This window comes from Cherax quadricarinatus, chromosome 34 (genome assembly GCF_038502225.1).
Source record: "Cherax quadricarinatus isolate ZL_2023a chromosome 34, ASM3850222v1, whole genome shotgun sequence".
In the NCBI taxonomy this organism is placed as follows: Eukaryota; Metazoa; Arthropoda; class Malacostraca; order Decapoda; family Parastacidae; genus Cherax; species Cherax quadricarinatus.
The window spans coordinates 34,520,504-34,592,592 of record NC_091325.1 but is presented as its reverse complement, the minus strand read 5'-3'; positions in this window follow the sequence as shown (position 1 = coordinate 34,592,592).

Genomic DNA, 72,089 nt, shown 5'->3' with positions numbered 1-72,089 from the left:
CAGGAGAGTTCCCAGGAGTAGAGTGTTTGGGAGAGGAGAAAGTACGTTTAGCACGTGAGAAGGCAGAGTCTATGAAATGGGAAGGATAGCCAAGACGGGAAAATGAACTACGAAGAGTGGAAATTTCTGATTGAAGGAACTGAGGATCACAAATGCAGAGAGCACGGAGAAAGAGGGAAATAAGAACACTTTTGATAAATTAGACACATATGCAACTCTTGGGTATCTTTATTGAGGAAACGTTTCGCCACACAGTGGCTTCATCAGTCCATACGAAGGAGAAACTTGAAGAATAGGAGGAGAATGAGGTAATCAGTCCCTCAACCTTGAGTCGATGTGTTCAGTCCATCAATCTTGAATAGTATTCTATTCAAGATTGATGGACTGAACACATCGACTCAAGGTTGAGGGACTGATTACCTCATTCTCCTCCTATTCTTCAAGTTTCTCCTTCGTATGGACTGATGAAGCCACTGTGTGGCGAAACGTTTCCTCAATGAAGATACCCAAGAGTTGCATATGTGTCTAATTTATCAACATGTCGGTTCTCTGAACCATTCATCTACAAAGAACACTTTCCTTGACAGAGAAAACATGATAAGAAAAGTAGTGAATGTACATGCCACTATGCATAGGCTTGCGGTACACGGAAGAAGCAAAACCTGTATCTGAGCGGTGGATATGAACATCAAGGTGAGGAAGCAAAGAATTAGATTCCCATTCAGCTTTAAACTTAATGGAAGTGGCAGGATTATTAAAGGCATAAAGAAATGGGTCATGAGACCGAAGAGCAAAGATGTCATCTACACAGCGGAGCCAGAGTGAAGGTCGACACATCAATAGTAGGAAGAAGAACAGTCTCGAAGTATTTTATGTATAGATTAGCAAGTCGGTCCAAGTCGGACCGAAACGTCGTCTTAAGCTCCTATCTTCTATATGCAGGTTATTTGTGTATTGTACTGGTTTTACCCTACAATGAGAATTTGGGCAGCCTGCATGATGCACTTAAGTTCAATTTAAATATTGTTCTCAAAAGCAGTGAGACAGTGAAACAGAGGATGATTAAGAACACACTGTCTAATAGTGTTTGTGGTGTTTATAAGATCTCAAGCATTCTTCACCCTCTTTCATTCATTGGACAAACTAGTAAACCACTGAAAACCAGATTACCTAAACTCCACTACTCAGGAAAGGGCGAAGAGTGGAATATCTTCAACCATGTCAGCTTTTGCAATCATCTGTCATGGAAAGAGATATAATTGAATTCTTGCTCTTGAAACATGATAGGAATGCCTTATATTTTTCGAGTTATGAGTTGTACACACTTGATAGCTATTTAGTGGAGTCCAATGTGCACAACCTCACTTAAGGGCTCCTTTATAAAAATAGCAGGATTGCTCATTATGCACGTTTCGCCGTCCGGGAAAGGCCTTCTACACGTCAATATAATATATATAACCAATAACAGTAAGCCCAATTAGGTACAGCTGCATAAGAACTGTACTGGCACAAGTACACAAGGTTAAGTGTGTCTGCAGTCACTGATTACAATATAGTGACTGCAAATAGCTTTAAAGGTTCACAACCCAACAGGGTTAGGCATTTTGGAGGTGATAAGGAATAATCGAAAATTAATGAATAGTCAGGATATTTGGTAATAAAGAATAATCGGAATACTAAGGAAGATTCATGCATACCCAAGGAACAGTCATAATAATTGCTACTGAGGATATCTGATGGCATTATTTAGGAATCTATGAAGAGATTCTTCTGAGCACTACCTAAAACCTTCTAGAACCTTCCTTGACGTATGGTTCTTTACGTATACAAAGGGCACATTCGTCTCTTTTATTATTTAGAAGGTTTACATATAATTTCATTGTTCTGTATGTGTATTATCAATAAATAATGAAATTATAGGGGACATGATGGTTTCCCTGCGACTTATCACCTTTCAAGTCACATCAAGACCTCACACCTGCATTATTATTTAAATACTACTATCCCTATCAATTACCACACACAAATTTATGTATGTATTCACTAGGACAACGTAATCTCTTATGTCAAATGGCTTGTTGATGGTGATTTGATGTAGCTTAGGGCTGGCTACTACATTTCCTATTATTCCTTTTTCCCTCGCTTTCTGTAAGCCTACACCAACCCTACCCGAAATGGGGGATTTGAAGGGGGCAAGATGCGTGGGTGACTAACGGTGCCAATGACCTGACCATTTTTGAGAGGACCTGATTGGGGTCACCACGCTACTTTACTCTGAGAAAAACCTCTTCTCATTCAACCTTATGCTTCTCTTCCAACATTGTGGAGTTCTTCATGACGCACGTAGACATGCGTCTCAGCACTGAGTATAAACCCTGGGTTGGGGAACTGCAACGAGAAGGAATGTTCAGTGTAACCTCAGCAGAATCGTCTAACAAAATTAACCTAGAACTATCAGACATATCTTGCGAAACAGTTATGAGCACCCTAAATAATTACCTGTGCATGGAAGCTGAACACAGAAGCATATAAGGTTTGTGTTAAATATGAACTATTGAGAAAACATGGAAGATCAGATATAGAAAGAGAGCGTCGAGGATGATGCAAAAAAAGAAAAAAAAGGGCTGCCGAGTTGCTTAAAACCATGACGCTGTCACACTGAAGGAAAAACAGCCATTACCGAGAAATCACCGATTTAGAAAAAAAAAGTTCTACCAAACTGAAGAAGGACGAGAGGCCATTCATGATACTGTAAGAAACCTCAAATACTTATATTTCGTGTGCTAAATCCAAGCTAGGAACTACCTCTTGAACTAGACCCTAAATGAGAGGGAACTCGTGTACTGACCCAGTAAGTGACAGCCAGGGTGAAGAATGCAGAATCCTTTTTTTTTTTTTTTTTTTTTTTTTTTCATCGGAAGGCCGTGTAGACCAACTAACTGACAGTTCAAACTCACAGAATTTGAAAAAAAAAAAATGAAAACATGGCCGCTCAAACAGCACATGAACCAAAACATCACCAGCACGAGTCATCATTATTCGATGGAGGAAATGTCTAGATCTATGTGAAATACTAGATTCCTTAAAGAGTGCAGGCATAGCTCCTTCTGTGCTCTTTTGAGCACAAGCTAAAAAATACAGACCATCACCCTTAACTTCCCACAACTTAAAAATCTTCAGATGAGAACAGCACAATCTGCATAACCCAAACCAGCACGATTTTAAAACTTGACGATCAGTGCTGTCACAACTGCTGGACCACCGTCACAGTATTATGGGGGAGCTAGAACTTGAGGATCAGTCCTGTCACAACTGCTGGACCACCGTGACAGTATTATGGGGGAGCTAGTACTTGAGGATCAGTGCTGTCACAACTGCTGGACCACCGTGACAGTATTATGGGGGAGCTAGTACTTGAGGATCAGTGCTGTCACAACTGCTGGACCACAGTGACAGTATTATGGGGGAGCTAGAACTTGAGGATCAGTGCTGTCACAACTGCTGGATCACCGTGACAGTATTATGGGGGAGCTAGAACTTGAGGATCAGTCCTGTCACAACTGCTGGACCACAGTGACAGTATTATGGGGGAGCTAGAACTTGAGGATCAGTGCTGTCACAACTGCTGGACCACCGTCACAGTATTATGGGGGAGCTAGAACTTGAGGATCAGTGCTGTCACAACTGCTGGACCACCGTGACAGTATTATGGGGGAGCTAGAACTTGAGGATCAGTGCTGTCACAACTGCTGGACCACCGTCACAGTATTATGGGGGAGCTAGAACTTGAGAATCAGTGCTGTCACAACTGCTGGACCACCGTCACAGTATTATGGGGGAGCTAGAACTTGAGGATCAGTGCTGTCACAACTGCTGGTCCACCGTGACAGTATTATGGGGGAGCTAGAACTTGAGGATCAGTCCTGTCACAACTGCTGGACCACCGTGACAGTATTATGGGGGAGCTAGAACTTGAGAATCAGTGCTGTCACAACTGCTGGACCACCGTGACAGTATTATGGGGGAGCTAGAACTTGAGGATCAGTGCTGTCACAACTGCTGGTCCACCGTGACAGTATTATGGGGGAGCTAGAACTTGAGGATCAGTCCTGTCACAACTGCTGGACCACCGTGACAGTATTATGGGGGAGCTAGAACTTGAGGATCAGTGCTGTCACAACTGCTGGACCACCGTCACAGTATTATGGGGGAGCTAGAACTTGAGAATCAGTGCTGTCACAACTGCTGGACCACCGTCACAGTATTATGGGGGAGCTAGAACTTGAGGATCAGTGCTGTCACAACTGCTGGTCCACCGTGACAGTATTATGGGGGAGCTAGAACTTGAGGATCAGTCCTGTCACAACTGCTGGACCACCGTGACAGTATTATGGGGGAGCTAGAACTTGAGGATCAGTCCTGTCACAACTGCTGGACCACCGTGACAGTATTATGGGGGAGCTAGAACTTGAGAATCAGTGCTGTCACAACTGCTGGACCACCGTGACAGTATTATGGGGGAGCTAGAACTTGAGGATCAGTGCTGTCACAACTGCTGGTCCACCGTGACAGTATTATGGGGGAGCTAGAACTTGAGGATCAGTCCTGTCACAACTGCTGGACCACCGTGACAGTATTATGGGGGAGCTAGAACTTGAGGATCAGTCCTGTCACAACTGCTGGACCACCGTGACAGTATTATGGGGGAGCTAGAACTTGAGGATCAGTGCTGTCACAACTGCTGGACCACCGTGACAGTATTATGGGGGAGCTAGAACTTGAGGATCAGTGCTGTCACAACTGCTGGACCACCGTGACAGTATTATGGGGGAGCTAGAACTTGAGGATCAGTCCTGTCACAACTGCTGGACCACCGTCACAGTATTATGGGGGAGCTAGAACTTGAGGATCAGTGCTGTCACAACTGCTGGACCACCGTCACAGTATTATGGGGGAGCTAGAACTTGAGGATCAGTCCTGTCACAACTGCTGGACCACAGTGACAGTATTATGGGGGAGCTAGAACTTGAGGATCAGTGCTGTCACAACTGCTGGATCACCGTCACAGTATTATGGGGGAGCTAGAACTTGAGGATCATTGCTGTCACAACTGCTGGACCACAGTGACAGTATTATGGGGGAGCTAGAACTTGAGGATCAGTGCTGTCACAACTGCTGGACCACAGTGACAGTATTATGGGGGAGCTAGAACTTGAGGATCAGTGCTGTCACAACTGCTGGACCACCGTCACAGTATTATGGGGGAGCTAGAACTTGAGGATCAGTGCTGTCACAACTGCTGGACCACAGTGACAGTATTATGGGGGAGCTAGAACTTGAGGATCAGTGCTGTCACAACTGCTGGACCACCGTCACAGTATTAAGGGGGAGCTAGAACTTGAGGATCAGTGCTGTCACAACTACTGGATCACCGTCACAGTATTATGAGGGAGCTAGATCTTGAGGATCAGTGCTGTCACAACTGCTGGACCACCGTCACAGTATTATGGGGGAGCTAGAACTTGAGGATCAGTGCTGTCACAACTGCTGGACCAACGTCACAGTATTATGGGGGAGCTAGAACTTGAGGATCAGTGCTGTCACAACTGCTGGACCACCGTCACAGTATTATGGGGGAGCTAGAACTTGAGGATCAGTGCTGTCACAACTGCTGGACCACCGTCACAGTATTATGGGGGAGCTAGAACTTGAGGATCAGTGCTGTCACAACTGCTGGACCACAGTGACAGTATTATGGGGGAGCTAGAACTTGAGGATCAGTGCTGTCACAACTGCTAGACCACCGTCACAGTATTATGGGGGAGCTAGAACTTGAGGATCAGTGCTGTCACAACTACTGGATCACCGTCACAGTATTATGAGGGAGCTAGATCTTGAGGATCAGTGCTGTCACAACTGCTGGACCACCGTCACAGTATTATGGGGGAGCAAGAACTTGAGGATCAGTGCTGTCACAACTGCTGGACCACCGTGACAGTATTATGGGGGAGCTAGAACTTGAGGATCAGTGCTGTCACAACTGCTGGACCACCGTCACAGTATTATGGGGGAGCAAGAACTTGAGGATCAGTGCTGTCACAACTGCTGGACCACAGTGACAGTATTATGGGGGAGCTAGAACTTGAGGATCAGTGCTGTCACAACTGCTGGACCACCGTGACAGTATTATGGGGGAGCTAGAACTTGAGGATCAGTGCTGTCACAACTGCTGGACCACCGTCACAGTATTATGGGGGAGCTAGAACTTGAGGATCAGTGCTGTCACAACTGCTGGACCACCGTCACAGTATTATGGGGGAGCTAGAACTTGAGGATCAGTGCTGTCACAACTGCTGGACCACCGTCACAGTATTATGGGGGAGCTAGAACTTGAGGATCGGTGCTGTCACAACTGCTGGACCACCGTCACAGTATTATGGGGGAGCTAGAACTTGAGGATCAGTGCTGTCACAACTGCTGGATCACCGTGACAGTATTATGGGGGAGCTAGAACTTGAGGATCAGTGCTGTCACAACTGTTGGACCACAGTGACAGTATTAATGGGGGAGCTAGAACTTGAGGATCAGTGCTGTCACAACTGCTGGACCACCGTCACAGTATTATGGGGGAGCTAGAACTTGAGGATCAGTGCTGTCACAACTGCTGGACCACAGTGACAGTATTAATGGGGGAGCTAGAACTTGAGGATCAGTGCTGTCACAACTGCTGGACCACCGTCACAGTATTATGGGGGGCTAGAACTTGAGGATCAGTGCTGTCACAACTGCTGCACCACCGTCACAGTATTATGGGGAGCTAGAACTTGAGGATCAGTGCTGTCACAACTGCTGGACCACCGTCAGAGTATTATGGGGGACCAAGAACTTGAGGATCAGTGCTGTCACAACTGCTGGACCACCGTGAAAATATTATGGGGGAGCTAGAACTTGAGGATCAGTGCTGTCACAACTGCTGGACCACCGTCACAGTATTATGGGGGAGCTAGAACTTGAGGATCAGTGCTGTCACAACTGCTGGACCACAGTGACAGTATTAATGGGGGAGCTAGAACTTGAGGATCAGTGCTGTCACAACTGCTGGACCACCGTCACAGTATTATGGGGGAGCTAGAACTTGAGGATCAGTGCTGTCACAACTGCTGGACCACCGTCACAGTATTATGGGGGAGCTATAACTTGAGGATCAGTGCTGTCACAACTGCTGGACCACCGTCACAGTATTATGGGGGAGCAAGAACTTGAGGATCAGTGCTGTCACAACTGCTGGACCACCGTGACAGTATTATGGGGGAGCTAGAACTTGAGGATCAGTCCTGTCACAACTGCTGGACCACCGTCACAGTATTATGGGGGAGCTAGAACTTGAGGATCAGTGCTGTCACAACTGCTGGACCACCGTCACAGTATTATGGGAGAGCTTGAACTTGAGGATCAGTGCTGTCACAACTGCTGGACCACCGTCACAGTATTATGGGGAGCTAGAAGTTGAGTATCAGTGCTGTCACAACTGCTGGACCACCGTCACAGTATTATGGAGGAGCTAGAACTTGAGGATCAGTGCTGTCACAACTGCTGGATCACCGTGACAGTATTATGGGGGAGCTAGAACTTGAGGATCAGTGTTGTCACAACTGCTGGACCACAGTGACAGTATTATGGGGGAGCTAGAACTTGAGGATAAGTGCTGTCACAACTGCTGGACCACCGTCACAGTATTATGGGGGAGCTAGAACTTGAGGATCAGTGCTGTCACAACTGCTGGACCACAGTGACAGTATTATGGGGGAGCTAGAACTTGAGGATCAGTGCTGTCACAACTGCTGGACCACCGTCACAGTATTATGGGGGAGCTCGAACTTGAGGATCAGTGCTGTCACAACTGCTGGACCACAGTGACAGTATTAATGGGGGAGCTAGAACTTGAGGATCAGTGCTGTCACAACTGCTGGACCACCGTCACAGTATTATGGGGGAGCTAGAACTTGAGGATCAGTGCTGTCACAACTGCTGGATCACCGTGACAGTATTATGGGAGAGCTAGAACTTGAGGATCAGTGCTGTCACAACTGCTGGACCACAGTGACAGTATTATGGGGGAGCTAGAACTTGAGGATCAGTGCTGTCACAACTGCTGGACCACCGTCACAGTATTATGGGGGAGCTAGAACTTGAGGATCAGTGCTGTCACAACTGCTGGACCACCGTCACAGTATTATGGGGGAGCTAGAACTTGAGGATCAGTGCTGTCACAACTGCTGGACCACCGTCACAATATTATGGGGGAGCTAGAACTTGAGGATCAGTGCTGTCACAACTGCTGGACCACAGTGACAGTATTATGGGGGAGATAGAACTTGGATCAGTGCTGTCACAACTGCTGGACCACAGTCACAGTATTATGGGGGAGCTAGAACTTGAGGATCAGTGCTGTCACAACTGCTGGACCACCGTCACAGTATTATGGGGGAGCTAGAACTTGAGGATCAGTGTTGTCACAACTGCTGGACCACCGTCACAGTATTATGGGGGAGCTAGAACTTGAGGATCAGTGCTGTCACAACTGCTGAACCACCGTGACAGTATTATGGGGGAGCTAGAACTTGAGGATCAGTGCTGTCACAACTGCTGGACCACCGTCACAGTATTATGGGGGAGCTAGAACTTGAGGATCAGTGCTGTCACAACTGCTGGACCACCGTCACAGAATTATGGGGGAGCTAGAACTTGAGGATCAGTGCTGTCACAACTGCTGGACCACCGTCACAGTATTATGGGGGAGCTAGAACTTGAGGATCAGTGCTGTCACAACTGCTGGACCGTCACAGTATTATGGGGAGCTAGAACTTGAGGATCAGTGCGTTCACAACTGCTGGACCACCGTCACAGTATTATGGGGGAGCTAAAACTTGAGGATCAGTGCTGTCACAACTGCTGGATCACCGTGACAGTATTATGGGGAGCTAGAACTTGAGGATCAGTGCTGTCACAACTGCTGGACCACAGTGACAGTATTATGGGGGAGCTAGAACTTGAGGATAAGTGCTGTCACAACTGCTGGACCACCGTCACAGTATTATGGGGGAGCTAGAACTTGAGGATCAGTGCTGTCACAACTGCTGGACCACCGTCACAGTATTATGGGGGAGCTAGAACTTGAGGATCAGTGCTGTCACAACTACTGGATCACCGTCACAGTATTATGAGGGAGCTAGATCTTGAGGATCAGTGCTGTCACAACTGCTGGACCGTCACAGTATTATGGGGAGCTAGAACTTGAGGATCAGTGCGTTCACAGCTGCTGGACCACCGTCACAGTATTATTGGGAGCTAGAAGTTGAGTATCAGTGCTGTCACAACTGCTGGACCACCGTCACAGTATTATGGAACTTGAGGATCAGTCCTGTCACAACTGCTGGATCACCGTGACAGTATTATGAGAGAGCTAGAACTTGAGGATCAGTGCTGTCACAACTGCTGGACCACAGTGACAGTATTATGGGGGAGCTAGAACTTGAGGATCAGTGCTGTCACAACTGCTGGACCACCGTCACAGTATTATGGGGGAGCTAGAACTTGAGGATCAGTGCTGTCACAACTGCTGGACCACCGTCACGGTATTATGGGGGAGCTAGAACTTGAGGATCAGTGCTGTCACAACTGCTGGACCACCGTCACAGTATTATGGGGGAGCTAGAACTTGAGGATCAGTGCTGTCACAACTGCTGAACCACCGTGACAGTATTATGGGGGAGCTAGAACTTGAGGATCAGTGCTGTCACAACTGCTGGACCACCGTCACAGTATTATGGGGGAGCTAGAACTTGAGGATCAGTGCTGTCACAACTGCTGGACCGTCACAGTATTATGGGGAGCTAGAACTTGAGGATCAGTGCTGTCACAACTGCTGGACCACCGTCACAGTATTATGGGGGAGCTAAAACTTGAGGATCAGTGCTGTCACAACTGCTGGATCACCGTGACAGTATTATGGGGGAGCTAGAACTTGAGGATCAGTGTTGTCACAACTGCTGGACCACAGTGACAGTATTATGGGGGAGCTAGAACTTGAGGATAAGTGCTGTCACAACTGCTGGACCACCGTCACAATATTATGGGGGAGCTAGAACTTGAGGATCAGTGCTGTCACAACTGCTGGACCACCGTCACAGTATTATGGGGGAGCTAGAACTTGAGGATCAGTGTTGTCACAACTGCTGGACCACCGTCACAGTATTATGGGGGAGCTAGAACTTGAGGATCAGTGCTCTCACAACTGCTGGACCACCGTCACAGTATTATGGGGGAGCTAGAACTTGAGGATCAGTGCTGTCACAACTGCTGGACCACAGTGACAGTATTATGGGGGAGCTAGAACTTGAGGATCAGTGCTGTCACAACTGCTGGACCACCGTCACAGTATTATGGGGGAGCTAGAACTTGAGGATCAGTGCTGTCACAACTGCTGGACCACCGTCTCAGTATTATGGGGGAGCTAGAACTTGAGGATCAGTGCTGTCACAACTGCTGGACCACCGTGACAGTATTATGGGGGAGCTAGAACTTGAGGATCAGTGCTGTCACAACTGCTGGACCACCGTGACAGTATTATGGGGGAGCTCGAAGGAAACCAAAATGCAGATGTAATATAATCAGATTTTGCAAAGTTATTCGACAAGTGTGATCATGGCGTGATTGTCATTGCGTGATTGTCATGGCGTGATTGTCATGGCGTGATTGTCATGGCGTGATTGTCATGGCGTGATTGTCATGGCGTGATTGTCATGGCGTGATTGTCATGGCGTGAGTGTGCACAAAACGAAGGCCATAGGTATTACGGGGAAGATGGGCATATGGATTTTCAAATTCCTAACAAAGCACAAAGAATATCAGTAAAAAGAGCAAAATACAGCATCAGAGAGGTAAAAAGTTCAGTTCCCCCAAGGCACTGTCCTGGCACCCCCAAGGCACTGTCCTGGCACCCCCAAGGCACTGTCCTGGCACCCCCAAGGCACTGTCCTGGCACCCCGAAGGCACTGTCCTGGCACCCCAAGGCACTGTCCTGGCACCCCCAAGGCACTGTCCTGGCACCTCCAAGGCACTGTCCTGGCACCCCCAAGGCACTGTCCTGGCACCCCCATGGCACTGTCCTGGCACCTCCAAGGCACTGTCCTGGCACCCTCATGGCACTGTCCTGGCACCTCTGCTGTTTATTCTCATAGATGAAAACACCAGTCACAGTTTTGTTCCATAATTTGCAGATGACACTACAATAAGCATGAAAATAAACCCAGTGAAAAACATGGGTCAGTGGTCATAATAAGAGAGCACTGTATCATCATCCGTGGCCCTAGAATGTTTAAAATCTTACCAAAGTGATGTAAAAACTGTTGAGACAAGAGGAAACTGGACAAATATCTTGACCAGGTGCCAGATCAACCAGAGCTGTGATGGATATGTGGTTCAGCTGGCCACCACAAACAGCAGCCTGGTTGACAAGTCAAGAATCAGAAGAGCCTGGCCCAAGGCCGGGCTCTGGGAATAGAAAAACTCTCAGAACTCATCAAAGGTATATCAAATCGTTATTATATAAACTGTTGTTTTGGTCTGTTATTATATAGTAGAGTGATGTGCATCACTGCTTCCCTCTGTTGGTGTAGCTTATGTATGTATGAAGCAAATTATTATTACAATCAAGGAGAAGCGCTAAACCCGTAGGATTATACAGCGCCTGCGGGGGATGTAGAAGGCATTCGGGCTTAATTTGGGGAACTGGAGCACAGATCCAATTCCCTAAATCAAGAGCCCCTCACCAACATCAAGGAACCTTCCGTGAGGGGCGTATGAAGCAGAGAGGTCATCCACTTTCTTTACTATTAATGTATCGGATGTATTGCCATTCATTATCGTAGTTTAAAATTACAATAAAATAAAAACGTTTAAAAACATTTAAAATTATAATTAAAATTTATATCTGAAACATTTTACAAAATGATAATAAAAGTTAACACATAATTAAATTAGATGTCCACTAAGATGTTATTCGCCACAGCCTTGGTGCTGTTTTTATACTGAAAATTCGTTTCCCACGTGGAACCTCAATTGCTGTGTGTGTGTGTGTGTATATATATATATATATATATATATATATATATATATATATATATATATATATATATATATATATATATATATATATATATATATATATATATATATATATATGTATATATATATGTATATATATATATTTATATATATATATGTATATATATGTATATATATATATATATTTATATATATATGTATATATATATATATAGAGTTATATTTTTTTTTTTTTTTTTTTTTTTTTATAATAAGTACCACCTCTATGGCTGGAATGGGGACCCTCATCCTCAGAGAAGACAATAAACGTACCTCAGAGAAAACTCAAGGTTCTCCCCGGAGCTGTTTGAATATTTTCTTCTCCTACCACCCCCTATATGTTTATTATTCTATGTGAACATTTATTAATAAACAAAATACATTTACAGAAAAAAACATAAACATGAATACAATGGCACAATGTATCAAAGATGATGAATTTCCTCCAGCTCCTCCGAGGCTGGACGTGAGCCAAGTATGCAGCAAGCATTTCCCCTCTGGATGGCGACGCTGAGGCGCTGGAACATGAAAGTGGCTGCCCTTGGGTCCCTGGTGGTGTCGATGAGTCTGGAACCCAATTCTTTAAGGAAACGTGTGGCATTTTTTCCCCATGATCCCAAGGTCTCCGATCCCACTGGGACAAATTGATACTGTTGGCTAATGTCCCTGTACTTGCTGATCTTGTACTCCTCCCTGTGGTCAGCAGCTCCTCCCTGTCGCCCCACACTGTGACGGATATAGGTGTCAGCCAGTGTGGACACACAGGTATAGTCCCATGCTAAGAGCTTGCCATTCTTCCAAGGATAGATGGTGATCCCGTCGGGGCGGTTTGCTGGGTTGTGGGTATTGTTTGCTGCAAGTGATCGTGGCTCCCTCTCGGCAGGGCATCCAGCTGTAGCAAGGGTTCTCTTAATGATGTCGTTGACCTCGTTGTGTCTTGCATGCCAGCCCTTGGTTTTGGAACAGTTAAGACCATGTAGACCGTATTGGTCTGCTTGCACTTCGCCGCAAATACACATATATTCTGTGTGAATTGGGGCAGCAAGGCGCAGAGCCACTGCAATACGGAGGGTCTTAGGGTCGAGTCGCGTTCCCATTGCCGATATGGGAACTGTTTGGAGGAAGTCCCCGGAGTGAGGTGCACTCACAGCCTGGAGACGGGCAATCTCCCTATCTGATGTTGCAGCCCTGAGCATGTTGGCAAGCACCTTTTCAGCAATTGGGCTATCCCAGCTTGACTGTTTGTGAGCCAGTGCTGCACTAGGGTTTGGTGCTGGAGCAGCAAGAGTCTCCCATTCGGTGATGGCACTGACATAGCTAGGGTCTTCTATTCCTGCTGAGTCACTGAGGGTGTCAGGAAGAATTTGTCTTATCAACTCGTTTGATGCAATGGAAGAGGATAGGAAAGCTGGTAGAGCAATCTGGGAGGATCTGCGTACTCCTAGCCCTCCAATATATATATGCAAGGGAAAGATTCAATACACTCTCTAGCATGGCCTTCAGGAGAGAGTCATATATATATGCAATAAGATCACAGTAAACAGGTGATTTCAGAATATGCAAAACAACCACTCTGAAAGAATAGAGAAATTCCAAGCGCTTTCGTGACTACTCACATTATCAAGGAACTATGTTCCTTGATAATGTGAGTAGTCACGAAAGCGCTTGGAATTTCTCTATTCTTTCAGAGTGGTTGTTTTGCATATTATATATATATATATATATGTATATATATATATATATATATATATATATATATATATATATATATATATATATATATATATATATATATATATATATATATATATATATCGTGCCGAATATGTAAAACTGGTCAGTTAGCAAGAACTCATTTAAAATTAAGTCCTTTCTAAAATTTTCTCTTATACGTTTAAAGATATAATTTTTTAGATTAATGTTAATGTAAAAAATTTTAATTTTGCACCAAAAGAATCTTAGAAAACTTACCTAACCTTATTATAACACGTGCAATTTATTTTAGCCTAACCCAACTAAATATAATTTTAGATTTGTTTACAGTAATTTATTACTAAACACACACACATATATATATATATATATATATATATATATATATATATATATATATATATATATATATATATATATATATATATATATATATATATATATATATATATATATATTTCTGTATGTGAAGACTTTCGGGACCAAATGTAATAGCTTTTAACTCAAATATATATTTACAGTTTATAGCATCAAAAAATTTTGTTTATATTAAAGTATCAACTTTGTCCTTCCTTATATCCTTCGTCTCTGTTTATCACTAATGTTGAACTTCCATTAATTTTTGTCAGCAATGATAGAGACTGGCAGGTTGTATGGTAGCAAGAGTGTGCAGGAGGCAGATGATGGTCGAGATACACGCACCGCACTCTCTGCACCGCACTCTGCACCGCACTCTCTGCACCGCACTCTCTGCACCGCACTCTCTGCACCGCACTCTCTGCACCGCACTCTCTGCACCGCACTCTCTGCACCGCACTCTCTGCACCGCACTCTCTGCACCGCACTCTCTGCACCGCACTCTCTGCACTTCTCACTCTCGTCGATGCTGATGGTATGTGCTTTCTGAGCTGATGTCTTTATTCCATAATTTTTACCATGTGTGCTCTGTATATTGTGTTTCTTACATTATGTTAATTACATTGTAATGATATTGTTTGTGCGGTTTGTGTTGTGGTAATTCTTAGCGTGGATATGTGTATGCTATGGTGAATGTTAATTTATGCGGATGTCCTGTTAATATCTGGATTATGTAGGTGTCACGGTAGAGTTAATACTTTGTGGCGACAATTATTACAATTTTCAGTTACATTTTTCAGTAGTTCAGTTGAAGAGCTAAACTTTGGTTTTGTTGAAAGATAGGGAGAAATTTTCGTTAATACTTACACGCTGACGTGGCACATGGTCACTGCTGCTGCAATTATTGTTCATTGCAGGATTTAACGGTTTTGATCCCTTCTGATAATATTAGGTGGTAGAGTCGCAAGCTTGAAAATTCTTGCTTCTGGGGCGATTCCTTACAATCCATGAAATTACAAATGCTTATTACAGATACTAGGTTAAGGTGACAACAAACTGGCTTTGTTGTGGGAGCAAGTAGAGGTCTATATAAAACATTGCAATCTACTGTTGCAATTCAGTACTGCTGTTAACATATCCTACTTAAGTTTAATATGGTCCTGAACCTGTCTTATGAAATTCCAGATAGCGTAGTTTAGAAAGAAATGTGCCTATCAACCTAGATGTTAGCTATTAATTAACTGTTAGTTAAAATTAAATTATCCCAATTTTCCCCAAATCTGCGTAAGTAAACTTCAGCTCTGTCTGCATATAAAACATTCTGTTTCTGGCATTTACCTCTATGATAATTATTATAATCACTGAGAAGCAATTCCATTGCTAAACTTTTGATCATGGAATACAGGCTGCTGTCTGCAACAGTGCAGACTTATGATTATATACTTTAGCAGATTTTTATCAGATTCGCTGATTTGGATTCTTTAAGATACTTGTGTTTACTCTCTCCTACATTATGTTGGAAACAACTTTCAGAACCTGCTTTTCAGTCACTGAAATATAACGAAAACAATTTCTTCCAAATTTCTTCGCAAATTACAAGAATTAAAAAAAAAATCTGTTATAGCTAAATAAAGCTGAATGACCTGCAAAAATAGTTAGTGAAGGAGCTGGACTTTCATAATTAATTTCAAAAGTTTCAGTAATGAATGTCTCAACAAGTTTCCTGCTTTGGAAAGAATAAAAGGTTGCTGCAGAAATTATCAAGTTCATTAATCATTGAAAACTTTGTCATTCTATCAGTCAAAAAGGAACTTTCTGAAAACCTTTCAAAGCAGAATTTTGAATTATGAAAAATAAATTAACAAAAACTAACAAAAAGCTTAGATGATGGAAGACTGGATATCAGTTTGGGAGGAAGTATGGAGGAAGTGAATGTAATCAGATATTTGGGAGTAGATTTGTCGGTAGACGGGTCTATGAGTGAAGAAGTGAACTATAGAAATGACGAGGGAAAAACGGTGTGTGTGCGCAGTGAGGCATCTGCGGAGACAATGAACTTTGTCCATTGTGGAAAAAAGGGTTATGTACCAGAGTACAGTAGTACAAACACTCTTATACGAGTGTAAAACATGGGTTTCAAGAGGAAACTGGAGGCAATCAAGATGTCGTGTCAGAGGTCAATGTGTGGTGTGAATATTATGCAGAGAATTCGTAGTTTGGGGATTAGGAGATGAGGAGTTACGAAAAGTATTTTCTAAGGGTCTAGGAGGTGCTGTTGTGGTATTTTGCGTTGTTAGAGAAGACGGGGTCAATCAAATCCAACAGGTGTGTGTGAGCGTGATAGACAGGAACCATGACAAGTGACTACAGGAGGTATAGGAGTCTGAGCAATGTAAGGTTTATGAAGGGATTCAAAGAAACCTGTTAGTTAAATTTGGGTCCTGGAGGATGGAAATACAATGACTGCATTGAAAAGTCTGGATGGTGACATACTGTCTAGAGGCGCAGCTGAGATGTGGTGTCGACACGCCTCTAACAAGAAAGTGACAGATTGATGCTTCAAATGTTTCCTAATTTCCGGTTGCTGTATAGTCCTTGTGGCTTAGCGCTTCTTTTTTTATTATAATAATAATAATAATAATCCTAATTTCCGGATCCTCCTACCTCGCTGGCAGATGGCCGGTAAATTTAAAAAAATAAATATTAATAATTCTTCAGCTTTATTACAAATTTTTAAAGCCACTGCTGTCATGTGTTGGGTCTCACCCACCGCCAGAGGAACAGGCGACGGAGCAGCTGTACTTGGGGTTGGATGATCCTCCACAACAGTATCGGATCTGTGAATGTTTATCAGGCTTATCAGACCCTCAAAGAGTATTTGATAAGGCTACTTTCTCCTTAAGGAAATGAAAAGATAGAAAAATTAACATAATATGATAAAGAACTTTATTAATATGAAAAATTAGTAAAGAATATACAAAACTTAAACATGAAATTAATCGTACTTTTAGCAAAGAAATGAAAAATGAAATATATGAATATTTAGTAACTCAAAGCTAATATGTAAACAATACATAGTGGAGAATGGTGCCATGCCGATGTTATGGACACTTAGCTCTGAATCCTGGGTTTGGAACGCTGAGCCGTTCATGATAATGGGGGGGGGGGATGTGAGGGTTAGAGATGTACGTGACTTGACACACACTAAGTAGACAGTGACCCCAACAAGAGTAGAGATCCTGACGATCAGAGGTACTGGGATCCTCTGACCCCCACAACACTTGTGAAGCAGTTGAGTCACTAGCAGAGAACCACCATGAAACGCTGGTGGAGTTACAACTGGGGGACGGCTGCTAGAATGGTGTATAGCTGATTAGGTGACGGCTACGAGTGGAAGGGGGACCAGTGCAGGTAGAGATGTCAGACTGACACTCTGATCTTATCAAGATCTATGCTGCCTCTTTTATCTCGCCTGTCAGATGACCCGAGCCAAAAACCAAGGCTAAAATAAAGAAATACAAGAAAACACACCACTCGAAAAATCACTCACAGCCTTTAAAAATCACGTGCAGCCTTTAAAAGAAATGGTGAGGATTAAATGATGACGTAACACTACGTAATTCTAAAATCAGGACAGAAAGAATTTGCAGGATAAAAACCTAAACAAGAGTGAAGCTCTTATTGAAACCAAATTAATCCAAAGACATTAATAAAACAGGGGTCGAATGAATACCTACAGATTTGATGAGAGCCGAAAGTCAAGTGACTGACAACTGGTCGGAGAGACACTCGTCTCCTATTGGATGCATATTGGAGGTAGGGGGCGTTGGGGGGCAGGGGGAACTATGCACCCACCTACCAGAACAAGCATACTGCCCAACAAACTACCACCACCATTCATTCATAGTTCCACCACTCCTACCTAATGAAATTTTTCCTTACAGATGCATCTTGAGGTATTGACTGAGATTCAGAGATAGGGAATGAATAACGTTTAGGAATGTCATGTAGTTCGGGGGTTGAAGGAAATTTGGACGTGAATGAAGTTGTAGACTTTGGAGAAGGAGCGATATGTGGCGTCAATCTAGATTGGAGGGGGCGCTTAGACATTGACACATGTGAGTGGGAAGATAAAGAAATTGGGACATTAAGAGATGATGAGGTTGGAACCTCAGATCCCTGAACGGCAAAATGGGATGGACACAAAGTTGTCTGCGAAAGTGAGGGACACTGACGTCAGGGGCCGTTTAGCAACCCTGGAATAAAAGCCACTGGAGTTTCCCTTGGAGGCGGAGATGGGAAACTACCATGGTGTAAGAGAAGCCCTCTTTCTCTTTAAGACAATGGATCTCTCTTTCTCTTAAGAAATTCGGGCAATGGCGAGAATAGGCAGAGTGCGTCTCTTTGCAGTTAAGGCAAGAGGGAGGGTGGCTGCATGATCGACTGCTATGGTTTGCGGCACCACAAAGAGCTCTCTCTGCCACTGACCTACAATATTTTGCAGGGTGGCTGAAGTGCCATCCATCTTGCACATGTAGGCGTTGTCCCGTTACGTAAACAGAAAGGTGGCAGTTCACGGCTCTCAAAAGTTAGCTTCGCTGTACTGCATGGATAGCGCCTTCGCCCGCGAGCAGGGAGTAGGTACATGTCCACTTTAAAGATCGGACGATTGTGGAACTCGAGTTGCTCCAGAATGACTTCATTACACACGAGAAAGTAGTGTTCAATGATCGTATGTGGATGGATAATAGATTCTCCACCAAAAATTAAGGAAAATGTGCTTGTGAATCGTAACTTCTCTGTTGTCAACAATGTCAATAAATGAAGGATTATGGACCTACTTTGCATTTTGCACTATGACCTCCGTGTGCCACTCTTGAGAATATGGAAAGAAATGTTCTTCCCAACATGGCGAACGAGTGTCTTGCTGATGCTGAGTTTTTCTCCCTTTCCCCCAATACTTCACATGACACTTCACATTCTCACATTCCGAGACTTTCTTCACACCAGCTTTCTTCACGCTATCCCAATGTTTTATTCCTTACTAGTTTCCCAGGGCCTCTGCATTTTGACTTTACTGACACTCCTGGTCCGTAGACACCTGCAAAATGTTACTATTGTGCTCTATTAGCGTAATAGCAATATGTTTTCTGTCCCTTCTTGGGCTATATCTAATTAATTTCATCACGTCCTTTTTTCCGACTGAACTTTTAATGGAAAATAACTTCTAGTGTGCCACGCTATACCGCATTCTCCGGACCTTGACCATACTTTCCTGCCTTACACTGCAGCCCGCATCTACTTGGACAAGTGGTAAACAGACTGTTCATCATACCTTGCTCCTTCTCGGCCATTATCTTATTCAGATGTGGCATCTCTGAATTTTGTTTTTCAGTGAATGTGTGTCTTGGTGATCTTCTTGTGCTCATGCAGTAAGTCTGAAACGTACTGCAGGGGGCCCAAATCGTTACAAGATGACCACAGAACGACTCCTTGATTTTTAACAGGCCAGAATGGTTACCTATTGTGTCATCCATAAAACTAAACTCACTTGTTGGCAGGATTATGTTTCTACCGTTACTTCGTCTTCCTCTGTGAGCGCAGTTTGGCAAAAAATCACGGAGAGTGGCAAGTACTCTCCAGACCCGGTTCCAGTTCGTCGGGTTGACTCTTGAAGTTGCCTCAGAGATTGGAAAACATGTCGTCCATATCTCTCAGGGGCTCCATCTAATACCCCTTGTTTCCTTCCTCAAAGTCTGATAGAGAGTTGATGCCTTTACAGTTTTCTTCTAGCAGAGACCAGTTTTATGATGTTCCTTTTACACTTCTAGAACTATAGTCAACATTTTGCGCTTGCCGATCGTCGACATCTGGGCCTGATGGCATTCATATTCGTATGCTTCAACATTTACTTCCGTCAGCCCTTGCAGCCCTCTTGTGTCTTAATCTTATTTTGTTACAAGGGGTTCTTCCCTAGCTGTGGAAGCTGCCGCTGTTCTGCCATTTCGAAAACCAGGTACGTGAGGTCATGATGCCTCACACTCTAGTTTCATTGCTCTTACCAGTGCAGATTGTAACTTGATGGAACGTCTAATAAGCAGACGTTCAGCGTGGTATAAAGAGACACGCAATAGTCTTTCCACTAGTCAACTAGGCTTTCTTAGGGCCACGCCACTATTGACTCCTTACTCTGCTTAGTTACTTATGCTTGTAATGCCTTTGTTAGTAATCGCTCAGTTATTGCAGTCTTTTTTTTCGTAATGTAACTAGTAATGTGACGAAGACAGAGTACTAATATGTAATGTAACTGGTAATGTGATGAAGACAGAGTACAAATATGTAATGTAACTGGTAATGTGATGAAGACAGAGTACTAATATGTAATGTAACTGGTAATGTGATGAAGACAGAGTACAAATATGTAATGTAACTGGTAATGTGATGAAGACAGAGTACAAATATGTAATGTAACTGGTAATGTGATGAAGACAGAGTACTAATATGTAATGTAACTGGTAATGTGACGAAGACTGAGTACTAATATGTAATGTAACTGGTAATGTGATGAAGACAGAGTACAAATATGTAATGTAACTGGTAATGTGATGAAGACAGAGTACTAATATGTAATGTAACTGGTAATGTGATGAAGACAGAGTACTAATATGTAATGTAACTGGTAATGTGATGAAGACAGAGTACTAATATGTAATGTAACTGGTAATGTGATGAAGACGGAGTACTAATATTGAATGTAACTGGTAATGTGATGAAGACAGAGTACTAATGTGTAATGTAACTGGTAATGTGATGAAGACGGAGTACTAATATGTAATGTAACTGGTAATGTGATGAAAACAGAGTACAAATATGTAATGTAACTGGTAATGTGATGAAGACGGAGTACTAATATTTAATGTAACTGGTAATGTGATGAAAACAGAGTACTAATATGTAATGTAACTGGTAATGTGATGAAGACAGAGTACTAATGTGTAATGTAACTGGTAATGTGATGAAGACAGAGTACTAATATGTAATGTAACTGGTAATGTGATGAAAACAGAGTACTAATATGTAATGTAACTGGTAATGTGATGAAAACAGAGTACTAATATGTAATGTAACTGGTAATGTGATGAAGGCGGAGTACTAATATGTAATGTAACTGGTAATGTGATGAAGACAGAGTACTAATATGTAATGTAACTGGTAATGTGATGAAAACAGAGTACTAATATGTAATGTAACTGGTAATGCATTATAAGAGTAATTTTTGGAATAAAAATTTCAAAATTAGTAAAGAATATATAAAAAGTAGTTTTCGTAAAAAAAAGTCACATTTATTTTAATAATAAAAAAGTATTTTTAATTACGAGCCAAGAGGAAGACTTAGTAAATAAAAGTGATAGTGAACGTTATTATAAGACGCTCTTGCCTTTGTTTACATTGATCTGTTGATATATTGAGTATTATACAGGCAGTGAAAACTTGATGTCTTCAAGGCTGAAGGACGGAAGATGTCCCCCCCCTTTCCCTTTCTCTCTCTCTCTCTCTCTCTCTCTCTCTCTCTCTCTCTCTCTCTCTCTCTCTCTCTCTCTCTCTCTCTCTCTCTCTCTCTCTCTCTCTCTCTCGCTCGCTCTCTCTCTCTCTCTTTCTCATACTTTTCTACTTCTCGACTGTCCCCAGTTTTAGTGTGGCCTATATCAGAAAGGAGGAGGAGGAGCATCCTCCTCCTGTGGAGAAAACTAGTGGTGTTGATCAAGGTGTGAATAGTGCACCACAACTTGCCCATGAAGGAACCTCCAGTAAAGTACCATTCTCATGGATATCACTAAATATATATAATATATATATATATATATATATATATTTTTTTTTTTTTTTTTTAAAAAAGTCGGCCGTCTCCCACCGAGGCAGGGTGACCCAAAAAAGAAAGAAAATCCCCAAAAAGAAAATACTTTCATCATCATTCAACACTTTCACCACACTTGCACATTATCACTGTTTTTGCAGAGGTGCTCAGAATACAACAGTCTAGAAGCATACACATATAAAGATACACAACATATCCCTCCAAACTGCCAATATCCCAAACCCCTCCTTTAAAGTGCAGGCATTGTACTTCCCATTTCCAGGACTCAAGTCCGACTATATGAAAATAACCGGTTTCCCTGAATCCCTTCACTAAATATTACCCTGCTCACACTCCAACAGATCGTCAGGTCCCAAGTACCATTCGTCTCCATTCACTCCTATCTAACACGCTCACGCACGCTTGCTGGAAGTCCAAGCCCCTTACCCACAAAACCTCCTTTACCCCCTCTCTCCAACCCTTTCGAGGACGACCCCTACCCCGCCTTCCTTCCCCTATAGATTTATATGCTTTCCATGTCATTCTACTTTGATCCATTCTCTCTAAATGACCAAACCACCTCAACAACCCCTCTTCTGCCCTCTGACTAATACTTTTATTAACTCCACACCTTCTCCTAATTTCCACACTCCGAATTTTCTGCATAATATTTACACCACACATTGCCCTTAAACAGGACATCTCCACTGCCTCCAACCGTCTCCTCGCTGCTGCATTTACCACCCAAGCTTCACACCCATATAAGAGTGTTGGTACTACTATACTTTCATACATTCCCTTCTTTGCCTCCATAGATAACGTTTTTTGACTCCACATATACCTCAACGCACCACTCACCTTTTTTCCCTCATCAATTCTATGATTAACCTCATCCTTCATAAATCCATCCGCCGACACGTCAACTCCCAAGTATCTGAAAACATTCACTTCTTCCATACCCCTCCTCCCCAATTTGATATCCAATTTTTCTTTATCTAAATCATTTGACACCCTCATCACCTTACTCTTTTCTATGTTCACTTTCAACTTTCTACCTTTACACACATTTCCAAACTCATCCACTAACCTTTGCAATTTTTCTTTAGAATCTCCCATAAGCACAGTATCATCAGCAAAAAGTAACTGTGTCAATTCCCATTTTGAATTTGATTCCCCATAATTTAATCCCACCCCTCTCCCAAACACCCTAGCATTTACTTCCTTAACAACCCCATCTATAAATATATTAAACAACCATGGTGACATTACACATCCCTGTCTAAGACCTACTTTTACCGGGAAATAGTCTCCCTCTCTTCTACACACCCTAACCTGAGCCTCACTATCTTCATAAAAACTCTTTACAGCATTTAATAACTTACCACCTATTCCATATACTTGCAACATCTGCCACATTGCTCCTCTATCCACTCTATCATATGCCTTTTCTAAATCCATAAATGCAATAAAAACTTCCCTACCTTTATCTAAATACTGTTCACATATATGCTTCAATGTAAACACTTGATCTACACATCCCCTACCCACTCTGAAACCTCCTTGCTCATCCGCAATCCTACATTCTGTCTTACCTCTAATTCTTTCAATTATAACCCTACCGTACACTTTTCCTGGTATACTCAGTAAGCTTATTCCTCTATAATTTTTACAGTCTCTTTTGTCCCCTTTCCCTTTATATAAAGGGACTATACATGCTCTCCGCCAATCCCTAGGTACCTTCCCCTCTTTCATACATTTATTGAACAAAAGTACCAACCACTCCAACACTATATCCCCCCCTGCTTTTAACATTTCTGTCATGATCCCATCAGTACCAGCTGCTTTACCCCCTTTCATTTTACGTAATGCCTCACGTACCTCCCCCACACTTACATTCTGCTCTTCTTCACTCCTAAAAGATGGTATACCTCCCTGACCAGTGCATGAAATTACTGCCTCTGTTTCTTCCTTAACATTTAAAAGTTCCTCAAAATATTCTCGCCATCTACCTAATACCTCCATCTCCCCATCTACTAACTCCCCTACTCTGTTTTTAACTGACAAATCCATATTTTCCCTTGGCTTTCTTAACTTGTTTAACTCACTCCAAAATTTTTTCTTATTTTCATTAAAATTTCTTGACAGTGCCTCTCCCACTCTATCATCTGCTCTCCTTTTGCACTCTCTCACCACTCTCTTTACCTTTCTTTTACTCTCCATATATTCTGCTCTTCTTATAACACTTCTGCTTTGTAAAAACCTCTCATAAGCTACCTTTTTCTCTTTTATCACACCCTTTACTTCATCATTCCACCAATCACTCCTCTTTCCTCCTGCACCCACCCTCCTATAACCACAAACTTCTGCCCCACATTCTAATACTGCATTTTTAAAACTATTCCAACCCTCTTCAACCCCCCCATTACTCATCTTTGCACTATCCCACCTCTCTGCCAATAGTCGCTTATATCTCGCCCGAACTTCCTCCTCCCTTAGTTTATACACTTTCACCTCCCTCTTACTTGTTGTTGCCACCTTCCTCTTTTCCCATCTACCTCTTACTCTAACTGTAGCTACAACTAAATAATGATCCGATATATCAGTTGCCCCTCTATAAACATGTACATCCTGGAGCCTACCCATCAACCTTTTATCCACCAATACATAATCTAATAAACTACTTTCATTACGTGCTACATCATACCTTGTATATTTATTTATCCTCTTTTTCATAAAATATGTATTACTTATTACCAAATTTCTTTCTACACATAGCTCAATTAAAGGCTCCCCATTTACATTTACCCCTGGCACCCCAAATTTACCTACTACTCCCTCCATAACATTTTTACCCACTTTAGCATTGAAATCCCCAACCACCATTACTCTCACACTTGATTCAAAACTCCCCACGCATTCACTCAACATTTCCCAAAATCTTTCTCTCTCCTCTACACTTCTCTCTTCTCCAGGTGCATACACGCTTATTATAACCCACTTTTCACATCCAATCTTTATTTTACTCCACATAATCCTTGAATTAATACATTTATAGTCCCTCTTTTCCTGCCATAGCTTATCCTTCAACATTATTGCTACTCCTTCTTTAGCTCTAACTCTATTTGAAACCCCTGACCTAATCCCATTTATTCCTCTCCACTGAAACTCTCCCACCCCCTTCAGCTTTGTTTCACTTAAAGCCAGGACATCCAGCTTCTTCTCATTCATAACATCCACAATCATCTCTTTCTTATCATCTGCACAACATCCACGCACATTCAGACTTCCCACTTTGACAATTTTCTTCTTCTTATTCTTTTTAGTAATCTTTACAGGAAAAGGGGTTACTAGCCCATTGTTCCCGGCATTTTAGTTGACTTTTACAACACGCATGGCTTACGGAGGAAAGATTCTTATTCCACTTCCCCATGGATATAAAAGGAAAATTAATAAGACCAAGAAACTATTAAGATAAAATCAAAGAAAACTCAGATGAGTGTGTATGAATAAATGTGTATATGTATGTGTAGTGTGACCTAAGTGTAAGTAGAAGTAGCAAGACGTACCTGTAATCTTGCATATTTATGAGACAGACAAAAGACATCAGCAATCCTACCATCATGTAAAACAATTACAGGCTTTTGTTTTACACTCACTTGGCAGGACGGTAGTACCTCCCTGGGTGGTTGCTGTCTACCAACCTACTATATATATATATATATATATATATATATATATATATATATATATATATATATATATATATATATATATATATATTATATAATGTATGTATATATATATATATATATATATATATATATATATATATATATATATATATATGTGTGTGTGTGTACATATGTATATATACACACACACCAATAGGTATATTTTATTACATAATATGGTACAAAAGGTTTAAGAGATACATTGCTGATATAAAGATGGCATATATATTTCACAAGAGATTCTGATGGTCAGTTAAAGCACATCTTCCACGTACGAAACCCATCTATCTTCATATCTCCAACAAGGCGTATAACGTACGTAAAACACCCACCATAAAAAATGGAGCATACTGGGAAATTCCTTCTGCACATTCCTACATGTTCTGCAAAGACAAAAAACCAGCTAAAAATGTGAGGAATTACCACTGAAATTATGCTTCTTCTGTCTTAAGGATGGATCAAGATGCTGGGAAAATAAAAACACTTTGGTATGCGCGATCATGGAGATTATTTCCAGTATTGTTATTTCTGGTACTTTAGTTTATCATTGTTGTTTGTGCACGATAGAAAAATATGTAATTTTCTTCTCTATTAAAAAACATACAATTCACTAAATGTTTATAATGTTTACGAGAACTTGAAGCAACGTTACTTCCCGTCCACGTAATATTGTACAACTTTATTATGTTCTTGGATAATGAAGATTAATTTATAGCCTCTGCGGCTACAGATGATGTATCGCCCCTGTGGGTTAGCGCTTCTTTTTTATAATAATAATAAAAATAATGCGGCTACAGATATTTTTACTTAATTAGAAGTATATAATTAAAAATCGAGATTTTTTTTAAACTTCTCAACATCGCTTGTAGTGTAGATGAGATGTGGCTGAATTTTCATTGCAAAATATTCGTAAAAATGTTTTTATTTGTGCTTACAGAATTTCAAATTTTAGGTTATAAAGTTGCAGTAAATACCCGTCAAGCAAAAATAATTTACGAATAAAATAATCAGAAAATATTTTCCCACGAATAATGTTTGATATTTTTATCTTAGGTCAGAAATGTCAATTTTCTTCCCGCCCACAACAGTGCCAGGTTCCCGCCCACACCAGTGCCAGGTTCCCGCCCACACCAGTGCCAGGTTCCCGCCCACACCAGTGCCAGGTTCCCGCCCACACCAGTGCCAGGTTCCCGCCCACAACAGTGCCAGGTTCCCGCCCACACCAGTGCCAGGTTCCCGCCCACACCAGTGCCAGGTTCCCGCCCACACCAGTGCCAGGTTCCCGCCCACACCAGTGCCAGGTTCCCGCCCACAACAGTGCCAGGTTCCCGCCCACACCAGTGCCAGGTTCCCGCCCACACCAGTGCCAGGTTCCCGCCCACAACAGTGCCAGGTTCCCGCCCACAACAGTGCCAGGTTCCCGCCCACAACAGTGCCAGGTTCCCGCCCACAACAGTGCCAGGTTCCCGCCCACAACAGTGCCAGGTTCCCGCCCACAACAGTGCCGTGTTCCCGCCCACACCAGTGCCAGGTTCCCGCCCACACCAGTGCCAGGTTCCCGCCCACACCAGTGCCAGGTTCCCGCCCACAACAGTGCCAGGTTCCCGCCCACACCAGTGCCAGGTTCCCGCTCACAACAGTGCCAGGTTCCCGCACAAAACAGTGCCAGGTTCCCGCACAAAACAGTGCCAGGTTCCCGCACACAACAGTGCCAGGTTCCCGCCCACAACAGTGCCAGGTTACCGCCCACAACAGTGCCAGGTTCCCGCCCACAACAGTGCCAGGTTCCCGCTCACACCAGTGCCAGGTTCCCGCTCACACCAGTGCCAGGATCCCGCCCACAACAGTACTAGGTTTCCGCCCACACCAGTGCCAGGTTCCCTCTCACAACAGTGCCAGGTTCCCGCTCACAACAGTGCAGGTTCCCGCCCACACCAGTGCCAGGTTCCCGCTCACAACAGTGCCAGGTTCCTGCACACAACAGTGCCAGGTTCCCGCCCACAACAGTGCCAGGTTCCCGAACACAACAGTACTAGGTTCCCGCCCACAACAGTGCCAGGTTCCCGCCCACAACAGTGCCAAGTTCCCGCCCACAACAGTGCCAGGTTCCCGCCCACAACAGTGCCAGGTTCCCGCCCACAACAGTGCCAGGTTCCCGCCCACAACAGTGCCAGGTTCCCGCCCACAACAGTGCCAGGTTCCCGCCCACAACAGTGCCAGGTTCCCGCCCACAACAGTGCCAGGTTCCCGTCCACAACAGTGCCAGGTTCCCGCCCACAACAGTGCCAGGTTCCCGCCCACAACAGTGCCAAGTTCCCGCCCACACCAGTACTAGGTTCCCGCCCACAACAGTGCCAAGTTCCCGCCCACACCAGTACTAGGTTCCCGCCCACAACGGTGCCAGGTTCCCGCCCACAACAGTGCCAGGTTCCCGCCACAACAGTGCCAGGTTCCCGCTACAACAGTGCCAGGTTCCCGTCCACAATAGTGCCAGGTTCCCGCCCACAACAGTGCCAAGTTCCCGCCCACAACAGTGCCAGGTTCCCGCCCACAACAGTGCCAAGTTCCCGCCCACAACAGTGCCAGGTTCCCGCCACAACAGTGCCAGGTTCCCGCCCACAACAGTGCCAGGTTCCCGCCCACAACAGTGCCAGGTTCCCGCCCACAACAGTGCCAGGTTCCCGCCACAACAGTGCCAGGTTCTCGCCCACAACAGTGCCAGGTTCCCGCCCACAACAGTGCCAGGTTCCCACCACAATAATGCCAGGTTCCCGCCACAACAGTGTCAGGTTCTCGCCCACAACAGTGCCAAGTTCCCGCCCACAACAGTGCCAGGTTCCCGCCACAACAGTGCCAGGTTCCCGCCGACAACAGTGCCAGGTTCTCGCCCACAACAGTGCCAGGTTCCCGCCCACAACAGTGCCAGGTTCCCCCCCACAACAGTGCCAGGTTCCCACCACAACAGTGCCAGGTTCCCGCCACAAGAGTGCTAGGTTCTCGCCCACAAGAGTGCCAGGTTCCCGCTACAACAGTGCCAGGTTCTCGCCCACAACAGTGCCAGGTTCCCGCCACAACAGTGCCAGGTTCCCACCATAAAAGTGCCAGGTTCCCGCCACAACAGTGCCAGGTTCCCGCCACAACAGTGCCAGATTCTCGCCGACAACAGTGCCAAGTTCCCGCCCACAACAGTGCCAGGTTCCCGCCACAACAGTGCCAGGTTTCCGCCGACAACAGTGCCAGGTTCTCGCCCAGAACAGTGCCAGGTTCCCGCCCACAACAGTGCCAGGTTCCCACCACAACAGTGCCAGGTTTCCGCCAAAACAGTGCCAGGTTCTCGCCCACAACAGTGCCAGGTTCCCGCCCACAACAGCGCCAGGTTCCCGCCACAACAGTGCCAGGTTCCCGCCCACAACAGTGCCAGGTTCCCGCCACAACAGTGCCAGATTCCCACCACAATAGTGCCAGGTTCCCGCCTCAACAGTGCCAGGTTCGTGCCAGACTGAACACTATGATAATGACAATCTCAGAATATTGAAAAAAAAGAATTCTGCTGGCAATTACATACTAAATTTTTAGGATAAACTATAAGGTTCTGCACTGAATTAATTATGAACAACTCTTTGCATTACATGTTTGTGTTGTTCTGTGCAACACGGCGCTCTGAGTTTACTGCACTTACTGAAAATGACAAGTGTCGACTTATTGGTGGTCTATATCCTGCACACCTTAAGTACATCCTGGTGACTACTGTCACACCCTAGTAAACTCTGGTGTAGACTCGTGGGAACCAGGTGACTACTGTCACACCCTAGTAAACTCTGGTGTAGACTCGTGGGAACCAGGTGACTACTGTCACACCCTAGTAAACTCTGGTGTAGACTCGTGGGAGCCAGGTGACTACTGTCACACCCTAGTAAACTCTGGTGTAGACTCGTGGGAACCAGGTGACTACTGTCACACCCTAGTAAACTCTGGTGTAGACTCGTGGGAACCAGGTGACTACTGTCACACCCTAGTAAACTCTGGTGTAGACTCGTGGGAACCAGGTGACTACTGTCACACACTAGTAAACTCTGGTGTAGACTCGTGGGAACCAGGTGACTACTGTCACACCCTAGTAAACTCTGGTGTAGACTCGTGGGAACCAGGTGACTACTGTCACACACTAGTAAACTCTGGTGTAGACTCGTGGGAACCAGGTGACTACAATCACTTTAGCTAATCTGGAGCATACTGTATTTCCCACAAGTTTCACATTACAGGCTATCAGAAGCAACACCAACGACAGTTGGTGTTCTGATAGCCAGTTAGCAACATTGTACTCATTAGTAAGTGTATTAAAAGTAGGAATATAGACATACCTGTCATGCGGTGCGAGAATTGTCCCACGATGACCTGTAATCCACACTTACTTGTATAGGAAAACAAGGAAATTTATATTAATCATCTTGTTCTACCATGAAGACATAAATATCATAATCAATGTGCATTAACTATTGCAAATTATTTTATTCGACACATCCGCCTGAGCAGGAGTCTCCTTATCACGCTGGAACAACCAGAGCTTAGTAATCAAGTGTTACTGGATGCTGATTATTATTATAATTAAAATTAAGCGCTAAACCACCAGGGTCATACAGCGTTGCATGGTAAACATTGTTAGTTCAGTGAAGACTACTAAAGGAAGTATAATCAAAGGTTGTGTGATAAGTCTGTTGGTGTCACAAAGTCAAAGAGGAAGTCCGTGTCAAAGGTGGGGCCGTCAGCGCGGAGGGAAGATAAAGTAAGGGTGTTAGAGCGGTGACGACGTCGAAGGATAATTCTGCGTGCTCGTTGATGGACTGGACCGTCCAACAGAATACATTCTGCAATTGGAACCTGACAATATACACAGAGTGGAACTGGGCGCCTCTCAACGAGATACCCATGAGTGAAAAGACGAGAAAACGTAGCCTCACAACCTGATAAGCCAACATATGGCAACATGCACAAATTTTGTTGTGCAGCTCAACAAATTATGATAGCAGAAAACTGGTGAAATAGCATTGGACCTATACATTCAATTAGTGAAGTCTTGTTGTCTCCAGTCTTTCTGCCCCAAGCAACTGGTTGAGTCACCAACGGTAGGGAAGGAAACTATGGAAGAATAGACTTTTGCAATTGATGACTAATTACACTGCTATGTCAACCTTATTCAATGAATAAGAGATACAGGAGTTGGAACAAATTTATAGGAACACCTTGTTCTTTAACATTTTTTAGTTTCAATATGGAGTTGGTCCTCCGTTTACAGCTAAAACACCACCAGGGAAATTTTTAGCCATTACTCATGCATAACCTGCTGAAACTCTTCCAAAGACGACGGTGGAGGAAATCAGTTCCTGACTTGCAGTTCCAACTGACCCTCACAGATGCTCGATAATATTTAGATCCGGCGATTATAGAGGCCAACCCAAGTGTTCACCTAAACTTTCATGTTATTCATACCAGTTTTGAACATCTCTTGCGGTGTGAATTAGTACATTATCGTCTTTGATGATAGCGCAAAAAGGGACCTGTAACACATTTAAATTCATTATTCAGTTATTTGGCAGTTCAGTCAGCAGGTGTTAATGTTATTTTGGTGTTTGCACTGACAAAACTCTGGAGTCCCTCACCTATTTTAATGCACTGCATCGCGTACTTCAGTAGGTTCCATCAACAAAGACTTTCCATGCAACTTAAGGAATATCTGGTCATCAAAATTATATATCCCAAAATATGACATCGGAACTGAGCACGAAGACAAAACGAGAGACTTCTACGTTCAAGGGCAAAACGCAGGGTCTCTAATGAGCTAAGAATATTTTGTAAATCTGGTGGAAATATCTACCTTGCTACCTTAAATTTGGAGGACTTAACCTCGGCTAACCTTGATGACATTTTAGACATCTCAAATAACATTCAAGATGCTTGCACTAATACCACAGCTATGAAAAAAATCGCACAATCATTTCCAAGCTATAGTTGTCGAAGAGTTGCATCAAAGGTACACAGCGTTTTTTAAACTGATCAATTTTAGAGACTAAAAGACGTTATCCTAACTAATACCGTTTGGAATTCCAGCCGTGTTTAAGGTATACTACCTCCCCCGGGATGCCACCGTCAGTGACACCCAGGTACCTACTAACTTCTAGATGAACAGGGACAATAGGTGTAAGAAAACATGTTAAAAGTTTCTAACCATGCCGGGAATCGAGACGCATCGTGTTAAATAATGCTGGTAGTCGTAATGGTAATTGTTGTAGTAATAGTTGGTAGTTATCTGTAGCATACTGGTTCAGAATCTACACTAACATCGGGTTTGTCAACTTGAATCTGCCTTAGTTGTGTGTAAATGTATAATGATACAATGATGACAGCAGCTACATATGATTTACCTTAATTTTCCCCTTCATTTATATAGAATTTTGAACCATCGAAGTTCACCAGATGATTAAACAACTTCCTATGATGGACACATTGTTGCTGTTATCAGTTTGAGCTTCATATTAATGCTGGTCAACGTTTACTTAAACTTCTTGCGGTTTCTATTATGTTAATCTCTTCCCAACCAATTTTTAAAGGCACTAGCTTCTGTTTTTTTTTTTTTTTGTAATTATGGCACATTTCTACAAGTTTTACAACTTTGTGGTATTCCAATATCATCCCATATTACAACTAACTATTAGCTGCCCATAATTCTTCCCTGGGGTACTAGCCTCAAATATTAAGTCATTCACTTCTGAATGTTTTTTTGCCCTGCCGTCACTGTCATTACCTGGTACTCTGCCGTCACTGTCATTACCTGGTACTCTGCCTTCACTGTCATTACCTGGTACTCTGCCTTCACTGTCATTACCTGGTACTCTGCCTTCACTGTCATTACCTGGTACTCTGCCGTCACTGTCATTACCTGGTACTCTGCCTTCACTGTCATTACCTGGTACTCTGCCGTCACTGTCATTACCTGGTACTCTGCCTTCACTGTCATTACCTGGTACTCTGCCTTCACTGTCATTACCTGGTACTCTGCCTTCACTGTCATTACCTGGTATTCTGCCGTCACTGTCATTACCTGGTACTCTGCCTTCACTGTCATTACCTGGTACTCTGCCGTCACTGTCATTACCTGGTACTCTGCCTTCACTGTCATTACCTGGTACTCTGCCTTCACTGTCATTACCTGGTACTCTGCCGTCACTGTCATTACCTGGTACTCTGCCTTCACTGTCATTACCTGGTACTCTGCCGTCACTGTCATTACCTGGTACTCTGCCTTCACTGTCATTACCTGGTACTCTGCCTTCACTGTCATTACCTGGTACTCTGCCGTCACTGTCATTACCTGGTACTCTGCCGTCACTGTCATTACCTGGTACTCTGCCGTCACTGTCATTACCTGGTACTCTGCCTTCACTGTCATTACCTGGTACTCTGCCTTCACTGTCATTACCTGGTACTCTGCCTTCACTGTCATTACCTGGTACTCTGCCGTCACTGTCATTACCTGGTACTCAGCCTTCACTGTCATTACCTGGTACTCTGCCTTCACTGTCATTACCTGGTACTCAGCCTTCACTGTCATTACCTGGTACTCTGCCTTCACTGTCATTACCTGGTACTCTGCCGTCACTGTCATTACCTGGTACTCTGTCGTCACTGTCATTACCTGGTACTCTGCCTTCACTGTCATTACCTGGTACTCTACCTTCACTGTCATTACCTGGTACTCTGCCCTCACTGTCATTACCTGGTACTCTGCCTTCACTGTCATTACCTGGTACTCTGCCTTCACTGTCATTACCTGGTACTCTGTCGTCACTGTCATTACCTGGTACTCTGCCTTCACTGTCATTACCTGGTACTCTGCCTTCACTGTCATTACCTGGTACTCTGCCGTCACTGTCATTACCTGGTACTCTGCCTTCACTGTCATTACCTGGTACTCTGCCTTCACTGTCATTACCTGGTACTCTGCCGTCACTGTCATTACCTGGTACTCTGCCTTCACTGTCATTACCTGGTACTCTGCCTTCACTGTCATTACCTGGTACTCTGCCTTCACTGTCATTACCTGGTACTCTGCCTTCACTGTCATTACCTGGTACTCTGCCGTCACTGTCATTACCTGGTACTCTGCCGTCACTGTCATTACCTGGTACTCTGCCTTCACTGTCATTACCTGGTACTCTACCGTCACTGTCATTACCTGGTACTCTGCCTTCACTGTCATTACCTGGTACTCTGCCGTCACTGTCATTACCTGGTACTCTGCCGTCACTGTCATTACCTGGTACTCTGCCTTCACTGTCATTACCTGGTACTCTACCGTCACTGTCATTACCTGGTACTCTGCCTTCACTGCCATTACCTGGTACTCTGCCGTCACTGTCATTACCTGGTACTCTGCCTTCACTGTCATTACCTGGTACTCTGCCTTCACTGTCATTACCTGGTACTCTGCCTTCACTGTCATTACCTGGTACTCTGCCGTCACTGTCATTACCTGGTACTCTGCCTTCACTGTCATTACCTGGTACTCTGCCTTCACTGTCATTACCTGGTACTCTGCCTTCACTGTCATTACCTGGTACTCTGCCGTCACTGTCATTACCTGGTACTCAGCCTTCACTGTCATTACCTGGTACTCTGCCATCACTGTCATTACCTGGTACTCTGCCGTCACTGTCATTACCTGGTACTCTGCCGTCACTGTCATTACCTGGTACTCTGCCTTCACTGTCATTACCTGGTACTCTGCCGTCACTGTCATTACCTGGTACTCTGCCATCACTGTCATTACCTGGTACTCTGCCGTCACTGTCATTACCTGGTACTCTGCCGTCACTGTCATTACCTGGTACTCTGCCTTCACTGTCATTACCTGGTACTCTGCCATCACTGTCATTACCTGGTACTCTGCCGTCACTGTCATTACCTGGTACTCTGCCGTCACTGTCATTACCTGGTACTCTGCCTTCACTGTCATTACCTGGTACTCTGCCGTCACTGTCATTACCTGGTACTCTGCCTTCACTGTCATTACCTGGTACTCTGCCTTCACTGTCATTACCTGGTACTCTGCCGTCACTGTCATTACCTGGTACTCAGCCTTCACTGTCATTACCTGGTACTCTGCCATCACTGTCATTACGTGGTACTCTGCCGTCACTGTCATTACCTGGTACTCTGCCGTCACTGTCATTACCTGGTACTCTGCCTTCACTGTCATTACCTGGTACTCTGCCGTCACTGTCATTACCTGGTACTCTGCCGTCACTGTCATTACCTGGTACTCTGCCGTCACTGTCATTACCTGGTACTCTGCCGTCACTGTCATTACCTGGTACTCTGCCGTCACTGTCATTACCTGGTACTCTGCCGTCACTGTCATTACCTGGTACTCTGCCTTCACTGTCATTACCTGGTACTCTGCCTTCACTGTCATTACCTGGTACTCTGCCTTCACTGTCATTACCTGGTACTCTGCCTTCACTGTCATTACCTGGTACTCTGCCTTCACTGTCATTACCTGGTACTCTGCCGTCACTGTCATTACCTGGTACTCTGCCTTCACTGTCATTACCTGGTACTCTGCCGTCACTGTCATTACCTGGTACTCTGCCGTCACTGTCATTACCTGGTACTCTGCCTTCACTGTCATTACCTGGTACTCTGCCTTCACTGTCATTACCTGGTACTCTGCCTTCACTGTCATTACCTGGTACTCTGCCTTCACTGTCATTACCTGGTACTCTGCCTTCACTGTCATTACCTGGTACTCAGCCTTCACTGTCATTACCTGGTACTCTACCGTCACTGTCATTACCTGGTACTCTGCCTTCACTGTCATTACCTGGTACTCTGCCTTCACTGTCATTACCTGGTACTCTGCCATCACTGTCATTACCTGGTACTCTGCCTTCACTGTCATTACCTGGTACTCTGCCGTCACTGTCATTACCTGGTACTCAGCCTTCACTGTCATTACCTGGTACTCTGCCGTCACTGTCATTACCTGGTACTCAGCCTTCACTGTCATTACCTGGTACTCTGCCGTCACTGTCATTACCTGGTACTCAGCCTTCACTGTCATTACCTGGTACTCTTCCGTCACTGTCATTACCTGGTACTCTGCCGTCACTGTCATTACCTGGTACTCTGCCTTCACTGTCATTACCTGGTACTCTGCCGTCACTGTCATTACCTGGTACTCAGCCTTCACTGTCATTACCTGGTACTCTGCCGTCACTGTCATTACCTGGTACTCAGCCTTCACTGTCATTACCTGGTACTCTGCCGTCACTGTCATTACCTGGTACTCTGCCTTCACTGTCATTACCTGGTACTCTGCCGTCACTGTCATTACCTGGTACTCAGCCTTCACTGTCATTACCTGGTACTCTGCCGTCACTGTCATTACCTGGTACTCTGCCTTCACTGTCATTACCTGGTACTCTGCCTTCACTGTCATTACCTGGTACTCTGCCTTCACTGTCATTACCTGGTACTCTGCCGTCACTGTCATTACCTGGTACTCTACCTTCACTGTCATTACCTGGTACTCTGCCTTCACTGTCATTACCTGGTACTCTGCCGTCACTGTCATTATCTGGTACTCTGCCTTCACTGTCATTAGCTGGTACTCTGCCGTCACTGTCATTACCTGGTACTCTGCCTTCACTGTCATTACCTGGTACTCTGCCTTCACTGTCATTACCTGGTACTCTGCCGTCACTGTCATTACCTGGTACTCTGCCTTCACTGTCATTACCTGGTACTCTGCCGTCACTGTCATTACCTGGTACTCTGCCTTCACTGTCATTACCTGGTACTCTGCCTTCACTGTCATTACCTGGTACTCTGCCTTCACTGTCATTACCTGGTACTCTGCCATCACTGTCATTACCTGGTACTCTGCCTTCACAGTCATTACCTGGTACTCTGCCTTCACTGTCATTACCTGGTACTCTGCCGTCATGTCATTACCTGGTACTCTGCCGTCACTGTCATTACCTGGTACTCTGCCTTCACTGTCATTACCTGGTACTCTGCCGTCACTGTCATTACCTGGTACTCTGCCGTCACTGTCATTACATGGTACTCTGCCTTCACTGTCATTACCTGGTACTCTGCCGTCACTGTCATTACCTGGTACTCTGCCTTCACTGTCATTACCTGGTACTCTGCCTTCACTGTCATTACCTGGTACTCTGCCGTCACTGTCATTACCTGGTACTCTGCCGTCACTGTCATTACCTGGTACTCTGCCTTCACTGTCATTACCTGGTTCTCTGCCGTCACTGTCATTACCTGGTACTCTGCCGTCACTGTCATTACCTGGTACTCTGCCCTCACTGTCATTACCTGGTACTCTGCCCTCACTGTCATTACCTGGTACTCTGCCTTCACTGTCATTACCTGGTACTCTGCCGTCACTGCCATTACCTGGTACTCTGCCGTCACTGTCATTACCTCGTACTCTGCCTTCACTGTCAATACCTGGTATTCTGCCGTCACTGTCATTACCTGGTACTCTGCCGTCACTGTCATTACCTGGTACTCTGCCCTCACTGTCATTACCTGGTACTCTGCCCTCACTGTCATTACCTGGTACTCTGCCTTCACTGTCATTACCTGGTACTCTGCCTTCACTGTCATTACCTGGTACTCTGCCTTCACTGTCATTACTTGGTACTCTGCCTTCACTGTCATTACCTGGTACTCTGCCGTCACTGTCATTACCTGGTACTCTGCCTTCACTGTCATTACCTGGTACTCAGCCTTCACTGTCATTACCTGGTACTCTACCGTCACTGTCATTACCTGGTACTCTGCCTTCACTGTCATTACCTGGTACTCTGCCTTCACTGTCATTACCTGGTACTCTGCCTTCACTGTCATTACTTGGTACTCTGCCTTCACTGTCATTACGTGGTACTCTGCCGTCACTGTCATTACCTGGTACTCAGCCTTCACTGTCATTACCTGGTACTCTGCCGTCACTGTCATTACCTGGTACTCTGCCTTCACTGTCATTACCTGGTACTCTGCCTTCACTGTCATTACCTGGTACTCTGCCTTCACTGTCATTACCTGGTACTCTGCCTTCACTGTCATTACCTGGTACTCTGCCGTCACTGTCATTACCTGGTACTCTGCCGTCACTGTCATTACCTGGTACTCTGCCGTCACTGTCATTACCTGGTACTCTGTCGTCACTGTCATTACCTGGTACTCTGCCATCACTGTCATTACCTTGTACTCCAACGAAGTCACTGTCATTACCTGGTATTCTGCCTTCACTGTCATTACCTGGTACTCTGCCTTCACTGTCATTACCTGGTACTCTACCGTCACTGTCATTACCTGGTACTCTACCGTCACTGTCATTACCTGGTACTCTGCCGTCACTGTCATTACCTGGTACTCTGCCGTCACTGTCATTACCTGGTACTCTGCCATCACTGTCATTACCTGGTACTCTGCCATCACTGTCATTACCTGGTACTCTGCCGTCACTGTCATTACCTGGTACTCCAACGAAGTCAACAACGCATCATCAAACCATTTTAGCCAAACATTAAAATTTAAGGCGGTATTACCACCACGGATAAATTTAAGTATTTATAGACACAATAACCAAGATTATCTAAATAACAAAACTTGTGCCCATCCTAGCTTTCCAAGGCTGTAATTTGCTTGTTAGTCACTGGCTTGAAGAATACCTTATACTGTAGAACGTGCATAATAATATGCAACCATTATGTATTTTTTCTCAAAACCCAACCAAACCTATAACCTAGACCAGTCGTATAACTCTGTATGGTTAGGCTGTGTAACATTAGGTAAGATTATTTACAAATAATCCCCACTGGGACACAAATTTAAGAGTATGACAATGTTTGACGGAAGCCACCTAAGCAGAAGACATGAAGAAAAATACAGAAATTGTGAAAAGAATTAGTAGAGACAAAGGCCAGGTTAAGTAACGAGTTTTCTCAAGTTTAGAGCTTTTGACAATGTAATGAGAAAGGAGGGCAGTTACAGAGAGCCAGGACTAGGCTAAGATTCATGCTTGGAATGTGATGCTTCAACAAGATGGCCTCTGTGAAGACTAGAAAGGTAGACAGTTTTGGCAGAGGACAAGCTAATAGAATGACAATGTCAGAAATTAATCGAAAAAGGGTCTTGTTAGTGTAGTCAAGGCATAGCAATGTTGATACTGACGGATGTGGAAAATAACACTTATGTACAGTCCATGACATTTATTAAAGGAAGCGTTTCGTCACTCATGGTTAAACATTTCATGTATAACGATGAGTAACTTTCTAACACTTCTTATTGAAGCATCCAGGCTTTCACTCAACAGATGCCTTCCTTTATCATCACATTGTCAAATGCTTTAAACTTCAAAACACTCGTGACTTGACCTGACCTTCATCTCCTCTTTTCCTTACCTCTTCACCATTCCTATATTTTCATTGCCTTTCCTATCTTCTGCCTAGATGGGTTCCGTCCTATGTTTTTTGTTTGTCCCAGAGGATTACACCGTGGCAGCAAGCAGCAACAAGGCTGCTCCTATATCTTGCCGTCCCCTGGGCCTATCCGAACTCCAGTGATGGCCAAATTGCAAGTACTACTGCAACAACATGCAAGGAACCTATAGTGACATGAAAACTGACGGTGACGACAACGAAATGGACTAAATATGACAAAAGAGGAACCGGCATTCAAGTACCAGACCTGCTGCCAGACGTGAACCAGACACGAGACGTTTTCCACTACAGTGAAATAACTGACCTCCATATCAACTGCACCAGTGTTCAACGGGAAGACAACATGGCAGAAAACCTAACAACAAAACTCCAAGGAAATGACAGGTCTGTAGAACTTTTTTCACTCAGTGCCAAACTAGGGAAAGAATTGAGCATTTAAAGATGGCTGACCGGCATCCAAACACCAACTACTGCCAGACGTACAACTAGCGAAGTTAAGTTCTCATCTATACTGACGTTGATCTGTACTGACAGTAGCATCATATCACCTGTACCACCATCATATCACCTGTACCAGTTAACGAGAGGGAAACACAGTAGACATCGTCAAATCTACAATACAAAACTCCAAGGAAACTGATATATGACGGTTATCCCTCAGTGCCAGTCGTGGAAAAGAAGTGAATAGTTAAACAGCCAAGGTTAATGTTTTAGTAGCTGACCTATATTCAGCTGACCAGTGTACAGTGAGAGAATCATATCAGAAAACGACAAATCTATCTATAAAACTCAAGGAAAGTCAGGTTGTAGGTGGCGTTTTCTTCCCTCAGTGCTTTTAAAAATGACTGAGACAGCAGACCAGGTCAGGAGTCAACAACACGACACAACCCCCGATAAATGGAATTGAGAGGGATTTGGACGGATAAAACCACTGATTAAAACTGTCTGGTCCTGCCCGAATGGAAAGGAGTTAGAAGTTAATAGGTGAAACCGGACTGTGAAGTGAGGCGGGAAGGGGTGTGTGTAATAAGGGGTTAACTGAAAGGGGTTTGTGAAGTTAAGGGAAAAGTGAGGAGTGAAGAGGGTTTTGAAGTAGAACATTTACCAGTAATTCAGTGGTGATTGCTAAAGCAGATACTAGGGTGTACTAGGTGACTGGAAAAGAGAAATAAATATTGTTATAAACGAGTAAAAGAGTGAAGAGTGAAAATGGCAGGCATTAGGGGGGTACAGGCTGCCATAATTATATTTATCTTTCTCCTGCAATTCCATGGGGGCTGGAAAAGGCGAATGGAGTAATAGCACCCTGGACAGTAAAAGCCCAACAGTTGCCATCCTACCAGAAAAGTAAATGTCACTATCGCCGCAAGGTATGGCAACACCGCATACCCAAACAAAAACAGTGGCACACAACTCTTATTGTAGCGCTCTTAAGTGGTGATATCCAAATTAATCCAGGACCTCAAACTATTGTGCAGTGGTAAAACAGACAGATAAATGACGGTCTAGTAGCTAGGAATGATAACCTTAACTCCATATGTAATGCACACATACTAGGACAATGTGAGACAATACAACCATTCTTATTATCTCAAACACCACAAACAGGTGCATGCTCTGTACTAAAGTACGCAAGAAAAACAGAAAAGGCACCTTATGTAAAATGTGTAAGGGGTGGGTGCATGATGGATGTACAATAATGTAACGGTGCCAGAATTCATTGTGTGTGTAACATATGCACTTTGGCACAGTTACCCTTTAGCAATGATGACATTGATTTACCTAATTTTAATACAAATGACCCATTGCCATATACTGATGATTATAATTGTTTTATGAAAACAGGCCTTCACTTTATTGATGTCAACGCAAGATCACTTTTCCAAAAGCAGATATTAGGATTCTAGCTAACAAAACTATGGCGACAGTTATATCCATCTCTGAATCCTGGTTGGATGATACGGTGACTGACGACTAGGTCAAAATAGAAGGTTACAATATAAAACGCTTAGATAGGAACAGAAAGGGTGGTGGGGTATGTGCCTACATTAGAAATGACTTAGCTTACAACCCAAGATCTGATTTAAATAACAATAAATTGGAGATTCTATGGTTTGAAGTGCTACTTCCCAAGACTAAACCCATCTTAGTAGGAACTAGTTACCGCCCTCCCACCCAAGACCAGTTCTTAGAAGACTTTTCCAGGGTCTTGTCCGGACTTGAAAACAATAGCGAGATTAGTCTCTCGACCTCTGAGGTGAGAGGACGCATTCTGAGCTTGCCTCTGCTGTCCCCTGGTGGCGGGTAGTGAATCTCGGCAATCAAAATGGCTGACAGACATGGACGCCGTGTAAATAAGGTCTGTGTGGAGCTGGTCCGTGGTACACTAAGCAGTTCAACGATGCAGGTGATATTCCCTACGAATATCCGTGATGTGTATGGGATACCAAATGAAGAGCTGTATGGTGTGACTGTTAATGGAGTAACAAGGATTTTCATCAAATTCATAAATGCTGGGTTTTACTCAAGCATCGTCGACACGTATCAAGAGAAGAGGATGGCCGTGAATACAGCAGTGGAGGTATGCCTACATGATGTATCCAGCTATGTGACATGGGTAAAAATATGAAATGTACCCTTTGAAGCTACGGAGTATGATGTGGTGGCGGTATTCCGTCGATATGGCAAGATTCATGCGGCGGAATTGGGAGTGTGGAAGGATGGGCCTTATTTGGGACTGCCCGAGGGGTCCTTCACACTGAAGATGACGTTACAGCAATCAATACCTTCGTATGTTTTATTGGAAGAGTTCAGAATGCAGGTCTACGTATACTATGCGGGACAGAGAATGACATGTAGGTTGTTGGGGTCTTTTGACCATATGGCAGCCCAATGCCATAGGAAGCCAGGACGGAGGGAACAGATGCCAACACCGGTGGATCAGCAGTTGGGTCTTGTGATGCCGGAGACAGATGCGGCTGAAAGGCAGGCATCGTGCAGTTGGAGTGAGGAAGTGGATAAAGCAGAGGCGAAGATGGAATCATGTGCTACGTTACCGGTGGGGACGGAGCCAGAGCACACGACAACGGCTAGCAATGACGGCGAGCGTGTAATGCAAAAGGATGGACTGCTGGATGAGGTTTCGAATACCTTCCTGAGTGAGGTGGAGGGAAGTCTGGATGATGGGCAGCGTGGATGAACATTGGAGGAGACAACTGCCGCATCAGTGCATGGGGAGACCGTGCGTAATGAGGGCAAGGTGCACACGGTAGTGGCTGAGGTGCATAGAGAGGGCATGGAAGATGAGGTCACGTGTGGAGACGGAGGTTTACGCAAGAGAACAGCTGGGACGTCGGAAATGGACGACGTCTTAACGCCCGGGCAGAGATCAGGAAAGAAGTCTTGGAAGCCCAGGTTGGATCTCCCGGAGTGGGTGCATCGGTACTGAAGTACTGAAAGGTTCAAAGGACAAGGGGGGGTTGGGGGTCTGGACAGTCAGGGTGCCAAACGTGGCTCTAGTCAGCAGCCAAGTCTCGCGGGTAACCATCCAAGGCGGCGGGGCAAGCCGCCTTTACAGTCATAATTCAAGGTTGTAACGATTAATGTTAATTGGCCTGAGAGCTGAGGTTAAAAGAGTGTGGGTGGAATGGTTTTTGAGGAGATTTAATGTAGATATATGTTTCATACAGGAGCACAATTATAAGTTTGGTTGTGAGTTGTTTTTGAAAGGATATAAGTTGTATGTGAGTGGCTCGTTGAGGTTGAAAGGTGGAGTTGCTGTGGCTGTAAAGGAAGCCAGTCCCTTGCGTATTTTGGGATGGGAGGAGGGAGGGGGAGGGTCGTGAGGGTGGAGGGAGAGTGGGGTGCAACGAGGGTTTGTTTTATAGGAGTATATATGCCGGCGGATGGCAACGCAAGAGTCAAGGAGAATTTTGTGAGGGAATTTTTGATGTACTATTTAAGGGGATTACCTTTAGTCACTGTCATAGGGGGAGACTGGAATTGTGTCATTCGGTGGGGGGATGTGGAACCGAGGGGGGCGGGGTGTATGTTGGGCATGTTACGCAATGTGTTGGGAGACGTGGGGATTTTGGTTGTTGTGGGGAGGGGAGGTTGGCGGGCTGAGTATACGTTTGTCAGAAGGGTTATGCTGCAAGATTAGATAGGATCTATGCAACGGAAGAAGTAATCGTGTTGGGAGTTAGGACTTTTGATGTGGGGTGTGAGGGAAAAGTTCAATAGATAGGAGTAGCGAGGGAATATATAGTAACAATAGTTTCATTGCCGGCTACTTGTTAAGGTAGGTAAGTCCAGCTCCCGCTATTCCCGCCTTTTCTCCCCCACCCCTAAAGTGATAGTTTGTTTGCCGGCTGCTTGTTAACGTAGGGTCAGTCTAGCTCCCACTATCCGTTCCCCTACCTCTTCCCCCCCCCCCTCCGAAAGGTGACGTGTGGGGCTCTGGTCAAACAGTAAATCACTCGACTCACAGCTCCCAACACTACTGTAAGTACATGCCTGCCTTGTATTCTAGTGGATTTATTGGTTGAAAGCTTCACTTTGGACCAATAATAAACTTAGTCTTTTCAGCCTTGCTCTAAGTTGACTGTTGTAATAATCACCACGTCTTTTGGGTATTGTACTTATCATGGAGAGTGATTATTTAAGCAGTGGGTAACCTGTCTATCTTTTCAGCTTGGATGACTGAGGGTCACCTGTCAATCAACGTGAAGAACTGACGGAGACGGACTAACGTCCTGGAGACGTCCCATATTGGATTTAATTACCTGTGCACCTGTATGAAATTGCAGGACGTAACCCCACATCATTGCAGCGGTAAAGAACCTGCTTTCCTGTCATCGGGATAGAATACTCACGGCGATACTCTGTGAAGAACTAGCCGGTGGTGGTCGCCAACACCTGCGACCCCCCCCCCCCACATCAGCAACGGCTAAGATTTCAACAACACGAAGTGTCACAAACACCAGACACCCCAATATATATATTAGCGTTGAGTTCAAATGTTATTTTATTCATTTCATTTTTCATTTTTCTTTCAAATAGGATGTACCTGTCATGTTTTATTGTTTTATGTTTGCTTTAATAAATAATAAAGTGTTTATCTTTGTTAATTATTATTTCGTTTTCTATTCATTAATTTTCCTGAGGAGGAGCCAGCTTTGGTAATACTGTCTGAAGTTATTACAGAGCTGAGTAAGCCTTCACATAGGGTTTTCTGATCATAGGGCAGTTATGGCGTATCTTGATTGGGAGGGTATGGTTAGGATACAATCTGGTTTTAGGAAATTAAATGCAAGACTCGTGAGGAGTGAGGAGGTGAGTATGGCGGTTGGGGAATGGTGGCAAACTTTTTGGGATTCTAGAGAGGTGGAGTCGTGTGTTTTGGAATGGTAGGAAAGGTACGCTAAGCCGGGTATTGCAGGTTTTTATAAAAGGAAGGGAAGGGAAGAGGCAGGGTGTAGGTATGGGTTGCAAAGTTATTTGGAATATCAGCTAAATGAGTGTTATGAGGAAGGGGGGGGGGGCAGCGGCAGTATGGAAACATGGTGCAACTCAAGGACAGGTTGGCGGAGCTACATAATGATAGATTTGATGCGGTACGTGCAAGGGCGGGAATGGAGGCTGTGCTGTGGGGGGATAAACCTTCGGGAAGTGTTTTGTGAGGTTTTAGGGTAAGGCAGAAGGATTCAACTATTTTAAACTTGGAGGTAAGTGAGGATATGGGTGGATGTCATAAGGGACAGGTACTAAATACTACAGAAGGCATAAGTAATTATGCTGATTTCTGGTTCCAAAGGAAATGGGGGAAGGGGGAGGAGGGCGATGCTATTGAGGAGGTGTGGGGGGTGGGAGAGTGGGTTAGGGTCATGTGGAGAGGAGGGCATGGGGATGGGAGGTGAGATTAGCATGGGGGAAGTTGAGGAGGCTGTGTTTAACATGAGTACTGGCAAGGCGCCGGGTATAGAGGGGATATCAAATGATTTTTATAGAATTTAATGGGAGCACATTAAGTACTGTCTGGTGAGGGTCATGAATTGTATGCGACGGGAGGGACAGTTAGGACAGACAGAGCGGACGGAAGTGGTCGTATTAGTACGCAAAAAGCAAGAGGGAAGAGTATTGAGTGCATACAGACCTATTTCGCTGTGTGCGGACTACAAGATTTTCGCAAAGATACTAGGCAATACGATGAAGATGATGATAGGTGGGGTTATACGTAAGGGGCAGATGGGTATTCCAGGAAGAAGTATGAGAGATGGGCATGGCCGCATTAGCGATTTTTTGGAGGGTTGCAACTGGGGAGGGCTTTTGGGTATTGATTGGGAAAATGCATACGACTGTGTGGATAGAAATTTTCTGAGGGCTAGTTGATGCATCTAGGTTTTGGCATGGGAGTGGTGAGGTGGGTTGATACAATGTATTCATCTGCAATGGTGCGGGTTCAAATTAATGGCAGGTTGGTTAGGCCTGTCAAGATGGAGAGGGGATTGAGATGGGTGTCCCCCGTCTCAAATATTGTTTTCATGTATGCAGCATCCATTTTATAGGTTGTCAGCTGCGTCAGGCATTAACACTGACGACGTTCACAAGAGGAAAGTGTGAATGACTTTTTTGCACATTACATGCAATGCAAGCGCAGACAGGCTGTCTTAACAATGAAGAACAAGGCACTTGGAGATGGAAATCTTTAGCACTAGATCTTTCACACTCTCGTGCGTTGTCAGGAGCTATGCAATGTTGCAAGACAGCAACAGATAAGAGAGGAAATTCTCCGAAGCAAGACTGGTTTCAGTGACACCTTCTGCCTTGCATCTGAGAATTTCTCCTCCTGATATTATCATAATTAAGCGCTAAATCCATAAGGGTCATACAGTTCTGCATTGTTCGTGACGACGGACGAGAGTGCGAAAAATCTAGACCTAAAGACTTCCATCCTCATGTGTTTTTTTCTGCGTTATATTACATATAAAAGGATCAACTCTACACCTACATACCTGAATTTCACTCTCTGCCGACGGTGAATTAAGAGGCAGCTTGTATGAATGTCTGAGGCTATATATCTGGAGAGGGTTTCTGGGGATACCACCCCCACGGCCCGGTCTGTGACCGGACCTCGCCCGGTCTGTGACCAGGCCTCTCCAGGTCTGTGACCAGGCCTCCAGCTATGCCAGAATGAAGGAAGTGGCTTCAACAGCTTGAGACAGTGACGATGTGCACTTACTTACTGTTCCAATAATCTGACTCTAGTTATGCTACACAAGCCTTGAAAATTAGAAACATATCGGATGAAGCTTCTCACATTATGAACGATAAACAAAAATTTGGAATTAAAAAAAGTACTGAAAATCACTTAAAAATCCCTTCTAAGGATAGCTAATAATAAACACTAAGATTATCTTACGACATCCTACACACTACAAGACTATATCTTCCGTTTGATTTTATCCACTTATCAATAACATGATGTGCATTACATTTCACACTATATCACTCACTGTATCACTAACACTTAACACGTAATATTGTGCACTGTAGCACTCACATGCAGTCACTACCTTACCCAACATTAAACTGAGCACAGTCACACATATGTAAGGTTGAGGCAGAGCGACTGAACCAGCTCTCTCTCAGAACCACAGAACGCGGCTGTTAGTGGTCAAGAGATATATTTGCAACTTATTTGAAGATATTTTATTTATTAACAGTTCATTTTTTATTTATATTACGAATCTTAATCTAAATAACTATAGCTTGATACCAGAAATGTTTCACTGACTAATGTACATACTACCATTTTCACGACTAACACTACTAATGTGTGGTCATGGGGAGGGTGTAGTTGTTATCAGGAGGTCCTAAGTTGTAGTCGACAAAGATTTTTTTTTTTTTTATATTTTATTTCAAACAATACAATACATTAAATAGATAAAAGAACACAGTATCAATTCTTACACAGAATTATAAATTTCATTGTGAAAAGCACACAGACATTTAACTTTGTGCTGACACAAACTGTCCCTCATCCCCTAAGCATTATATCCCATGCACCTATGTTAAGCAAGATTGTATTTAAAACAGTACAGAACAGTTAATAAATAAAATACAAGACCTATCCGGCAACTGATGTGATAACCTTCCATCGCCTAATGAACCACACAACTCCGTGTGGCATCCAACACCCCCCCCCCTTTTACCCCCCTATTCTAAATCAAACAGGTTTACCACAGCTCACGGACATATTGACATATATACATTAGTATAACAGTTGTCATGCTTGTCCACAAAGTGTATTAAACGACCACAAGACTGCCTGAACAGTGTACTAACAAGAGTCATGGTTTAGATATATATCACAACAAACATTACATTGCTACAACATAAAAGGCATGTAGCACACATAAGTATTTCACTACAGGAAAGACACCTATCCTAAAAAAATTTTTTTTTTATATTTTATTTAAAACGTTGTATTACAACATAAAAGAATAAATATATAGAAGACCACAATCCCTTAACAAACAGGTATCCAAAATATAATTCATAATCACAGTACACCATATAATTCATAATCACAGTACCCCATATAATTACCATGCAAACATGCATCCTTATACCTGAACTAAACATTTCCCATATATGGTAACTCTGACATCATGATAATACACGAGGTCCAGTGAACCTTCTAACCCAACCATCCTACTTTACATGTGTCTGTTATATACAGTGCACCACTAAACACCACCTTGACCATCCCCAAAATGCCTTACACTCGAGGCTTCCTAACCATAATATTGTCACTTACGACGTACATTACATAATAATAACGGTAAGTATACCAGAACTATCAGTACTAACTTAGATATTTAATGAAGTGTTACATAACACTTAAGAACTTGTACATATATGTTATTTAAAACCATACATAAGACAATAGGACAAAAAACAAACAGATTACATTTCAAGAACATTACCTTCACATTTTTTTTTAACAGTATTTCTATTGCATCCTATTATACTTTTGAATTTTATATAGCAATCCCTACCCCACCTCCTTTGCTGGACTGACTGAGTACCACACTTCTGGCGCAGCAAAGGATACATAAGAAGAAATAACTAATAATTACATGATCACACCAACATACTATTACAGAATAACTAAAAGACGTACTAAGTAAATTTGAACCTACTTATAAATTACATTTCAACGCAAAATACACATTTAGTATCAAAAGGAGAACCCCATCTTCACCGTCTGAGCTTATTAGACATTTTCACCATTCTGACACATCAATATTATTATTAATAATAAACTTTCACATTTACATTGACTAAAAAAAAAATAACATATTCAAGTCCTGAGACAATAAAAAATTTACATCTACACTACAAATAACTTCTATCCTCCTAACAACTCCAGATACTTTTTTATTTTTTCTCACTAATACATATTCCCATTTTTTTATGTATTATGTTCAACAAGATATATATATTTATTAACAATGTTCCAGAGCAATATCAGACTTACTCTGTCACGCACTAAGTTACACAATATAACTTATGGCTCCTAATAAAACATGTACCGGGCAGTACTACCTCAATCATTAACAAAACCAACCTGGCAAAAGACACTTCAGAAAGCCACCCCCTGCCATCCCCTGACCCCATGCTATCTGTATTAAAAAAAAAAAAAAAAAAAAAAAAAACACAAACTCACGTTCCCTTCCATGCTCAAGTTCGTACCTGACGTCGAAAGTCATAAAACCCCTGTCTCTTAACCAAATGTCACCAGTTCACCCCCCCTACGCCCCCCCTTATTCCTAACGACTTTACACCCATATGCTCCACTACCACACACTTTTATTCCACCTTCCATCCTCCACTAGTCTCAAAAAAAAAAAAACAAGAATGCCAGTTTAGGGAGAACCAGCCCAATCCAGCTCTAAACTACACCCAACCCTAACATTACACCTACCGACAGATTACGATAACCCAAGGGAAAACTATTTACCCACAACCTCCCATATAGTAGCCTATTTCTGCATACTGTACGATACACACTCGCCGCAAGCGCCCGCACCCTACATTCACCCCCCACCTCCCGCATGCACCAAGACACATACAAAAAATCTGCCACAACATACATCACTGCCCTCCGAATGTCCTTGGAAACCCCTCCCACATCAAAATGCAAAGCCCTCAAAGTCGATATGTTTCTCCCCCCTCCTGCCACTATACCCAGAACTCTCGCTAACCATGCCCTTACTAAACCCAAGTTTTCACAAAAATATATGGCATGAAAAGCCGTCTCCTCTTCCTCACAATGCAAACAAGTGCCAGCACCTACATAACCCATTCTATATAGCACTGACCTTGTAGCTAAAATTCCCATAAAGAATCTATAAACCACTTCACAAACCCTTGGCTTTAATCTGATCTTCCGAAAGTCTTCCCAAATGCCCCTCCAATCATACATTGGGTATGTAGCTACTCCCTGTATCACTGTACCCTGCCAACCTGTCCTCCCAAGCCTACTTACCCTTACTTTTCTTGCTTCCCTTACTGCCAACAAATTTCGCACCATATCTTCACACTCCAGTAGTGCCTTTCCCTTCCACCATTTTTGCACATCCTTCATGACCTCTCCCACCCTTCTACCCCTCTCCCCTCCCACCCTCAAGTATCGCTGCTTCACATACACTGCCTTCACTTGTGTGTCCAAAGGTATAAGACCCAGCCCACCCTGCCGCACGCCCATCATCACCACCTCCTTCCGTAGCCATGGCTTCCCATAACCCCACACATACCTCAAAACCACCCTCTCCAGTTCCTGAATATCACACGACCTCAGGGGATATATTTCTGCCACGCCCCACACTTTACTGTACACAAGTGTATTTACTACCACCACCCTCTGCTGCAATGTTACATCCCCAGCCCTCCACCCGCGCATCCTACCCATCGCTCTACTCACTACTTCCATGGAATTTATTCTCTGTGCCTCCCCAGCGTCCGCCATATACACAACCCCACATATCTTAATTCTATCCACTACGTTCCACCCATACTGTTCCCCCAACCCTCCCCCCACCCACGTGCCTACTTCTAATAACTTTGACTTTGCTCCATTAACCCTCATCCCTGTCGCCCCACCAAAAATCTCTATTATACGTCCCACATTCCCCAATCCTATTTCCCCTCCTACCAAAACTGTGGTGTCATCCACATACCCCACAATACCACATCTCCCAGGACCCACCTCTCCCTGTTCCCACACTCCTTCCTCTATAAGCCTATAAAAAGGGTCCTGCATGCATGCAAAGAGGATTTGAGACAAGGGGCAACCCTGTCGCAAACCCATCCCCATCTGCACCGGCAACCCTAACTTCCCATTAACCTGTACCCTGACCGTTGCAGGCGTATACAAAGTAGTCGCCCAGTGCACAATCTCATCACCAAAACCCTGTTTTTTTAAAATACACCACAACATATGTCTATCTACACTGTCATAAGCCTGCTCCCAATCAATCCCCAAGATCCCCCCCCGTTGTCTACCCTCCACAAAATCCTTAATTCTTCCATGCCCCTCACGCATACTTCGACCTGGAATCCCACACTGTCCTCTATGTAGGACTCGGTCAAGCACCTTTTTCATACGGTTACCTAAAACCTTCGCAAAAACTTTATAATCTGCACACATGAGGGAGATCGCCCTAAAAGCTCCCAAGGTCTTCCAACCCCCCCCTCCCTTATAGACCAAAACTACTACCCCCGTGCCCTGCGATTCCCCCAACACTCCCCTTTCCTTCATACAGTTAAACAACCGGACCAGACATTCCTTCATACAATCCCAATGTGTAATATAGAAATCATTAGGAATTCAATCAATGCCCGGCGCTTTTCCCCTACTCAAGCCCATTATCGCCTCCTCCACCTCCTCCTCACTGATCCTACCCTCTATTACCGCACTCTCCTCCTCCCCTAAAATACCTCGAATTCCTTCTCCCAGAATCTCTCCCTCCCTCTCTCCTCCCTCCCTCTGCTTAAAATTCTCCCTAAACCAATAATCAGCATAATTGCTCATTCCATCCGTGGTACTAAGTACCTGCCCCACCCTATATCCCCCCACCCCTTTACACACCTCTAATCCCATAATCGTGGTCATCTGTTGCCTATTCCTAAATCTCCTCAAAACACATCCTGACGGTTTGTCACCCCATAGAACCTCCTCTAAACCTTCCCTCACACGTATCGCATCAAAACGAGAATTTTGTATATCCCTCAATCTTCCCCTTAAAACCTCTATTTCTCCATGTCTAGCCCCCCCTCCCCCTTCATAACAATCATTTAGCTGCCCCTCTAAATATTTCTGTAACCCATACCTCCACCTCGCCTCATCCCTTCCTCTATGCTGGTAATACTCCCTAATCTGCAATTTAGCGTGCTTCTCCCACCATTCCAAGACATCCTCCTCTTCGTTGCGAGCCTCCCATAGTTGCTTCCACCATTCCCTAAAAAACAACCCCTCCCCCTCTCCCTGAAGTAGCCTCACATTCATTTTCCAATAACCCACATACCTACGAACCATCCCTTCCCATGCCATCTCTGCCAAAACGGCACGATGGTCCGAAAAACCTAAATCTATCGTCGTTACACGTTCTACTGTTATATCTCGAGTTATATATATACGATCCAACCTGGCAGCATAACCCCTCCGCATAAACGTGTGCTCTACTTTCCACCCATCGCCCCTGACTATGTCATAAACCCCTGCATCCCTCAACAAATCCCTCAATACTCCAAGTACACACCCTGCCCCTCTCGGCTCCACATCCTTATTCCTGATTACACAATTCCAATCCCCACCTATTATAGAAACCATTGGTAAACCCCGCATGTAGAAAAGCAAAACCTCCCTTACAAAATGCACCTTTACCCGTATGTTACTATCTGCCGGCATATATATCCCCAGAAAACATACTCTAATCTCACCCCATATCCTTTCCACCCTCACCACCTTCCCCTCCCCTCCCTCTTCCCACTTGAGCACGTGGAATGGGCTGGATTCCCTCACTGCCACTGCCACCCCACCCTTTAATTTCCCTGAACTACCAACATACATCCTAAAACCGTTCAGCCTCAACTCTCTGCCATACTTGAAATTGTGTTCTTGAATAAAACACACATCAATGTTAAAACGCCGCAAAACATCCTCCAACCATACTCGTTTACCGTCAGCTCTAAGGCCATTCACGTTTATCGTTAGACACTTAAAGATTCAGAAAGGGTGGCTTTCCTCTATGTCTCTGTGTCCTGTCTGTTCCACTCTTTGCTGCTTCTGTCTTTTCCCGTGCACTCTTTCCCACCTGTACCCCCTCCCCCCCCCCTGTGCACTACCCTGCCCCTTCTTAATCACTCCTGCCCACGTCTTCTTCCCTGTACGCTGAGCTGGTGTTATAACATCCTCATCTGACGAGCCTCCAGCCCTCTTTCTAGATGTGCCCTCAATTTCCATATCAGTATTTCCATTGCCCTTGTGCACCTCAGCTTCCACCTGTAGCAACTGCAACATGCCAGGCTCTGTCCCCAGAGGCTCTGGAATCTGCTCAATCAAGTCCTTCTCAACCATCAGAATTCTCCTGTTTGTAGTTGGGTTCTCCTCCGCAGGCACGTCCAGGAAAGACTTAATCATCTCCTGTAGGGGCGTAGATAACTCCTGTGGATCACCGGTCTCTCCCACCCCCACAGGCTGCTGCTCAACTCCCGGGCCCGCTTGCGGGGGAGCATCCGAAGCCACTGGTAGTGTCACACAATTCTCTAACTCGCCCTCCACTTCATCCGCCCAATTACCTTTGCCTGCTGCACTCAAAGACTTCGGCAGAGGTTCCGCCTGAGACTCTGTGTCTACTTGCCGTTCCCAAGGCCGCGGCGCTGCTGCTTTACCACATCCGGCCGCCATGTGGTCAAAAGCGCCGCACAGGCGACACGTCTTTCGTTGTCCCGCGTAGGTCACGTACAGCTGTGTCCTAAAATCCTCCAGGACAACATACGATGGAATAGGTCTTCTTAAAGACATCTTGACGGTGTAAGATCCAGCCGGCAACCCTTCATAGATTCCCTCTGTCCATTGAACCAAAGTTATACCATGCACCTCACCATATCTTTGAAATGTCTCTCGGATATCCACATCGTCTGCCTCGAAAGGAACGTTGCGGATCCTCACCCAGGTGTAGTATTTTGAGGCATCTCGCAGGCGTACCTCCAGACCTGACGATACGGTGATGTTCTTCTCCTGGTACTGAGTCACCGTCCTTTCATATGCCTCCACTGTGCAGAACTTTATGAAGATTCGTGATGATCCATTAAGTGCTACTCCGTGCAATTCTTCAACTTCAATGCCAAACGTGTCCCGAATAATCGTTGGTAATAAAACAGGGGCATTCGTAGGGTAAATTGCCTCTTTAACAAGGTCAACACACACGGTGTTGCTCCTCCTGCGGTAGCTGGCAGCCATCTTGGTGAAAACAGGAAGTTGCGCACCAGAGAAAGCAGGAGCTGTTTGCGCAGTGCGTCCACTCAGCCCGAAAGCGAAGAGGACAATGTAAATCAAACAGGTTTACCACAGCTCACGGACATATTGACATATATACATTAATATAACAGTTGTCATGCTTGTCCACAAAGTGTATTAAACGACCACAAGACTGCCTGAACAGTGTACTAACAAGAGTCATGGTTTAGATATATATCACAACAAACATTACATTGCTACAACATAAAAGGCATGTAGCACACATAAGTATTTCACTACAGGAAAGACACCTATCCTAAAAATTATCACCAACACAAACGTGTTTGAAGCCTCAACCCCCCCCCCCCTGCATGTCCCACCCAAACCTATTCACAACCAAACATACAAATTATACAATAAAGAAAAAGAATACAACATCGTAACACATTGATACAGTACATGTATATACACAACCCATTTCACAAATATCCTCAAGTAGTTACAAAGGGTCTGTCCTTGTGCATACAAGAGGCCTCATAACAGCAGGTCCTGCACAAGTAACACTACCAGTGTTTTTATACATTGTGTATGCATAGGTATAAAATACATACCCAATACTTGACATAGAACATAAGAATGCTCCTCAAACCTCCACCATACAGACCCCACCCACTATCATACAACATATAGTCCAAGATTCATACACACAGCAGCAGCATACGCCACCTCAACCGCACCAGCGTACCTTAGGCGCACACAGGCGCAGGCAGCAACACCTCTAACCAGAACCTAACACTACTCACATTCCACAATTTGCAGACACATCTGAACAGCACATATCAAGCCACTTTCATCCTAACACTGGGCACATGCCCCTCTCTCAAGGAGCACGCTATCTGGTGCCCCCAGACACACACGCCATTAACCGTCGCTGCCATCAAGCAGCAGACCTCATCACACCTTCCACGACTATTCCCGCCCCTGTCTAAACCCCCCCTCACACCTGGCTAAGGTTTCCTCCCGCACTGCCCCACTTGTACTTTTGCATGCCCACTTGGGCCCTGGGGGCCACGTTTGCCATGCTCTCCACGCACGACACCCGTGCCACCTGGCACCACCTGCTGTCGCTGCTCACCTCCACTAGCACACCGCGCCCCCCCCATCTACCGATGCTTTCTTCCCTGTTCGTTGAGCCGGCGTCAGGACGTCGTCAGAGTCCGACATTGCTGCAGCCCTCTTCCTCGTCCCAGCATCCTCCTCCATGTTTGTGACCGGATCGTCCACACGATGTACCTCCACCACCACCTTCGTCTCTGCCTTCTGACGAGGGGTCACCACGTCCCCGCCAGCCCCACCAGCACCAACAACCTCCTCCTGCTGCTGCTCGACCACCACAGACACGATCTCCGGACTGGCCGTCGTCACAGCCGGGGAGACCACATCCGTAGATGAGAACATGGTATGCAAAACAGACGCTATTGTCGCATCCAAGTCCTCCACTTCCACCGTCACCTGATCGTCCCCGGAAGCCTGCTGTACCTCCGGCGATGCAGGTGACTCGAGAGACGACAGCTCCAGATTCGACACCACCACTGGCTCCTCAATCTCCTCACTCCAAAGCCGACCGTGGCCACCATCTCCTTTTCGTCCACGTATGGGAGCCTCCTGCCCATCGTCATTCGTTGATCCACCGGCTGGCCTTCTGGCCTGCCCGCGCTGCCCACACTCTGCTGCCATATGATCATATTCACCGCAGAGGCGACACGTCCGTCGTTGACCAGCATAAGACACCATGACCTGTGTGCGGAAGTCATCAAGGTACACATACGATGGTATGGCCTGGCGTAGAGACATCTTAAGGGTGAACGAACCGTCTGGGAGACCAACATACGCCCCAGCCACCCGCATGCCTTGTTTAGCCATATGTATCACTCCGTATCTTCTGAAAACACTGCGGAGATCCGGAGTTCCATACTATGGAACAATGCTCTTCTCCAGACTGAGGGACTGACCACCTCAAAACTTTAAGGGTGATGGACTGATTACATCGTCTTCAAGTATCTTCTGCTTCTATCAACTTTTCTGTACTTGACTGAAGAAGCCTACTGTGTAGGCGAAACGTTTCACAATAAAGATACCTAACTGTTGCATATGTGTCTTACCTAACAACTGCGGAGATCCGTTGCATCGGCCTCGAAGGGCACATTGCGCAGTTTCACCCACGTATATTGTCGAGAGACATCCACCATACGCACATGCACGTCAGGGGACACATCTACGCAGAGATCTTGGAATTGCTCAACCAGCTGCTCGTACACTGGCTCGTAGAGTAGTTTTACAAATATCCGGTATGCACCATTTAATGCCACACCGTACAAATCCTTATCCGCAATACCATAAGTGTCAGGGATAATCTTAGGTAGCAAAACTTGTTCATTCTCAGGCGTAATCGCCCCCCGAACAAGCTGTATACCAACGGTATTCACCCGCCTCCTCACGCTGAATACCATGACGTCACTGGATAGCTTGCTAGACTGTCAGCAGAGAGGTATGAGGCACGTCCACACTCCCTGGCAGCTAGGTCGCGAATCTAAAGATTGTGGGTACACAGGTTAGGCAGTGGGCGGCATTACGAGCCACAATGGGTGGTGATGGTTCTAACTTTGTTTTTTTGTTTTTATATTTCATTTAAAATATTACAATACAAGGTGGAAATTATATTAAAACGTACACAAAATGAGTTAAATCACAAATTCCCAATTCACCCTTACAAAAATTATTACAACAGACAAAAGTGTTCTGACACCCTAATACCACACACCATATACACCCAGTTATACCAGAGTTATATACCTGTGTAGGCTGAAACTTTTGTCACAATTTCACCCCCCCCCCTCCCGCAAAATATAACCATCACCAACCTGATTGCATCTTAACTTAACATTAAAGGATACATAGGAATTACACTATCATGAGTGATACAGTAGCATCTTAGACACAAAAATATTAATAACAATAAAATGGGATACATGTCATTACTTAACACAATGACACCTCAACCTGGTGAAAGAAAACCCCAAAAGCTTAATTTTCTAAGAAGGTTGCAATATTGAATGTCAACTCTCAAAGGCAACTTATGTGCAGTCTTAGCATGTAAACCCTATTCATGCAACATAGTATATAAATAAGACTGTATATTATGAAAAACATCACAGAATACAAAGGTATAAAGTATAAACCCCAGCCATGTAGCGGCTACACACAAAAATTCCACATACTTCCCTAACACAGACAAAACAAAACAAAATTTTTGTGACAACTGCACCTAAACACAACTCACATCATATGACTTAAGACTGCTATGTACATAGATAACAACATAATAATAAATCTAATTTGAATGGATCACAGTTGATCAATCAGCCTTCACATATCAGGCGTTAGAGAATAATTCTCATAGTACAAGTCCAACTTGCATGTAGTCCCATCTCGCTACATACAATAATATGCGTATTATCTACACATAATACTAACACACTGGACAAGCAACTGTCCATCACTTCCAATCAATATGCTGCCCTACCCTCGCTATGCACAGTGATGTAGTCAACCCCCTCCCCCTTGAATACCTTATCCATCATCACTACTACCTTGAAGGAACAGGAGTACTATATGAATAGTGTATAGTCCATGTCACACAAAAAACTGGCCAGCTCCACAGGTGCTAGCACCCGTGGTCCACATATTATTCACTCACGCATCATTCATCCAACACTCACGCAAACATTTGTTGTCATCCATTACCAGGGAGGCGACCCTGTTTTCACCCATGACTTCCCTACCCCAGCAACACTTTCCAATCGTACCCTCCCCTCCCTCGTATATTACAAGTCTAATAAAACCTGTAACGTAAGTTGCCTATATCCCTCTGAAAAATCCTTCACCCACCTCCTCCCATAAATTTCCTTATTTCTGCATACCGTTTTATAGAACGTTACCGCTAACACCCTCCTCTTCACCTCAGTAACCTGTTTCCCCAGCAATCCCCACACTATATAGATATAATCTGCCATAATGTATCCCACAGCTCTGATTACACTTTCCTCCCAACCCCCCACGTCGAGACTTAATGCTCTCAATACAGAAATTCCTTTACCTCCTATCCTATTTATCACCCTATTTAACCACCCCTTGACACACCTCATTCCATCACAAAAATATACTACATGAAAAGCCGACTCCTCCCCACCACATATCCCACACTCCCCCCCGTCAACGACTCGTCTATCCCGTAGAACCACACCCGACAGTAAAATGCCGTGCAGAAAACGATACATTACATCCCGAACACGAGGTTGCAACCTCATCCTACTCAACCTATTCCATATACTTCCCCATGCATACATGGGGAAAATTCCCTCTACAGGCGCTACAACCCTCCCGGCTAACAATCTACACAACCTACCTATTTTAACCTTTGCTGGCTCTCGATCCCATGCCAGAGCCCTCAACACAGTTTCACACTCATGCAACTCAACTCCTGTATACATCCGTTGCAATCTGTTATGGATCCTGGCCAAACCCCCCCCCCACCCACACTTTCCCTCATCACCTCCCTTTTAATGAAGACACATTTGACCCTCCGCTTTAAGTCCAGCAATCCCAGCCTCCCCTTACTTACAGGTAACATTACCACATCCCTTTTAATCCAATCACAGCTCGAACCCCACAAGAATTTAAAAACCTTCCTAAGTATATTCGTTATTGCTGGCCCAGTTAATGGGAACACGGCTGCCACGTGCCATACTTTGCTATACAGTAAGATATTAATAACAATGGCACGCTGCACAAGGGTCAAATGATAAGGTCGCAATGCACCCAAGCGTCCCTGAATCCCTTCTACCATCCTAAGCGAGTTTTCCATGCGTGCCACAGTTAGATCGTCTGCATAAATAAGACCGCAAATTTTTAACGAATTCACCTGCCTCCTCACAACTGCACTACCCCAATCAACCCTACCCGCCCAAGCTCCTAACCCCATGACCATGGATTTATCTGAATTTACCCTCATACCAGTTGCCCCTGCGAACATTTGTACTACCCCGTCTAATGTGTCCATTGACATCCCCTCCCTGATCAGAACAGTTGTAACATCCACATACCCAATTAAAACTGGCCAAACCCTCGCAACCTCACACCCTGGTCCCTCTACGTGACACATACGCTGCTCCATCAATCTATAAAAGGGGTCCTGTACGCACGCAAACAATAATTGTGACATAGGACACCCCTGCCTAAGTCCCCTACCCATTACAATCTTCCCACCCAATCGACCATTAATCTGTACCCTCGCCATTGCACCTCCATACAACGCCTCAACCCAACCCACTATTTCTTCCCCAAACCCCTGACCCCTGAGGATGGCTTTCAATGCTTTCCGATCCACTCTATCGTATGCTCCTTGCCAATCGAGCGCCACCAAACCTCCCTCCCTCCCCCCCCCCTTTTGCCTCCACGAAATCCCTAAGTAACCCATGCCCCTCCACCATAGACCTCCCTGGCAAACCAAACTGAGTTTTTGATACTACCCACCCCACCACACACTTGACCCGATTTCCCAAAATCTTCGCAAACAATTTATAATCTGCGCATAACAACGAGATCGCCCGGTAATCCCGAAGAGTATGCTGCCCCTTACCCTTCGGTACCAATACAACGACAGCCGTTGCCTGCTTCTCACCCAGCTCACCTCTCTCCTTCATGCAATTTAATAACCTAACCAGAAAATGCCTCAATAATTCCCAATGCTGCTGATAAAACTCTGCCGGGAGTCCATCAATTCCCGTTGCTTTGCCCTTTCGCATTCCACTTAAAGCCCTCCATATTTCCCCCTCAGTTATTTCCCCACCCAGTGCTTCCCTATCACTGTTACGCAACTGACATACCACACTCCCACACACATGTTCTAAAACCCCATCCTCTACCCCTTCTCGTTGCCAGTACTTCTCATACCACTTGTCAGCAAACGCCCCCATTCCTTCCATAGCTTGTATGACCTGCCCCTCCCTGTACCCTCCTATCGACTCATGTACCTCCAACCATGGAATAGTCATTGCCTGCTGTCTTTGTTTCTGCCTACGCAATACGCACAATGAAGGTCTATCGCCCCATAACACCTCTTCCACCCCCGCCTGTACCCGCACTGCTTGGAACCTCTCATCCTGTACCTCACGCAGCCTCCCTTTAATTGCCATAATTTCATCCATTGGATAAGTGCCTGCCACCGCCCCCCTCGCATAACAACCCCGTAATCTATCCTCGAAATAGTTAGCAAGCCCATATTTTAAAGAATTGATACGTTTCCCTTCCTTTACGTAATATTGCTTAATCCGTTCTTTAGCCACACCATCCCACCACATCACCACATCCTCTACCCCATTTATCTCTGCACGTAACCCCTCCCACAGCATTGCAAATCCCTCTATCCCCTCCTCATCACCTAACACACTTGTATTTAATTTCCAATATCCCCTAGACTCCCCTAGTGACTCCCACGCCACCTCTGCTACTACCGCCCGATGATCCGAATAAGCTACTTCTATTGTACGGAAAAATGTCAACCCAACCCTTTGAGATATATACAGCCTATCCAACCTAGCGTCATAACCCTGTCTTACAAAAGTGTGCTCTACCTCCCACGCCCCTCCTCCAACCGCATCCCACAACTGAATATCCCTCAAAAGATCTCGCAAGGCCGCCGACACGTGCCCCGCCCCTTTTGGTTCCACGTCAGCCCTCCTAATAACGCAGTTCCAGTCCCCACCAACGACGGCCACTGCAGGTAAACCACGTAAGAAGAAAACTAGTTCTTCACATACAAAATCCCTTTTTACCCTCACATCATTTTCCGCTGGTGCATACACACTTACAAAAGATACCCTCTGCCCCATCCACCACCCATTCACGCGCAATACTCTTCCCCCCCTCCCCCCTCACTTATTAGCAACACAAACGGGCTTGCCTCCCTGATCAATATACCCACACCACCTTTCAGACGTGCAGATGGCAGAGTCATGACCTGAAACCCCTCCACCTCGAGCACTCTTCCCTCCTTGAAATTGTGTTCTTGCAGGAACACTACATCCACCCTATATTTATACAGAAACATTCGAAACCATTCCTTCTTCACACTATTACACAGTCCATTTACGTTCACAGTCATACACCTAAGGCCTCTTTATAGTTTCCAACCCTTCCTCCTCACTTCATTCATCCCAGGGCCTCCTGCCCCAGAGCCATCACAAGGCTTCACACCATCAACCCCCCCCTTTTTTGCGATACCTCTTATCGTGACTACTTCGACATTGCTCTTCCTTCCTCCCAGACCTCTGCGCCAGCGTCAGGACATCATCTGAGTCTGACGCCACCGCTCTCTTCCTCGTGATGCCCTCTACATCCATGTTATCCTCTGAAGTTCCCTCACGATGAACCTCAACCTCCACCACGCCTCGTTCCACAGCACATGGCGACAACTCACTCTTACTAGTTGGTCCGTCAATCCTGCTATGTGTTTTATCCTTACATTCCTCCACAGGCAACGCCGTGCCTCTCACCAGCTCAGGAACAACATCCTCTGCAGGCGGCGTCAATGTCCTTAACACTTCCTGAAGCTCTTCCTCTAGAGCCTGCACCTCCTCCTGCACTTGCACTTCTGTACTTTTCCCCTGTGTAGTAACAGATCCTTTTACATCACAGCTTACCTCACACATGCCAGTCTCCTCTTTGGAATCCTCCACCTCTTCACTCCACAAGCGCCCATGCCCTTGCTTTCGCGTGGGGCTCTCAACAGCTATCACGCTGGTAACTGGTGCTTCACCAGTTTGCGCTGGCGCCCTCCTCAGCTTCAAGCACTCTGCCGCCATATGGTCGTACGCCCCACATATTCTGCACGTACATCTCTGTCCGGCATACGATACCATAACTTGCGTCCTGAAGTCCTCCAACACGACGTAAGACGGTATGGGATGTCTCAGAGTCATCTTCAGGGAAAAGGTACCCTCCGGTCGTCCCATGTAAGCACCTGCCGTCCACTTGCCCTTTTGTGCCAGGTGTACGGTTCCATATGTCTCAAAAACACTCCTTATGTCAGCCTCATCTGCCTCAAATGGGACATTACGTATCTTAACCCACGTAAAGTGGCGAGATACGTCGATCAAACGCACCTTCACAGCTGGAGTAGCGTCAAGACTCACGTCTTGGAATCTCGTCACCAAAGACTCATACACGGACGTGGAATTCAGTTTGACGAAGATTCTATAAGCCCCATTCAGGGCTACACCATACACCTCATCGTCCTGGATTCCATAGGTCTCCCTAATGATTGTTGGGAGTAAGACTTGCACTGAAGAGGGTGAAATCGCCCCACGAAGCAGCTCAATACCAATGGTATTTACGCGCCTCCTCACACTCACCGCCATGTTGATACAAGGTAGCTCGCCTGAAAACAGCAGAGGGGTGCTGAGCACAACCGCACTCTGCCGTGGTCAGGCAGCGAATTCTTCATTTTTTATTTATATTATGAATCTTAATCTAAATAACTATAGCTTGATACCAGAAATGTTTCACTGACTAATGTACATACTACCATTTTCACGACTAACTCTACTAATGTGTGGTCATGGGGAGGGTGTAGTTGTTATCAGGAGGTCCCAAGTTGTAGTCGACAAAGATTGTGGGTACACAGGTTAGGCAGTGGGCGGCATTACGAGCCACAGATGGGTGGTGATGGTTCTAACTTTGTTAGGGATCTAGCATGTACTAGATAGGGGTAGGTTTTATGAGGTTTTAACACTTTATTGCTGTACAGATGTGCTTAAGGTGATCCTTGCACGTCTTAGACGCATAATCTTGGAATTGTTTATGACAAATTATATAGGTTATTATGGTAAGGCCGACGTAGTCACAATTATACGTGTAAATAACTGTAATTAAGTACGTGAAATGTATAACGCTGTAGTTATATTAACATGTTTTGATCCGAGTAGTTGTGTGAAGCAGCATCTTGCATGGTGTTCCTGTAGTGACCTACTCGATTCAGTGAGATTATATGTATGTGGTTTGGTTGATTGGTGGAGGAGTTGAGGAGTATAATTATATTCCATAATAATATTGTCAAGTTTTAGGTATGTATACCATACCTATGTATGCACTCTGTATATACAGTTTTAAATAAAATATATAAAAAAATTCTACTAATGAGTTGACGTCACTCGCCCATGGCGTCAACTCTAGGTATTGTACCTGACTTCTGGTCATATGTCTATGCAACACCCATAACATCTCTCACTCTACACAATCATAAGCAGCCTTCCAATCCAAAGCAAGTACACCCCCCTCCACTCATTCTACAATCATCTATAAAATCCTTAATCCTCCCATGTTCACTAATCATTGGCCGCCCCGGCACACCCATTTGTCCCTTATCTATAACTCTCCCAAAAACACTACGTAACCTATTACTTAAAACCCTTGCAAACAATTTGTAATCACCGCACATTAAAGATAAACCTTTATATTCCAGGATGCTATTCTGCACTTCCCCCTTCGGTATCATGACAACGACCCCTGTTCGTTGCGTCATACCAATGCATCCCTTCACCTTCATTTCATTTAACAAACGCATCAAGCATTCCTTCAAGACCTCCCAGTTATTTAAATAAAAATAATTTGGAATGCCATCAATCCCTGGCGTCTTCCTTACACTCATCCCTTGTAACGCCTTCAAAACCTCATCTTCACTTAGGGGCTCCTCTGTCTCCACCCTGTCTTCTGGTTCCAGGATACGTGATATCCCTTCCTCCATAATATGCAAGTTCCCCATCTTCCTATTACTCCCTCTCGTATATATCTCAAATCATTCATCTGCAAAACCACTCATAACTTCAGTCGTTACTAACCGCTGACCCACCGTGTACCCACCCACGTCCTGATGTACCTCTAATTTTAACATATTCATTATATTTTGCCGGATCTTTAATCGCCGCAGAATGCAAGCTGATGGTTTATCACCTCATAAAACATCCTCCAACCCACCCCTTAATCTTTCACCATCAAACCTTGCATTCTACATCTCCAGTAATTGCGTCTTTATACCCTCGATTTCTGAAACCGGATATAACTCCACGACAACCTTCATAACAGTTTTAGCTGCCCCTCCAAATACCTCTGTAATCCATATTTCCATTGTCCGACCTCCCTTCCTTTCCTCAAATAAAAACTACGGATCCCCGGTTTAGTACATTGCTCCCACCACAGTTATATATCACCTCCCAGCTTTCCTTTATTCCATTAATTTTTCCACCATTCCGCAAAACTAAGTCCATCCTCCATATCCTCTAACAAGCTCACATTTAGTTTCCAATAACTCATTAAACGTTTCGGTAACTCACCCCAGCCCACGTCCACAACCACCCCTCTATGATCCGAAAATACAACATTTACAGTTTCCATATAATTAACTTGTATCCCAGGAGATGCATATATGCGATCCAAGCGTGAGCATAACCGTTCTTCACATAAGTATGCTCCACCACCCACCCACTAACTACATCCATTAATCCGACTCCCCCTAATACATCCTGTTGGATTTCCAACACACACCCAGCTTCCCGCGGCTCCACATCCTTCTTATGTATCACACTATTCCAATCCCCTCCAAATAATGTATAAACTGGTAACCCCCTCATATGATAAATTAGTGTGTCCCGAACAAACTCCTCTTTAACATGCCTATTGCTGTCCGCCGGCATGTACACACTCACAAAACACACTCGTACCCCACCCCATGTCCCATCCACCCTCACTACTCTCCCATCTCCCCCTTCTTCCCAGTGCAACAATTGAAAAGGACTGGCCTCAGCTATTAATACCGCAGCACCTTCCTTAAGCTTCCCAGTATACCCAGTATATCCCTTTCATACTTAAAATTATGCTCTTGTAAAAATATGATCTGTATTCCATGTCTCTTTAAAATGTCACTAAAGATCCTGCGCTTTACATCGGCCCTTAAGCCATTTACATTCAACGTTAGGCACTTAAAAATGTTATGGGGGGCTTACCAATCGACCGATGTCCATACGGGTCCTTACGTTTTTGCACAGTATGCTTTTCACAATGCCCTTTCCTTGCCTCACCTTCCCCCTGCCCCTTACCTCCCCTTGATACTTTTTTGGGACATCCACAGAGTGTTTCTTACCAGATCTTTGCACAGGTGTCAGAACATCATCACTGTCAGAAGCACCTGCCTCTCTCTTTCGTGATGCCTCAACTATGTGCATGCCCTCATCTGCACTTTCAACTTTATGCACTTCAACCACAACCTCACAAATCCTCTGTGGTTGCCCATCCCCACCACCCACATTGCCCTCCTCTTGAATTCCACCCTTATCTGCAGATGTCCCATCTGACACCATACGTAGTGTTCCGTCCCTATTCTGATCCTCCAAGAATCCCTGTATAACAGTGTCTATTGCAGCTGTAACTTCGCTACCCAATTCACCTTGTCTCACCTCATCCTCTATACGCATGGTCTCAATCATCTGAGAGACCTCCGGTAATGTTACACATTCCACCGGATTGTCCTCCACAATTTCACTCCGTGCCCTGTGGGCCCGAGGATGCTCCCGTGTTGACTGGGTCGTCACCTCTCTCTCCTTCTCCACTCCTTTCCCATCTCCATGTGTCTCAGTTGACGATCGTCGAGGGCACATCGCAGCCATATGATCATACGCTCCACACAGTCTGCATGTTCCTCTCTGCCCTGCATATGTGACATATAACTGAGTTCTAAAGTCACTCAATGTCATATATGATGGTATAGTTTTGCGAAAGGACATCTTAAGGGTAAAGGATTCCTCACGCAGTCCAGCATACATTCCCTCAGACCACCTTCCAACTGTTGCTTGATGTATAACACAAAACTCTTCGAAACCATCCAACGGGTGGGGTTTGATCCCGCGGTCAGAGAGTCTCAAAACTCCAGACCGTCGCGTTAGCCACTGGACCAGCTAGCCACAATAAGATTCGTCCAACTAGGTATATTTCTACACCATAGGAAGGTTAGCATAGGCACAACTGTGACCACAAATGCAAGTTTTTACAGACGAATCTCCAGCTAGCGTGGCCGTGAGGAACTCTAGCTCAAGTCCCCTCAAAGCCGTTAACATGACTCACGAAATCGTAATGACACGATTGCAAACAAACCATGCCACGGGTGGGGTTTGATCCCGCGGTCAGAGTCTCAAAACTCCAGACCGTCGCGTTAGCCACTGGACCAGCTAACCACAATAAGATTCGTCCAACTAGGTATATTTCTACACCATAGGTTTGTTTGCAATCGTGTCATTACGATTTCGTGAGTCATGTTAGCGGCTTTGAGGGGATTTGAGCTAGAGTTCGTCACGGCCACGCTAGCTGGAGATTCGTCTGTAAAAACTTGCATTTGTGGTCACAGAGGTGCCTATGCTAACCTTCCTATGGTGTAGAAATATACCTAGTTGGACGAATCTTATTGTGGCTAGTTGGTCCAGTGGCTAACGCGACGGTCTGGAGTTTTGAGACTCTCTGATCGCGGGTTCAATCCCAGCCCGTGGTATGATTTGTTTGCAATCGTGTCATTACGATTTCGTGAGTCATGTTAACTCTTCGAAAGCTGCTGTTATGTCTTCCTCATCGGCCTCAAATGGGACATTCCGTAACTTTACCCAAGTATAATACTTGGATACGTCCCTCATACATACCTCTAAACCAGCGTTAACCAGCATACACACATCCTGGTACTTTTCCACCATCTTGTCATATACAGCAGCCGTCACGAATTTCACAAAGACTGTTGTAGCTCCATTCAGAGCAATTCTATACAAATCGTCGCTGTTGATGCAGTAGGTATCTCTTAAGATGGCAGGCAGCATAACTGATGCATTGGTGTTATAAACTGCGCCTTTCAACACCTCAATACACACAGTGTTTATCCTCCTCCTGGTAGTCTGTACCATCTTGCAAAATTCGTTCACTGCTACCAACTGTTGCGAGTGCAGCAGCCAACGTCCGTCCTCCACCAATGGTGTTTGACGAATGCAGAAGCAAAAGCGAAGCGCAACCTCTCGGCCCGAAAGCGAAGAGGTCAATGAATTTTAGGAATTAAATTATTTTTGTGGGCAGATTTTGAACCCCATTAACCAACCAACTCAATATATCTTTAAGAAACGAGAGATTGATCACCCCTACGAAGACGACGGACTAATACTGTCAAAACTGCTTCTTCTACTGTTTTTAGTATTCTGAATTCGACCATAGAAGACGGTAGCGGTAGCGGTATTAATGAAGCTATGTTACGAATTCTATCACTCACACACACACACACACACACACACACACACACACACACACACACACACACACACACACACACACACACACACACACACACACACACACACACACACACACACACACACGCCATCACACAGTCACAGTCATGCAGACGTCGGCGCAAAAGGCTCCAAGAACCTTAGTGTTTTTAAGGCGTGCAGTAACTGCTAGCAGTAATCAGTGGTAGTGACAATGTCAGTGATAACCCAAGTTATTAGTTAAAAAAAGTCGAGAGGAAGCCTGAAATCATTAATATTTCAAAGTGCCAAATCGTTAGGGGCCTAGTAGGCACCTGTTACCACATAGATTCAAATATACAAAGATCAAAGTGAGTGTGGAAGCGGATGTTCAAGAATTACGAGAGATCGGTTAACAAGTGAAATGTGGGGCACCATACAGTGAGAGTGAAAAAGTTAATAAGCAAAAGGAGAAAGGAAAAATAAAATATATAACAAGGGAAGGTGGCAGGAGTAGGCCTGTTAAAGCAGTGATGTCACAACAGTTGTGTGACATTATACATTTAAAGTGTAACACCGAATGTGAAGTGTATTCTATCATAAGTGAAAAGTGAAATCACTTAAAGAATGCGGGATGTATGAGTATATATGGTTATAAACATCACGGGTGAAGGATATTTCAAATAGTGATAGAAGGCCTAGGTACAACGACTACATCATCAGCATCTGGCAACCTGTCACCACACCGCTACCTACGCAAGTATTGCTCACCTATTGTGGTTGCATGTTGTTGGGTTCTGGATTCTGGTCTTGCATCACTGTTAGATACTGGTTACTCACTCCTGCAAACTATTACCAGAATTAGAGTAGAAAAAGTATAGGTAAGGTGAAGATAGGGGTGACGAGAGTGCGAGGAGTAAAGCGGTCTAGAGGGGTAATGTCAGACACTCCTAGAAGCTGAGACAAGCTAAATTTTACAACTTAGTTATTTTCTGTATTTTATAAGTAGAATTGATAAGTGTTAGAATTACTATTGGTAAGTATTAGTATGAATACTTAGAAGTGGAGGCACACACACACACACACACAGGAACAAGCAGTCAGGCACTTGTAAAAGCTGTAGTACGCACGCACACACACACACACATACTCAGGATTTCACACCTTCCTGTTAACTGACCTGATAACCCTCCCTCTAACATCCCACTATCCACTATCCCCCTCTCTTTCTCTCTCTCTCTCAATACCTATCTCTCTCTCTCTCTACCTCTCTCTACCTATCTCTGTCTCCCCTCTCCCCCCTCTAACACCTCCCCCCTCTAACATCTCATCCCCTCTAACATCTCTCCCCCTCTCATTATCTCTCCCCCCCTCATTTCCCATCTCTCTCTCTCCCCTCCTCCTCTCTCTCTCCCCCTTTCCTCTCTCTCTTCCATCTCCCCCTCTCTCCCCCTTCTCCCCCTCTCTCTCCTCTCTCTTTTTTTTTTATTTTTTTTTTTTACACAGGGTTTGACAAGGTGGTGTGCCCCACCTCTCTGTCTTTCTAGAGCCCCTTCTGTCTCCTCTGTGAACACTTCTTTGAATCTTTTGAGTTCCTCACATACTTCACGGTCATTTTTTGTTGTCTCTCCTTCCTTTCCTAGCCTGATTACCTGGTCCTTGACTGCTGTTTTTCTCCTGATGTGGCTGTATAAAAGCTTCGGGTAAGATTTGGCTTTCGCTGCTATGTCGTTTTGATATTGTCGTTGGGCGTCCCTTCTTATCTGTGCATATTCATTTCTGGCTTCACGACTGCTTTTCTTATTCTCCTGGGTCCTTTGCCTTCTATACTTCTTCCATTCCCTAGCACACTTGGTTTTTGCCTCCCTGCACCTTTGGGTGAACCATGGCCTCATCCTGGCTTTTTCATTATTCCTGTTACCCTTGGGTACAAACCTCTCCTCAGTCTCCTTGCACATTGTTGCTACATATTCCATCATCTCATTAACTGGCTTCCCTGCCAGTTCTCTGTCCCATTGAACCCCGTTCAGGAAGTTCCTCATTCCCGTGTAGTCCCCTTTCTTGTAGTTTGGCTTCATTCGTCCTGGCCTTCCTGCTTCCCCCTCCACTTGCAGCTCTACTGTATATTGTGTGGGCGTGCGTGAGTGTGTGTGTGTGTACTCACCTAGTTGAGGTTGCAGGGGTCGAGTCAAAGCTCTTGGTCCCGCCTCTTCACTGGTCGCTACTAGGTCACTCTCTCTGAACCGTGAGCTTTATCATACCTCTGCTTAAAGCTGTGTATGGATCCTGCCTCCACTACATCGCTTCCCAAACTATTTCACTTCCTGACTACTCTATGGCTGAAGAAGTACTTCCTAACATCCCTGTGATTCATCTGTGTCTTCAACTTCTAACTGTGTCCCCTTGTTACTGTGTCCAATCTCTGGAACATCCTGTCATTGTCCACCTTGTCAATTCCTCTCAGTATTTTGTATGTCGTTATCATGTCCCCCCTATCTCTCCTGTCCTCCAGTGTCGTCAGGTTGATTTCCCTTAACCTCTCCTCGTAGGACATTCCTCTTAGCTCTGGGACTAGTCTTGCTGCAAGCCTTTGCACTTTCTCTACTTTCTTTACGTGCTTGGCTAGGTGTGGGTTCCAGACAGGTGCCGCATACTCCAACATGGGCCTAACGTACACGGTGTACAGGGTCCTGAACGATTCCTTATTAAGATGTCGGAATGCTGCTCTGAGGTTTGCTAGGTGCCCATATGCTGTAGCAGTTATTTGGTTGATGTGCACTTCAGGAGATGTGCCTGGTGTTATACTCACCCCAAGATCTTTTTTCTTGAGCGAGGTTTGTAGTCTCTAGCCCTCCTAGACTGTACTCCGTCTGCGGTCTTCTTTGCCCTTCCCCAATCTTCATGACTTTGCACTTGGTGGGGTTAAACTCCAGGAGCCAATTGCTGGACCAGGTGTGCAGCCTGTCCAGATTCTATTCCTTCCGTCATGTCGTTCACAAATACCAGAAATAGCACTGGTCCTAGGACTGACCCCTATGGGACCCCGCTGGTCACAGGCGCTCACTCTGACACCTGGCTGCTGTCACCATGTCATAGAACTCTAGTAGGTTTGTGGCACAGGATTTCCCATCCCTGAAATCATGTTGGCTGCTGCTGATGAGATCATTCCTTTCTAGGTGTTCCACCACTCTTCTGATAATCTTCTCCATGACTTTGCATACTATACATGTCAGTGACACTGGTCTGTAGTTTAGTGCTTTATGTCTGTCTCCTTTTTTAAAGATTGGGACTACATTTGCTGTCTTCCATGCCTCAGGCAATCTCCCTGTTTCGATAGATGTATTGAATATCGTTGTTATGGGTACACATAGCGCCTCTGCTCCCTCTCTCAGGACCCATGGAGATGTTATCCGGCCCCATTGCCTTTGAGGTATCTTACTCACTCAGAAGCCTCTTCACTTCTTCCTCGGTTGTGTGCACTGTGTCCAGCACTTGGTGGTGTACCCCACCTCTCCGTCTTTCTGGAGCCGCTTCTGTCTCCTCTATGAACACTTCTTTGAATTTCTTGTTGAATTCCTCACATTCTTCACAGTCATTTCTTGTTGCCTCTCCTCCTTCCTTCCTTAGCCTGATTACTTGATTACCTTAGCTGTCTGCGTAACATTGTCTATTGACCAGCCAGGTAATCAAATAGTCTGCGTAACATTGTCCATTGACCAGCCAGGTACTATGAATCTTGCCCCAGATACAGTGCTACACTTTTAAAAATTTCAAGTTGATCAAATAAGACATACTACACTTATAAACGAAAAATTTCGAGAAAATTTTTTTTTATTAGAAAAATTCTGAAAATAAGAAAGCCCTGTCTCGGAAAATTTAAAAACCCACTAAATTTGAGAAATTTTTTTCATGTAATTTTGTTATCTTTATTAATTTTGTTTTTAAAAAATAGCAAATTGCCAGGCATACTGGATGAAATTAGTGTAAAACTACTTATATTTAAAATATACCGGTCTTTAGGGTTTGAAGTCGAGCAGCAGAGCCATTCTCTAGTTATTACTTGGGAAGCAATTTAATAAAATTAGCAAATTTAAATTTACACAGCTCGAAGTTAACACCAAGCAATCTTTTAACAAAGTAAATCAATGGTGAAAGTTTCAAGCCTATCAGAAAAGGAGTTCTCCAGTGTGTGGTTTCAACGATACCAAGCTTTTTTTTTTTAATCATTTAAGTAAAATTTCAACGTTGCATCTACTCAGACTAAACTTTAAGACATCATTCTTACACAAACGTAGTAATTAGTATTTTGATCACACAGTATAACAGTGTGATCTGTGTATCTCTGTTGTTATTGTGTACAACAGTGTGATCTTTGTAACTGTTGTTATTGTGTATACTAGTGTGATCTTCGTTACTGTTGTTATTTTGTACACTAGTGTGATCTTTGTAACTGTTAAATAACAAAAAGGCACAATACCGTGACTGGAACGATACATAAATAACCCGCACATAAAAGAGAGAAGCTTACGACGACGTTTCGGTCCGACTTGGACCATTGACAAAGTCACACAGCTTCTCTCTTTATGTGCGGGTTATTTGTGTTTGTAACTGTTGTTACTGTGTACACTATTGTGATCTTTCTATTATTGAGTACACAAGTGTGTTATTTCTGTTAAAGTGTACACTAGTGTGTTATTTCTGTTAAAGTGTACACTAGTGTGTTATTTCTGTTAAAGTGTACACTAGTGTGTTATTTCTGTTAAAGTGTACACTAGTGTGTTATTTCTGTTAAAGTGTACACTAGTGTAATATTTCTGTTGTGTACACCAGTGTGAT